Source organism: Martes martes (genome assembly GCF_963455335.1).
Source record: "Martes martes genome assembly, chromosome: 18".
Taxonomy (NCBI): Eukaryota; Metazoa; Chordata; class Mammalia; order Carnivora; family Mustelidae; genus Martes; species Martes martes.
The window spans coordinates 8,096,076-8,149,821 of record NC_137906.1 but is presented as its reverse complement, the minus strand read 5'-3'; the positions used below and the strand labels follow the sequence as shown (position 1 = coordinate 8,149,821).

The 53,746-nt window shown below is 56.5% G+C and overlaps 5 protein-coding genes across 9 annotated transcripts; 3 read left to right on the top strand and 2 right to left on the bottom strand.

Annotated features, from left to right (window-relative positions):
• Nucleotides 1-11,619: 11,619 nt before the first annotated feature.
• Nucleotides 11,620-20,761, top strand: SLC12A9 (solute carrier family 12 member 9). Its single transcript, XM_080830700.1, has 14 exons — nucleotides 11,620-11,685; nucleotides 12,388-12,607; nucleotides 12,839-12,973; nucleotides 13,420-13,551; nucleotides 13,913-14,221; nucleotides 14,878-14,985; nucleotides 15,116-15,227; nucleotides 15,815-15,972; nucleotides 16,096-16,178; nucleotides 16,393-16,517; nucleotides 16,668-16,860; nucleotides 17,032-17,206; nucleotides 17,418-17,564; nucleotides 19,465-20,761. The coding sequence occupies exons 2-14, from the start codon at nucleotides 12,427-12,429 to the stop codon at nucleotides 20,352-20,354; spliced, it is 2,748 nt and encodes a 915-aa protein (XP_080686826.1). The 5' UTR covers nucleotides 11,620-11,685; nucleotides 12,388-12,426; the 3' UTR covers nucleotides 20,355-20,761.
• A 285-nt stretch (nucleotides 20,762-21,046) lies between these two features.
• Nucleotides 21,047-24,689, top strand: TRIP6 (thyroid hormone receptor interactor 6). Of its 2 annotated transcripts, none has more exons than XM_080830670.1 (9): nucleotides 21,047-21,317; nucleotides 21,578-21,705; nucleotides 21,789-21,914; nucleotides 22,217-22,591; nucleotides 22,903-22,996; nucleotides 23,110-23,279; nucleotides 23,737-23,915; nucleotides 24,190-24,310; nucleotides 24,422-24,689. In XM_080830670.1, exons 1-9 carry the CDS (start codon nucleotides 21,209-21,211, stop codon nucleotides 24,551-24,553), a joined length of 1,434 nt encoding a protein of 477 aa, XP_080686796.1. In that variant the 5' UTR covers nucleotides 21,047-21,208; the 3' UTR covers nucleotides 24,554-24,689. The 2 variants fall into 2 exon arrangements, with proteins under 2 accessions (XP_080686796.1, XP_080686797.1); XM_080830671.1 differs by having other exon boundaries at nucleotides 21,065-21,317; nucleotides 21,628-21,705.
• An 880-nt stretch (nucleotides 24,690-25,569) lies between these two features.
• On the top strand, nucleotides 25,570-38,784 carry SRRT (serrate, RNA effector molecule). 4 transcript variants are annotated; one of them, XM_080829819.1, is made up of 20 exons: nucleotides 25,570-25,850; nucleotides 26,129-26,268; nucleotides 31,240-31,368; nucleotides 31,620-31,766; nucleotides 32,024-32,212; nucleotides 34,058-34,227; nucleotides 34,353-34,537; nucleotides 34,725-34,823; nucleotides 34,906-35,023; nucleotides 35,222-35,376; nucleotides 35,724-35,785; nucleotides 35,899-35,977; nucleotides 36,228-36,416; nucleotides 36,739-36,912; nucleotides 37,010-37,163; nucleotides 37,443-37,636; nucleotides 37,805-37,961; nucleotides 38,156-38,245; nucleotides 38,364-38,490; nucleotides 38,591-38,784. In XM_080829819.1, the coding sequence occupies exons 2-20, from the start codon at nucleotides 26,147-26,149 to the stop codon at nucleotides 38,664-38,666; spliced, it is 2,616 nt and encodes an 871-aa protein (XP_080685945.1). In that variant the 5' UTR covers nucleotides 25,570-25,850; nucleotides 26,129-26,146; the 3' UTR covers nucleotides 38,667-38,784. The 4 variants fall into 4 exon arrangements, with proteins under 4 accessions (XP_080685945.1, XP_080685943.1, XP_080685944.1 ...); XM_080829817.1 differs by having other exon boundaries at nucleotides 38,144-38,245; XM_080829818.1 differs by having other exon boundaries at nucleotides 35,219-35,376.
• A 174-nt stretch (nucleotides 38,785-38,958) lies between these two features.
• UFSP1 (UFM1 specific peptidase 1) lies at nucleotides 38,959-39,387 on the bottom strand (the record flags this gene model as incomplete). Its single annotated transcript, XM_080829821.1, has 1 exon — nucleotides 38,959-39,387. The coding sequence occupies one exon, from the start codon at nucleotides 39,385-39,387 to the stop codon at nucleotides 38,959-38,961; it is 429 nt and encodes a 142-aa protein (XP_080685947.1).
• Nucleotides 39,388-39,517: 130 nt separating this feature from the next.
• Nucleotides 39,518-45,842, bottom strand: ACHE (acetylcholinesterase (Yt blood group)). The gene is made up of 5 exons (XM_080829820.1): nucleotides 45,775-45,842; nucleotides 43,075-44,155; nucleotides 42,218-42,702; nucleotides 41,272-41,441; nucleotides 39,518-40,394 (listed from the first exon to the last, which is right to left on the bottom strand). The coding sequence occupies exons 2-5, from the start codon at nucleotides 44,131-44,133 to the stop codon at nucleotides 40,273-40,275; spliced, it is 1,836 nt and encodes a 611-aa protein (XP_080685946.1). The 5' UTR covers nucleotides 44,134-44,155; nucleotides 45,775-45,842; the 3' UTR covers nucleotides 39,518-40,272.
• Between the last annotated feature and the right edge of the window lie 7,904 nt (nucleotides 45,843-53,746).

The window sequence follows — 53,746 nt, the reverse complement described above, 5'->3', positions numbered from 1 at the left end:
GGCTGATTCGAACCCTGTGTCTCTGAGAACCAGGCCCCTTTTGCTAGACGGGAGAGAACTTAGGTAAGAAAATATCCAGTCGCTCTTCTGTCATAGGGTCCTCAGCACCCACCTCCCAGCATGTAATCCAGTTCCCAATACCCAGTGTATATGTAGACCAATCAATAAAAGAATGAATAAATGGGGTGCATGACTGGCTCAGTCAGAAGAACCTGTGACTCTTGGTCTCGGGGTCGTGTGTTCAAGCCCCGTGTCCGGTGTAGAGATTACTTAAATAAACTTTAAAAATTTTTTGAGATGTAGAAGAATGAATAAAACAAAACCTTTATTAAGCATCTACTATGTGCAAAGTGATCACTGTGCTAGTTTGAAGATTTGTAAAGCATGGCTCCTGGTCTCAAAGATCTTATAAATGCGGCAGAAATCCCATTATTTCTCCTTTCCACGGAGATGATATCTGAGAGTTGGACTCCCCAATGCGCAGAGGTGTCTGTCCTGTGGGTATAAGGTCATTTCCTCTACCCTCCATCCACCCAGGGCCATGTCCTAGAAAAGCTAATTCAGTACCCACTGTATTATGTTACATAGGTGAGCAGCGATGTCACTACCTGGACGGATGCTTGTCCCACAGACCCGAACAAAACTCAGGCCCTCCTTTCCTTATTATTAGAGCACTTTCTTCGTCCTCCAGCCGCAGTATTAGGTGATCACCCTGTTCCCTGCCCATGATCAGTATGCTGCACTCATCGCCCCGGGAGTACCTGTCTGGCGTCTCCACACCCCACCCCCAACAGCTGGTTGAGCTTTTTCTTTTTTTTTTTTTTCTTTTATAAAATTTTTAAATATTTATTTGAGAGAGAGAGTGAGTGAGCACATGTGGGGGAAAGGGGCAGAGGGAGAGGGATCAGTCTTCCCACTGAGCAGGGAGTCTGATGCGGGGCTCCATCCCAGGACTCTGGGATCACGACCTGAGCTGAAGGCAGCTGCTTAAGTAACTGAACCACTCAGGTGCCCAAGACTTTTTTTTTTTTTTTTAAGATTTTATTTATTTATTTGACAGAGATCACAAGTAGGCAGAGAGGCAGGCAGAGAGAGAAGGAGGGGAAGCAGGCTCTCCACTGAGCAGAGAGCCCGACTCAGGGCTCAATCCCAGGACCCTGGGATCATGACCTGAGCCTAAGGCAGAGGACTTAACCCACTGAGCCACCCAGGCGCCCCTAAGATTTTTTACTTTTAAGTAATCTTTACACCCTGTGTGAGGCTTGAACTTAAAACCCTGAGATCAAGAGTCCCATGCTGTGCTGACCCAGCCCACCAGGGATCCCGGGCTTTCTTTTTGCTCTCCACACCATGAGAGTTATTTGGATCAGCGTTGGAGTCAGGACTTTTCCTCTATGTAGTAAACAACAAATCATCCCTTTTCACCATAAATCACAGAAGCTGTCACCCCTCTTCCCATATCCCAGCCCCCCTGTCGTTGGGTCTGCCTCACCCTGTCCTGTCTAAAGTTTACTGGAAGCCCATGAAGGTTAAGCTTTTGCACCCCTCACCCACCTGCCTCCTCCCATCACCCTGGTTAATGAATGCCATCAATTTAAACAGTTTTTAAGGTGAATCCCAGCACAGGAATGTTTGCAGTGGCCTGAAATCTGGCTCTTACACAAATTTGGCAGAGCTTTCCACAATGCTGAGAATGAGTTGTAAAGCTCAATGAGATCTTTCTTTCTTTCTTTCTTTCTTTTTTTTTTAAGATTTTATTTATTTATTTGACACACAGAGAGAGATCACAAGGAGGCGGAGAGGCAGGCAGCGAGAGAGGAGGAAGCAGGCTCCCTGCCGAGCAGAGAGACTGATGCAGGCTTGATCTCTGAGCCGAAGGCAGAGGCTTTAACCCACTGAGCCACCCAGGCGTGCCTCAGCGAGATCTTTCTAAATGTTCAATCATGAAAGAAAAAAATTTCAACCAGCCTTAATAGCTGGGAGACAAGAGACATAGGAAACATAACAAAGTCATTACCATATTGAGTACGCATGTGTGAGAGGTAGGATGTGAAAAGTATGATACAGGGGTGTTAGGTAATTATTTACTATAGCTATCGTGTTGTTTTTCCAGATTCTGTACACTTTATAGTATTTGACACCTTAAATTTTACAACTGGCTGTGATTTCTATATTTACATAAACATGAAGTTTTTATACCTAATTTCACTTTTTTAAATAATTTTTTAATTTTTTTATAAACATATAATGTATTATTACCCCCAGGGGTACAGGTCTGTGAATCGCCAGGTTTACACCCTTCACAGCACTCCCCATAGCACATACCCTCCCTAATGTCCATAATCCCACCCCCCTCTCCCTACCTCCCTACCCCCGCAATTTCACGTTCTTAATTTTGTTTTTATTTTCTTAGGAAGGGTTCCCCACATCGTACAACCTTCAGGAGTCATGAAATCTGAATCCATGCCTTATCTGACCGCCACCAATCTTCCTGAACTCATCATATATGAAGATGTAATAGATATTTGACATATGTCAAAGATTTCATTAATTCGTTACTGATTGTGCTTTGATTGTTTGTGGCCCCAAGTTTCATGAAAGCAGGTACAACATACGCCATGCTCACTGCTAAGCCCGGTGCAGGTCTGGCCCATAATAAATGCTCAGTAAATGTGTGTTAACTACTCATTCCTTTAAATCATTATTTTTAAATTCATTTGGCAATTTTTAAAAAAGATTTTATTTATGTATTTGACAGAGAGAGATCACAAGTAGGCAGAGAGGCAGGCAGAGAGAGAGGGGGAAGCAGGCTCCCTGCTGAGCAGAGAGCCCGATGCAGGACTCGATCGCAGGACCCCGAGATCATGACCTGAGCCGAAGGCAGAGGCTTAACCCACTGAGCCACCCAGGCGTCCCGGCAATTATTTTTTTTAAGATTTATTTATTTTAGAGAGTGACTGGGGAGAGAGACAGAGGGAGAGGGAGAGAGAACCCTAAGCAGACTCCCTGCTGAACCCAGAGCCCTACACAAGGCTTGATCTCATGACCCACGAGATCATGACCTGAGCTGAAATCACAAGTCAGATGCCCCTCACTCAGTAATTCTTTATTGAGGTTTTGCTTTGGGCCAGGACTTTGGACTCAAAGTCATCCTTAACCGGCCAGGGGAAGAAGCAGGCATGAAACTTCCACAGAACACAGGAGGTTATATGTGGAGCATCAGTGGTGTCCTACAGAGGGTCCTATGGGATCAGCCTGCAGGTTCAAGGTGAGCTTTCTGAAGATGATGCTGTGCACCCTCTCTCCATTTAAAAAAAAAAAAAGGCAGAAGGAACAGCAAACACAAGAGTGTGGACATGGTTGGGGCGCCTGGGTGGCTCAGTCATTAAGCGTCTGCCTTCGGCTCAGGTCATGATCCCAGGGTCCCAGAATTGAGCCCCGCATTGGGCTCCCTGCTCAGCAGGAAGCCTGCTTCTCCCTCTCTCACTCCCCATGCTTGTGTTTCCTCATTCGCTGTCTCTCTCTCTGTCAAATAAATAAAATCTTTAGGGGAAAAAAAAGTGTGGACATGGTGAGATTGTCCCTGAGCCGCCAGAGTTTGGGACACCAGGGTGTAGATTGCTAGGGGAGTGACAGTGGATGAGCTGAAGAGGTGAGCAAGACAGCCTCTGTCATCATAGGACATTTCGGGAGTGCGGGCTTGTCCTGCACATCTTGGGGATCACTGGAGAGTTTTTAGGCAACCCCATCAGATTTGTACAGAAGGATCCCACTTGTATCACTTTAGAGAAAAGACTGAAAGGGATCAAGACTGAAGGCAGAGAAACCAAACGACTGTGAGAACTCGAAAGGACGGAAGTGTTCTCGAGCACCCAGAGCAGGAAGGTCTTGGAGCCTAGTTATGGGAGTGCGGGAGACTGAAATCAAGCACGATGCCAGTTTCAGACCTGGGCGGCTAGGTGGGAGCAGGAGAACCAGGGGCCACAGGGGAGGAAGATATGCAGGCAACCAGAACTGAGCTTAACTGGTCCAGAGCTCAGAGGTAGCTTTCTGGCTGGAGATAAAGGTTCAGAAGTTACTGGCTTATGTTGGTGATGGAGGCTGCCCTGTGGGCGGGGGTTGGAGTAGACTATAGACTGGGAAGGCTGAGGAAAGTCTTACACTTTACCTTTTATTTATGTATGTATGCATTTATTTTTTTTTTTAAAGATTTTATTGATTTATTTGACAGACAGAGATCACAAGTAGACAGAGAGTCAGGAGGAAGCAGGCTCTCCGCTGCACAGAGAGCCCGATGCGGGGCTCGATCCCAGGACCCTGAGATCATGACCTGAGCCGAAGGCAGAGGCTTTAACCCACTGAGCCACCCAGGCGCCCTGTATGCATTTATTTTTAAAAGCAAACATTATCATATTTAATTCATAAGAACTTTGTTAGAAGGACAACTGGTGGCTCAGTTGGTGAAGCAGCTGCCTTAGGCTCAGGTCATGATCCCGGGGTCCTGGGATCTAGCCCCACCTAGGGCTCTCTGCTCAGCGGGGAACCTGCTTCCCCGCCCCCCTCTGCCTGCCTCTCTGCCTACTTGTGATCTCTGTCTGTCAAATAAATAAATAAATAAATAAAATCTTTTAAAAAAAGAGCTTTGTTAGAGAGGCAGGATGGGTATCATTCTGACATCCACTTTATTCATGTTAAGAGTTGAGAGAGCGAGTGCGCGTGCGCAAGAGCGAGGGTGGGGAGGGACATAGGAAGGGAGTGAGAATCCTCAAGCAAAACTCCCGGTTGGGTGGCCTGTCCAGTGCACTCAGCCAGTCATCAGCAGGTTGGCTGACTTCACTGTGGCACTCAGGATGCAGCCAGGCCTTTCAGCCCCACCCCCAAGGACCTGCAGGACACTGCACGCCCTTTTCCTCCTTCTCTCACCCAGGCCAGCCAAAGGGCATTTCCTTTCCTTGGCTTTGGCCCCTTTCTCTTGTGTAGCCCCTAACTTGCAAGCGGGGTGATTTACGTGCACTAGAACTTTGCCCACCCAGCCCCAAATCTTGGCGCTGGAGACAGAAGAGACAGAATTGGCGGGGACTGAAAACAGCTAGGACCGGGAGCAAGCTTAATAGGGAGGTGGGAAGGGGACCAGCGGCGCTCACAGCAGAAGCCAAGGCTACCAGAGGGCAAGGAGATAAGGGAGAGTGAAGGGGCTGAAAACCAGAGCTAAAGGGGAGAGGTGGTGGAGTGGGAGTAGGGGAGGAGAGGTATGGGGAGGAGAGGTATGGGGAGGCTCATTGTCCCAGCAGGGGGAAGTCTTTTGTTTCCTCTCTTCCCTTGGCAGCCTGACAGGATATGAGGCCAAGCCCCCCCCACCATGCCAGCATCCCCCCACCCCCAAACTGGATGTGGCCCTTCCCTTTCCATTGTGTCCTTGACAGGACTGGGGGCAGGGGCCTTGGCTCTAGGAGGGTATAGAAGGACTATTCGTGGCTGGGGTCTAGACTACCAGGATCCAGAAGGGATCAGAAGACCCCGCAGGGCTGGTTCTTGGAGTTTAAGCAGAAAAAGCTTTGTGCCTCGGGAGGAGCAGGAAGCCGAGCCTGGGTGGGGCCAGCTCAGAGGGTAGCAGGTCGGGCCAGGGGGAGGTAGGCTGGGCCCCAGAGGAGATGACGCAGGGCTTCAGGCTTTTCCCAGCCCCCACTACTCCAGCCTGTGGGCCTGAGAGCTCACCTGAACTCGTGTCCCCCCACCCCCTCCATTCCCAAAAGTTGACATCAACCCCACCAGGTTAGTTGGGATCTGGCAGAGCCCAGCAAACTAGATGTCCTGCCTGGGGCCTCCACATCCACTCAGCTGGAATCCTTCCCTCCGCGGGATCCAGGAGTCTGGCCTCCCACTCTGGTCCTCCAGAAATCCCGGAATTTCATCCCTCCCCTCCGCTCCCTCCTGGACCATTTTGCTCCATCAGCTGTTCCCTGCAGGAAGGGCGCCCAGCTCAGCCTCGCCTCTCTTCCCGAGCCTTTTGTTTGCTGGGTCTGCAGGAAATTGCAGGGGCGGTGGCCAAGGGCTCATCTGCCCCTGGGGCCTGGGGGAGGGGGTCCGGATTCACCAGACTTAATCCTGGGGAGCACACGGCAGGGGTGGGGAAGGTGGATCCCCCGGGAATTCTCATTTCAGACCAGAAATCGGAGTGGGGCACCTGCAGGCTGGATTGGACGTCCTTGTGCCCAAGGGGCAGTTCGGATGTGTTCGGGGTGGGGGTGGGGTGCCCAGAACTGGAGGCTGGACTGACACTCTGAGGTCACTTCACAGGTTGACCCAGGAGGCAGCATCAAGGGAGAAAAACCCCGTATATTGAATCCCAGAACCTCGTCCTACACGCCTCGGATGCCGGGGATCGCGAGCGGCGGTGAAGCAGCAGGCAGGTCACATCAAACGACTCTGAGGATGAGCTAATTCCTTTCTCCATAAAAAAATGGTGGGGAGGAAGACCCGCACGTAGCCCCAGAATTCGCGCCTTCCCAGGACGCAACCGCAGACCCAGGCGAGGCGTGGACGCTCTAGCGGGCAGGCGCCCTCTCGTTGGTTGCCCTCTCTCTCTGAGGCCACCCTGGGCGCAGCCATCTTCCCTTCCCAGCAGGAGGGTCGGGGTGGGGGAGCCGCTGCAGTCACGTGAGGAGCAACCCCCCCCCCCCGCCCCGCCCCGCGGCCCCCCGCCCCCGCCCGTGCCCGGGTCTGTTATGCGGCTGCGAAGCTTAGGGCAGAAGTTCCTTTTTCGTAGAGCTTAACTTTCCATTGCGACGAGGCAGTCAGGGAACGAGACAAGTGCACGACACAGGTGGTGGTAGTGCTGTGGGGAAAAAAGAATAGGAAAGGGGCGTGGGGTGCAGGCTGTGGTTCAATTTAAATGGGCCTGGTGGAGGAAATGTCACTGAGAAGTCGGTACCTGCGCCCAGAACACAAAGGAAGCTCAAGCCTTCTGGGCCACAGCGCGTTCTTGGAGGCTGGGGCAAGGAAATGAGGAGAGGTGAGGGTGGGTTGCCTATTGGATAGGACTTGGGGGGGGGTGGGTTGCGTGGCCATGTGATACAGAGAGCACCCTGGGTCACTTCTGAGCAAAGGGAACCTTGTTAACATTGAACTCAGGCAACAGGCGTACTGTAGTGGGACCGTAGATGAGGAATCGTGAGCTAAGTGTGGTTATCCTAATCATTAAGGCTTTTGGATTTTACAGTGGGGAAAATGGGAAACTGTTGGAGAGTTTTGAAAAGACAAGGATCATGAACTGATTCTTGCTTTAATAGCATCATTTTTAAAAAAAAGATTTCATCTTAGGGGCGCCTGGGTGGCTCACGTCATGATCCCAGGGTCCTAGGACTGAGCCGTGCATCGGGCTCCCTCTCCTTGGGAAGCTTGCTTCTCCCTCTCCCACTCTGCCTGCTTGTGTTCCCTCTCTCCTTGTGTCTCTCTGTCAAATAAATAAATAAAAATCTTAAATAAATAAATATTTCATTTTATTACTTATTTTTTGGAGAGGGAGAAGTGGGGAGGGGCAGAGAGAACCCCAAGCAGGCTCCATACCCATTGGGGAGCCCCGATGCAGGGTTGATCCCCAATCCAGAGATCATGACCTGAGCTGAAATCAAGAGTTGGTTGCTTGACCAACTGAGCCACGTAGGTGCCCAAAGGTTTTATTTTTAAGTAATGTCGCACCTAACTTGGGGCTCAAACTTACAACCCTGAGATCACGAGTCACGTGCTCTATGGACTGAGCCAGCCAGGCGCCCCTTAATAGCATCCTTCTAACTACTCTGTTGAGAAAAGACTCACAGATGACAGGGGCAAGAATAGAAGCAGGAAACCTGTTAGGGGGCTGTTGCCATAATGCGGGTAAGACATGATGGTGTCTTGGACTAAGGTGATAAGATGCGGTTGGATACTGGTTATATTTTAAAAGTAGGGGCAAAAGGAGTTGCTCATGGTTTGGATGTGGATGTGAGAGAGGATAATATCAAGCATAACTCCAAGGTTTTTTATCTAAGGGAATGGAAAGGTGGGAAGACCACAAAAGGAGTAGGTTGTGAGAGTAAGTTTAGGCTTTTGATTTTGGACATACCAAGCTTGAGCTGCCTGTTTGAAGTCCAAGCAGAGTTGTTCATATGTTGTTGGACATACAGTGTGGAGCTCAGATCTGCGCTGGAGATACCCCCTTGGGGCACCATCATAGAGATGGCGTTTAAGACCATGAGATTGGAAGAGATCACCGAGGGAGTGGGTGTAAATTGTGGAAAGAAGTCTGAGGACTGAGCTCTCCGTCTTCCTTGGAGCCTCCAGTCCACAGTGGCGTCTTGGCTGTTTCTGCAACATCAAGGAGTGTTTCAGAGTTAAGATGAAAGATGAGGAAGCAAAAGAGAATGAGCAGGAGGAAATCCATGACTGTGGTCTAGAAGACACGTGAGGAAAGTGGTGGAGAAGGTAGGAATCAAGCAGAGGCATACCTCGAGGTATTACAGGTTTGGTTCCAGACCACCACAATGAAGTGAATATTGCAATAATTCCTGTCAAGTGAATTTTTGGTTCCCAGTGCACATAAAAGTCATGTGTATGCTCTACTGTAGTCTGTTAAGTCTACAATACCGTTTTGTCTAAAAACTGTGTACATAGCTTCATCAAAAAATACTTTATTGTTTAAAAATGCTGGGGGGCTCAGCTGGTTAAGCATCTGACTTCAGCTCAGGTCATGATTTTGGGGTCCTGGGATTGAGCCCCACTCAGCTGGGAGTCTGTTCTCCCTCTGCCTCCCCCCACCCCTCCCCGGCTTGTAGTCTCTCTCGCTCCACACTCTCTCTCAAGTAAATAAATGAAATCTTTAAAAAAATTTTTTTTGCTATTAAGAACTACAAAGAGGGGTGCCTGGGTGGCTTAGTTGGTTAAGCATCCAACTCTTAATTTCAGCTCAGGTTATGATCTCAGGATTGTGAGATCGAGCCCAGCAGCTCCACATGGAGCCCACATAAAGCCAGAGTAAGATTCTCTCTCTCTCTCTCCCTCCCTCCACCCTGCTCCTGCTTGTACATATGCCCGTGTTCTCTCTCAAAAACAAAGAAGTGAAGCAATAGTGGGAGAAGTATAGTGTATTCAAAAGATCTTTTATTTTTTCCTTTTTAAGATAAGAGGGGGAAAAAGCATATTTATATACTAATGGTAATGATCCAGCCAAAAAGAAAAGAAGATGATGAAATGGGAAGTAGTGGCAAGTGGACCTTAGCTGGGAGCATGGTCAGTTCAGCCCTAATAAGAGGAAGGCACCGCAAAGCATGGTGGGAGGATAGGAGCTTTTAGTCTCTTCTGTTGACTTCTCTTTTCTCACTGAATTGGGAAGTGAGATGGTGAGCTGAGAGTGAGAGCAGTACAGGAAACAGAGAGGATTGAACAGAGGGGTAAGGATTTAGGTCATCAAAGTACAGGAGAGTGAACGGACCAGAGAAATCTTGTCGGAATGCTGGGCAGCATTAGGGCCCACTTGAGGTTCATGGTCATGAATTTGAGACGAGCTCCCATAGTTGGGTGTTTTCTTCAGCCATATTCGTCTGCTCTGGGCAGGCTCAGGGTAGACCGGGGGTTGCACCTAGCAGGGCTGTGGTTTTGCCAGGAGGTTAATAAAGTGAGAGAGGGACAAGGGAGTGCTTTTCACTGACCATGAACTTTAAGCTGGGTACAATGGAAAGTGAGCGGAGAGACACTGGAAAGAGGGCAGGATCTATGGATCGGACTCCAGTGAGGTGGAGGGTTGTTGAGGTCAAGGCACCTTTCCTTGACCAAACTTCAGTCGGGCTTCTCTGAGCCCTCTTTGGACTTGGCCTCAACCTTGGCCCTCATCCTTGCTGGGCCTGCCTAGCCCAGATTAGGCAGAATCTTCTTGCCCTTGATATCTGATCACCCTGGCCTGCCTTCAGCAAGAATCCTAAGTCTGTTTAGTTAGAATCCCCCTAGTCTTGGTGTTTCCTCCTAGTAATTACCCATCATTGACTCCCTCATTCTGCCTGTTGGCTATAAATCCCCAGCTGCCTTTGCTGTATTTGGAGAGGAATCCCATCTCTCTCCCCTATTGTGATAGTCTTGACACCAATCACAAGAGTCCTGAATAAAGTCTTCCTTACCATTTTAACCAGTGTCAGATTAATTCTTTCCTTAGCAGGCATACCAGAGAAGGGGAACAGAAAGGATGAGGGGCTACGGTTATTTTCCAGCAAGGACAAAGTCTGGACATAACCACTGGGTATTGCGGAGGGTGAGAACTGCACCCATCTGTGTCGATCTGTGGAGTTCAAGCAACTGCCACACCAGGGTGTTGGAAATCTCATCAGTATGGATATTGAAATCATCAAAAACTGTGACAGGATGGTGTGGGAAAGATCCACGAACCAAACTCCGCCGTGGGCAGCACTGATGACCTCTGAAAATGCCACAGTTCAGCTGCTCATGAGACCTCTCCCTGGCAATGCCCCATTTGGGCTGCTTTGAGCCTGTTCCTCTCCTAGGGGAGTGTTTGCAGATGATTGACAGCCAAAGACCATGGCAGTAACAGCGGTGCTCATTTCCCCAGGCTCAAGTGACAGCGTAGCCACAAAGGACTATATCAAGATTAGAAACTGATTAAGGAAGCTCTCCCAGCTTGTTTCCTAACGAAGCATCTACCTTACAGAGTGCTGATGCATTATATGAGGTATGCAGATGACTTACTGTACGTTTAGGCACTGTTTTCAAGTACCGGTTAGTTCATTGAACCCTCCGGTAGCAACCTTATGCAGGGTTCTGGTTAATCCCCATTTTACAGATGAGAAAACGTTGCCAGGTGGTGCTAATGTTGATGGTACCCGTGCAGAGTGAGGAGGCGAGGGTGGGGGGGAATCCCATCTCCCGGATGTTCACAAGTCCTGTCATCTCTGCTGGAGGGGACAACACCGCAAAGGCCGGTAGGAAAGCAGCAGGAGAACGTTGTGGACAGACGGTGGCCTGTGCAGCCGGGGCTCGCCGGGATCAGCGGCCGATGGCTCCCTCCGATGGCTGACGCGGAGAGCGCAGCCGGAGGGATGTACCGGCCGTGAGGGGCGGGTCTCCGCGGGGGTGAGGGCTGAGGCCGGTACCCCAGAGACATTCCCGGGATTCGAGAAGCTGGACGAATGGGACTCCGGAAGGCGCCGAGCGACGTGGCCCTGCGTTCCCGGCGACGCACCTGGGCCAGGTGTCACGGCCCCGCCCACCTGCAGTTGTCTTCCGCGGTCACTGCACACCCCTTTCAGTGGTGGCTCCTCTGGGCGCCTCCGTGAGCTCGGATTGGGTTCCGCCCGCACAGCGGGCGCTTGTTTGCAGAGGGGCGGATGGGCGCCTTTGGAGCCGTGGCCTACACCGTGCCCTCAGGGACGACCTAGAGCAGCATCCCCGGCGCACGTGGAGTGGGAGCCGGAGCCGGAGCCGCGCAGGTCCCCGAAGCCCGAAGGGGGCGGGGCTTCCTGGGCGCGCCCACGGGGCGGGGCTGATCCCGGGGACCAATGGGGCGCGTGGGCTGGGGGGGCGGGCTCCCGGCCTGGCATCCCGGTAGCCGCAGCTGGCTTTTCCGGCATCCGCGCCCCCTCGGCCCGTAGCAGACCCCCTCCGGCTGTCGGGGATCGCCCCCGGCCGGCTGCGTCCTCCGGGTGGGTGAGTGAGCGCCCTGCCGCACCCGGGCTGTGGGGATGCGCCTGGCCGGAGAGAAGCGGATCTCGGCCCCCTCCAACCCGCCCGGGGAGAAAGTGGGCAGGAACCGGTGGGGGGAGGAGGACCCACCTTGTGTTGCTAGCCTGTGTCTTTGTTTTGGTAGTCGAGGGGTGTGTTTGGGTTGGTCGAGATTGGCAGGCGCCTTGTGTGGGTGGGAGGAATCTGGTGAGGCTGGGGGGAAAGGAGCTGGTCTGATACGGGTTGGGAGAGAGGATTGATGGAAGGCGGGGCTTTGGAAGATTCGGAAATTCTTGTTGCCACGGATGAGGTGACTGCTTGAGGGAGTTGGGAGGGGGACAGCTCAGGACATCGGAGGAGGGGATGAGGAGGGCTTCCTGCCCGGAACTCACTTCCCTTTTTGGGGGGTTTGTTTCCTCTTGCACTGCTAGTTGAAAAGGGGGAGTACCTTTGCCTCTTCCCAGAGCCAGGGATATGGGGGCGTGGGGGTTCCCCAGAAGCTGGGAGGGGACTTGGTACCCAAATGCTAAGGGTGCAGCGTCTGCCATTGTCCCGGGAAGTGGCAAGGACCAGTCTGCCCCTCAGGAGCTCTCTGAGTTGCTGGGGGAAGTTTCCAGGTGTTTGGTTAGAGATGTTTTTGAGGGCCTCTGTGGAGCTGCTATCCATTAAGCAAACTGTCTTTTGCAGGCCTCATAACCCACTGGTGGCTTCTGCCTGCCCTCTGGCATGGCCAGCGAGAACTCTCCTCTGCTGGCCTACCGGCTCCTGGGAGATGAGGGGGTTGCCTTCTCTAACAATGGGGCCGGGGGTCCTGGAGGAGCATCTGCCCGGAAGCTCTCCACCTTCCTTGGTGTGGTGGTGCCCACGGTCCTGTCCATGTTCAGTATAGTTGTCTTTTTGAGGATTGGTGAGTGGGGTGGTGGGACTTCCTCAGGGGTGCAGTGGGGTGGGGGAGGGGTGGGACTGGGGTGAGGTGGGGGAAGGGTCCTGGGAGAAGCGGGTGGGTGAAGGGCTTGGGGAGAGGGCTTCCCGTGACCTTGTGTTCAGCTCTGCCCCAGCAGGTGACTGATGCTGAGGACCAGTGTGGTGTGGGGATGCATGAGGCACCCTCTGACCTGCTTTGCCACTCCCATCCCAGGGTTCGTGGTGGGCCATGCTGGGCTGCTACAGGCTTTGGCCATGCTCCTGGTCGCCTACTTCATCCTGGCGCTCACCGTCCTCTCTGTCTGTGCCATCGCCACCAACGGAGCTGTGCGGGGGGGCGGCGCCTACTGTATCCTCAAACATTGGTGGACTGGGGTCTGGGCTTTTCTGCCTAGTAGGGCAGAGGTGGGGCTGGGGCCAGGCAAGAGGGAGGCAGTTTCTAATGAACGTTCAGCAGGCAAACCGATGCGGGAAAGGTGACCAACATGGCTTTACACGTATGTCAGTGCTGGTCTCCTGTCTGCCAGGTGCTTCCCAGCTGTCATCTTGGTTCTCCCAACAGTCTCGTCAATTCGATTGTTCGTTTTACGAATGAGGAACTGGGAGCTCAAGAGTATGAGTGACTTGTGTAAAGCCACGTGACTTGGGAGTGGCTGTGCAGGCCAGCTTGACACTGGGGATGGTCCTGGTATGTGCAGGGAGACGAGGCTGCAGAGCGCTTTGGGCCCCGACCCTTTCTCCTGCTCCGTTTCACTCTCTTTTCCCTTAACGCTCACCTCCTCCTTCCACATTTAGTCATGATCAGCCGGACCCTGGGGCCTGAGGTTGGGGGCAGCATCGGCCTCATGTTCTACCTGGCTAACGTCTGTGGCTGTGCCGTCTCCCTGCTGGGGCTGGTGGAGGCCGTGCTCGATGTCTTCGGGGCTGGTCTGTGCTCCAGGCGGCTCTGCGCGTTTGCGGGGTTGGGGATTCCGTGGGCGACGTGGTCCACTAGCTTGGCTTTCTTGAGCACCTCCTGTGTTTCCTGCCTCCTGGGGACATCTGAGAGATGGTCCTGGCCATCTTTCAGCTTACCCTCTAGTTGGGGAAGCCCAGGCTCACACCCCTAGCAAGATAGGTGCTCCCCAGCAGGGAGGGGTAGGGTACTAGAGGACAGTTGAATAGGGGAGTGGGAAAGATAGCCTCTGAGGACAATGGGGGCAAAGAGGGGGTTTGTTCCTGCTCTGATTCATGGTTGGGATCCCTCCTGGGGGTCTGGTCCTCTAACTCTTTTCCTTCTTCTTTGTAGACTCCACGAGGCCCAGTGGGCTTCAGGTCCTGCCCCAGGGCTACGGCTGGAGCCTGCTCTATGGTTCCCTGCTGCTGGGCCTTGTGGGTGGGGTCTGTACCCTGGGGGCGGGCCTCTATGCCCGCGCCTCCTTTCTCACATTCCTGCTGGTGTCTGGATCCCTGGCCTCGGTGCTGGTCAGCTTTGTGGCTGTGGGGCCCAGGAGCATCCCCTTGACCCCTCGGCCCGGCCCCAATGGCTCCTCCCTGCCGCCCCAGGTCGGCCACTTCACTGGCTTCAACAGCAGCACCCTGAGGGCCAACTTGGGTGGTGAGCTGGGCACAGGGGTGACAGGGTTCTCTGGGCAAGGGGTAAGCCCATGTGGGAGCCGGGCCCTTGGAATCCCTGGGAAGGAACAGACATCAGAGGGAATCAGGGGGCGGAGGTCAGATCTCTGAACAGTGCAGGTCATTTAAGATCTGGCTAGCGTGTCTGGCCCAGTGGGGCGCCAGCATGACCACGAGACAGTTCCTGCCTTAGAGGAACTTTATTTAGTTGGAGAGATAAAATGGACATTCAGGAAACAATTACATCGCACAGTAAGACCGAAAATGATGCAAGTGGATGAGAGTCAGGCGAGGAGTGGGAGGAGGGGAGCCTGAGTGGGGGTTGGGAGGGGGAAGCAGGTAGAGCTGGAGGTGGCCTGAGGTGTGTTGGGGATTTTGGGTAGGAGCCAGAGGGAAGGTGTCTCAGGAAGGAGCAAGGGTGAAGGCCTGGAGGGAGGAAGGAGGAGAATGGGGTTGGGGGGAGGAGGTGATGGGGCCCGCTGAGCCAGGGCCTGTGGCCGATCAGGGCTGGGGTCTTGGGGACGGTGGTGGGGGAGGCACAGGGATTCCAGGCATGTGGGGAGAGGGTGGCAGGGCCAAAATGCCTGGATCCCTGTGAGGGGTACAGACGCTCTCTCCTCCCTGGGAACCATCCCTTAGCTGGCTACGCCAAGGACTACACCACGGGGGCCATGATGACCTTTGCCAGCGTCTTTGCTGTCCTTTTTAATGGCTGCACGGGCATCATGGCGGGAGCCAACATGTCAGGTGAGAGCCTCTGCCCCTCGCCCCCTGCGGCTGTGGGCAGCCCCTCTGTGCCCCTGTGGGAGTGCTGAGGGCTCCAGGATGTAGGGCATGGGGAGGACTGACCTCTGTCCTTCTTTTCCTCTCCCTCCAGGGGAGCTGAAGGACCCCAGCCGGGCCATTCCTCTGGGCACCATTGTCGCTGTCACCTACACCTTCTTCATCTACACCCTGCTTTTCTTCCTCTCCGCCTTCACCTGTGACAGGTGCCTGGGGAGGGGGCCGGCCTGGCCTTTGAGGGGGTGGAGCGGGGTGGTGGCACAAGGCTGCCACACTTGGATCACCCAGGACAGCACAGGATGGGGGGCAGGTACCCCCCATTGTCGGGGTGCAGGGAAAACAAAGACTGTTCCTCCCACTGGGAGAGAGAAGGCACTGCCGCCGCCACTGATGGGGGGACAGCTAGCTAAATGCCAGTTGCCAGCCTATAGCCCGTATTTGCTGTGTCCCTGGGACTCCTGTAGTGTTTGGTTTGGGGGTGGGGGATGGCTTTCTAATCAATTTGTATTTCCATAAATATTTGGGTTCTTGTACAGATACTGTTAGGAATGTCTACCACGTGATGAAACCCGAAGCAGCCCAGATGATAACCGGAGAATGCCCTGTCTTTCCCCTCTGGGCACACATGATGCATTACAATGGGCTTTGAGTTTGGGGCTGGGTCCGTGGAGAACACCCAGGAATCCCAGCTCCTCACCTCCCGCAGAGTGCAGAGTCAGAGCGCTCATCTCCCCACGGCCCTGGGATGGGGGCCCCTGTGTTATCCGTGTTCTCCTTTCCCTCCCCCACCCAGGACCCTGCTGCAGGAGGACTACGGGTTCTTTCGTGCCATCAGCCTGTGGCCCCCACTGGTGCTGGTCGGTATCTACGCCACGTCGCTCTCAGCCTCCATGAGCTCGCTCATCGGGGCCTCCCGCATCCTCCACGCTCTGGCTCAGGATGACCTCTTTGGTGCGCCATCCCCTGCTCCTTGCCTGGTTCTGTGTACCCACCCCCCACCCCCACCCCAAAACGGTCTGTCTCAGTCGCCACTTGGCCCAGGCTGATGTGTCTGTTGCGTTTCTGGTTGCACAGGAGTGATCTTGGCGCCGGCCAAGGTTGTGTCCCGAACGGGGAACCCCTGGGGGGCTGTGCTCTATTCTTGGGGCCTAGTGCAGGTAAGCCTTCCCTTCAAGCTGTCCCTCCCCGTCCCCTAAGCCCCCTCCTGGTTCTGCTTCCAGGACCAGGAGGGGCTTGGGCTTGGGCTTGGTCTGGGAGAGGGAACGACAAAGGCAGAACGAGTTGGCCTTTAGCCCGGTGGGGCAGGGGGCCGGGGGGCGGGGGGGCGGTGGCGGTCATGCACGACAGCCCAGCCTCTGGGTCCTTGTCTAGCTGGTGCTCTTGGCTGGGAAGCTGAATACACTGGCTGCTGTGGTCACTGTCTTCTACTTGGTGGCCTACGCTGCGGTGGACCTGTCCTGCTTGAGCCTGGAGTGGGCCTCGGCCCCCAACTTCCGGTGAGAGGAGACAAGTCCCAGGTGCCGGGAGATGAAGAGGGAGGCGTGGGAGGACTCAGTCCGGGGGGGGTGAGGGGGGCCGGGGGCTGGGGTTGGAGGTGGAGTGCAGCGGGCGGCCCGAGCGCCCTTCTCTCTCTCCCCCACCCCCAGCCCCACCTTCAGCCTGTTCTCCTGGCACACCTGCTTGCTGGGCGTGGCCTCCTGCCTGCTCATGATGTTCCTCATCAGCCCCGGGGCCGCCGGCGGCTCCCTGCTCCTCATGGGCCTGCTTTCTGCCCTGCTCACGGCCCGGGGAGGCCCCAGCAGCTGGGGCTATGTCAGCCAGGCCTTGCTTTTCCACCAGGTTGGTGGCGGCTCGGGGGACGGTGGGGAGGGGAGGAGGCGGTCTGGGAAACGCCCCCCACCAAGTAGGCCTCCTTCTGCCGTGGCTGGAGTCGGGGTTCTTGTCCGAGAGGTGGTAAGTGGGGGCTGCCCGTTTGAGCCCTTCCTCTCCGCACCTTACCCCTGGCCCCAGGTGCGGAAGTACCTGCTCCGGCTGGACGTCCGGAAGGATCACGTGAAGTTCTGGCGGCCCCAGCTGCTGCTCCTGGTGGGGAACCCCCGGGGCGCCCTGCCTCTGCTGCGGCTGGCCAACCAGCTCAAGAAGGGGGGCCTCTATGTCCTGGGCCACGTCACCCTGGGAGACCTTGGTGAGTTGCCCTGCTCGTTCCCTCCCCAGCTTCCTTCTCCCTCTTGCCTCTTTGCGTTTTTTGGGTCCAGAGGCCTCATGCTTCTTCCCCGATGATGCTTCTAACCAGCCAGAGCCCTGCTGAGACCTTTCTCTTTGGCCCATTTGGTATTTGGATTCCTGGAGAAAAGTACATGGGTTTGGCCCACATCTGCCTCCTCCCTTCTCTGCAGACTGCCTGCCCTCTGACCCTGTGCAGCCCCAGTACGGGGCATGGCTGAGCCTGGTGGACAGAGCCCAAGTGAAGGCCTTTGTGGACCTCACCCTCTCCCCCTCCGTGCGCCAGGGGGCTCAGCATCTGCTTCGGATCTCTGGCCTTGGTGAGCTACTCCTCCCTGGGTCCCCTCGACATCCCCTCTGTGGCCCCTTTCAATCTCTGCTACCGTCTGCCAGAGAATAAACCACAAACTGCAAACTCTGAAAGGAACTCAGGGTCTAGTGCAGATAAGACACAGTGCTCAAGTTTAAAGATAACGGATGACATGAAAGTCCCAAGGAGATGCTTAAGGACTGGAGATGGGTGCCACTGACCCCCTTTTTTTTTTCCCCTTGACCCCAACATTAGGGCACAGGCTCTGAAGACCATGTTGTGTGTCTGGGGACAATGGAAGAATCATTTGAGTCTGGGGGGCTGTTCAAATCTAGGGCGGATGGTTTCTAGCCATCTGATTTCAAGACCGCTATGCACTGATGTGGCCGGGGACAAGATGGTATCTCAGCTGGGGCTTGGAAGGGGCGGAGGAGGAAGGGGTGGTGTGACATTGGCCTCCAGAGACCGCAGAGGATGCAGAGGGTGTGTGGGGCCGATGCTTTCTGAGCGAGTGGAAGATTCCCCCGCTTTGCTGCCCTGCCTTGGTGCCGAGGCTTCCAGCCTCGCACCCCAGCTCCCTGCAAACCCGTGCTGAGCTGCCACCTCCTTTCTCAATGCCAGGCAGGTGTCAGTTCCTTCCCTGAGTGCGTACTCCCTTCTCCATTGAGCTCTGGCTAAGGTTCAAGTGTTGGACAATATCCTGTTTAGGGTCAATCAGAACTCTGGGCGATGCTCAGGAAGGGGTGACTGGTTCCATTTGCAAGGTCGGCTGGAGTTCACGCCGGCACAGGTGTTTCTGGGCCGTCGTCAAGCCTTATTAGAGAGCCTGGTGTCCCCTCAGCCCCACCCTTTGTGGGGGGGAAACCGTGCCGGGAGATCACTGCTTTCTACCACATGGATCCTGAGGAAAACGATTCAAATGAAGGGAAAGGATTTCCTCTTAACAGGAAAGACTCCTCCTGGAGTGCAGAACTGGATTTATGGGTGGATTTTGAGCAACCTGGTTCACGAGAAATAAGCCTTAGACAAGATCTGAGAGTCTTTCTGTAAATTCAGCCCTGTTAAAGTGGGCGGTGGTGGGGAGGGTATCCAGTTTTGCCATCGTTCTTCAAAAATTTAAAAACCAGGACACAGACACACACACACACACACAGGTCAGAGGCTCAGAGAATAGGCTCTGGTGCTGGGTACCTTGTGATCACCTGTGGACCCTGGGATCTCTTGACCGTGCGCCTTGGGGCAAGTGACTTCACTTCTCTGTGCCTCAGGTTGCTTATCTGTGAAAGGGGTGAGTAAGGAGTCCCTACCTCATAGTGTTGCTTCAAGGATGAGAGGAGTTAAAACACAAAGTGTTTTCAGCAGGACCTAGCCCTGAGTTAGCGTGCAGAGGGTACCTGTTTCTTCCCCGGGGAGCAGTTGGGGCCTCACCATCATGAGTGTTGGGAAGATCAGGCCAGTTCCCTTCCTCCCCCAGCAGAGGCTGGGGTGCTGTCTCCCTGGGGACTGAGGCCACGAGCTTGACTATTGCCTACTCAAGGGGTCTGGTCGGCCCCGTGAAGTCAGACCCTCATCTCCCATCACGAGCTTGGAGCGGAGGCATCCAACTGCCACGGACCGGAAGTGCTCATTAGTTCAGAAGAATCGCTCCTGAGGCGAACTTCGCCTTGGATTTACGTGGGGGGAGATGAGTCATGCAGATGCAACAAACAAACGCATGCAAAAGCATTTGGGAAAACGAAAAGTCATTATGCAAACGTGCATAATGTCGCGGGGAGAGCCCGAGCGCGGAGCGAACGCCATACCTGATGGCTGACGTGTGTCGCTGACGGGTGCGTGTTAGCGTGGGGTGAACTCAGCCGCGAGTGTGACTCCTGTCGGTTCCCTCCCAACCTCCCCCTCTCTCCCCCCAGGTGGCATGAAGCCCAACACGTTGGTCCTGGGTTTCTACGATGATGCTGCACCCCAGGACCACTTCCTGACAGACCCGGCTTTCTCCGACGCTGCTGATGGCACCCAGGAGGGCGGGTCCCCAGCCCTGAGCACCCTGTTTCCTCCACCCCGGGCTCCTGGGAGCCCCCGGGCTCTGAGTCCCCAGGACTACGTGGCCACGGTGGCAGACGCCCTCAAGATGAACAAGAATGTGGTCCTGGCCCGGGCCTGTGGGGCGCTGCCCCCCGAGCGGCTGAGCCGGGGGTCGGGGGGCACCTCTCAGCCGCATCACGTGGACGTGTGGCCCCTCAACCTGCTGCGGCCCCGGGGGGGGCCCGGCTACGTGGACGTGTGTGGCCTTTTCTTGCTGCAGATGGCGACCATCTTGGGCATGGTGCCTGCTTGGCATAGCGCCCGGCTCCGGATCTTCTTGTGCCTGGGGCCCCGAGAGGCCCCCGGGGCGGCGGAGGGGCGGCTCCGGGCACTGCTGAGCCAGCTGAGGATCAGGGCTGAAGTGCAGGAGGTGGTGTGGGGCGAGGGGGCTGGGTCTGGGGAGACTGAGGAGGAGGAGGAGGGGGATTTCGTGAACGGCAGGCGGGGGGACGCCGAGGCAGAGGCCCTGGCGTGCAGTGCCAACGCCCTGGTTCGGGCCCAGCAGGGGCGCAGCCGGGGAGGAGGGCCGGGGGGCCCCGAGGGTGGGGATGCCGAGGGTGGGCCTGCCACGGCCCTCACTTTCCTGTACCTGCCTCGGCCGCCGGCAGATCCTGCCCGCTACCCTCGCTACCTGGCGCTGCTGGAGACTCTGACCCGGGATCTGGGCCCCACGCTGCTCATTCATGGCGTCACCCCCGTCACTTGCACTGATCTCTGACGCCCGGGGCCTGAAGCAGAGGGTGCCCGGCTCTAGGGACCCACTTTGATTCGTGGATATGGAAGGGAAGGGCAGCCTCCCGCCCGTTCCACATGCGGGGCATGGAGCCCGGTGGACAGACTAGGGGATCCTGGGCTGGGCATCCGTCTGTCCCTGGGAGAGGGGCTCTCGTGCACTAATGCAGGCAGCTGTTCGGTCCCCACCACGCTGGGGGAGGAAGCCAGCAGCCCTCCCCACTGGCCTCCCTCCCTTCACCGGTGCCTTGATGGAGGCTGGGTCTCTGCTTTGACTCTTGGCTACCTCAGTCTCCCCTAGCCCAACAGACTCGCAGACCCCTCGAGGTTGTGATGTTTTTGTTCTGTTTTATTTTTCTAACCGCTGATCGTGAATAAAAGACCAAAACACTACGGGCTGGCGGAGCAGTGCTGTGGGTGGGGGGGGCGGAGGTGGGGCGGGAAGAGGGAGAGATCTATATGGGGGAGTGTGGGAAAGAGCCGCACTGGAGCGTCCCAGCGGCAAGGTGGCCTCGTGCAGGACTTGGGGCGCCAGTCTGGGGGGGACGGGTGGAAACGGAGGCGGCCGTGGAAGGCCCTCCCTGCTCGGCAGGAGGGGGCTGACGGGGGAGGGACGGCGGTTTAGGGCCTAGGGGCCACGTGACCCTCCCCCAGGAATGCGGTGACGTCACCGGGGGCGTGGCTGTCCCCAAAATTGGGGAGGAAGGGGAAAAAAAAAAAGCCAGAAAAAGTTTCTTTCCTGGAGTTCCAAACGAGGTGTGGGACGGAAGAAGCGGTCAAGACCAGAGGCTTGGGACTACACAGGGCCTGACTGCTATCTGGAGTCCCCCGTTCCAGGCCATGTCGGGGCCCACCTGGCTCCCCCCAAGGCAGCTGGAGCCTGCAAGAGCCCCTCAGGGGAGAGCACTCCCTCGAGGCGCCCCGGGGCCACCGCCAGCCCATGGAGCAGGTAAGGCAGCCCCGGTGCCGCCGAGGAGGCCACTGGCCATTCCGTGCTCACCTCTGCCTTCTGCCTCCTGCCTCCTGCCTCCCGCCTGTCCCTGCCGCCCCTTCCCTGAAGCCCTTCCGGCTTCCTGCTCCTCCTGCTATGTTCTCGGACCCCAGGTGTGTGGGGGAGGGAGGAAGAGGGATCCAAGAGGGCAGCCTCCACACGTGTCATCCTCCTCTCCTTCCCTGTCCCCACCTTGGCTCTCTCTTCCCTCACACCAGCACTTCAGCCCCACCCCAGGGTCAATTTTTGCCCCCTCCCATCTGAGCAGTGTTACCAGGCCCCCGGGGGACCGGATGATCGGGGGCTCGCCTGGGTGGGGTGCCATGGAGCACCCCAGCGCTCACAGGTGAGAACTGAAATTGGGGGGTGGGAGGTGGGGGCACCCGGGGCAAGTGATTTGAATTCTCCCTGCTTTTGCTTCATCCCCAGGGGCTCCCCCCGGATAGGGGGACCTTGCGTCCAGGGAGTCTGGATGCCGAGATAGATTCGCTGACCAGCATGCTGGCTGAGCTGGACGGAGGTCGTGGTCATGCTCCACGACGGTCAGACCGGCAGGTGACCCCCTGTCCCGCCCCTGCTCCTTGTCTCCTGCCCTCCTCCCCATTCCCCCGCCTGGTCCCTTTTCTAGATTCTCAGCCTAGCCCCCCTCAACGACCTCCCCCCACAGTGTGAGTGGGGCAAAGGGGAGCATGGAAGAAGCTAGGCCACCGAGGCTTCCCAGCTCATCAGCCTCTTGAATATGGGCCCTTGTCAAAGACCAGTGCTTACCTAGGGGTCACACCCACACGGCGGGGGGGTTCCTACAGATGTGTGTCCTGGAACGGGCCTGCTCACTCCTGGTCTGTGTTTCTCCCCAGGCTTATGAGCCCCCTCAGCCCCATGCCTACCGCACGGGCTCGGGCTCCCTGAAGCCAAATGGAGGGGGTGTTCCTATTCCTCCCCAAGAGCTCTCAGCATCCCCCTACGGGGGCCCCACTCCGGCCTCCTATGCCACAGCCAGCACCCCCGCTGGCCCTGCCTTCCCTGTGCAAGTGAAGGTGGCACAACCAGTGAGAGGCTGTGGCCCTCCCAGGCGGGGGGCCTCTCAGGCCTCCGGGGCCCTCCCGGGCCCCCACTTACCTCTCCCAGGCCGAGGTGAAGTCTGGGGGGCTGGCTATAGGAGCCACCGGGATCCAGGGCCAGGAGTTAAAGAGGAGGCTGCAGGAGGAAGAGGAGGCGGGTACGGGCCCCAGGTAAGCCCCGGGTACCGGGATTTGGGGGTCCTCACCGACACTGATTGGGTGCAGCGGGGGTGGTGTTTCATGTCCTGGTTGTCGGAGGCCTGGGGTGTTGGTGCTCTGGGTCCCCCAGGGGTGTGGTGCTGGTCAAGAGATACAAGAGGGAGGAGTGGGAGCTGTACCTTGGCTCCTAGGGGTGCGCCCCCCGGGCTCTGGGCTGAGACGTCTTCAGATGAGCTTTCGGGTGAAATTGCCTGGTCTCCTCAGCGAGTCTGACAGCATAGGGAGCTCGAGGGAGGGCTGAACCCTTGGTTCCCTCCTCACAGGTCCCCCTGAGCCAGCCTCCTGAGGAGGAGCTCGAGAGACTGACCAAGAAGCTGGTGCACGACATGAACCACCCTCCCACTGGGGAGTACTTCGGTGAGCGGGCGGACCAGAGGTGGGAAGAACGGGGGGGGGGACAGGGGACTGGAGAGTCAGAAGGACCGCCCGTCCGCCTTCCTGATCTACACTGATGGGCTCCTCATCCCCAGGGCGCTGTGGCGGCTGCGGAGAAGACGTGGTTGGGGACGGGGCTGGCGTTGTGGCCCTGGACCGCGTCTTTCACGTTGGCTGCTTCGTGTGCTCCACGTGCCGGGCCCAGCTTCGGGGCCAGCATTTCTACGCCGTGGAGAGGAGGGCATACTGTGAGAGCTGCTACGTGGTGAGTGGGTGTGCTGGGGGCTGGGGGCTGGAGTCAGCGGCAGGAGGCGGGGGGCTTCCATCTAAGGTGGGGACTAGATGTCCAAGCCCCGAAGAGGAACGGAGCTCAAAGCCAGGGGGATGAAACTGATAGGAAAGAAGGGAGGAAAGTAGCAAAATCACTGGCTGCTGGAGGGAAAGGACAAGAGTCCTTTACAAGTGTGAGACATTGATTTTAGAGTTAGGGGGATGTATGTTACATTCCCACGCCACTACCCCCCATGGAGCAGCCATTCCTACTGAAGGAAACCGAGGCTCAAAGACAAAAATCACTTCTCCAGGAAGCCGCGGTGCTGGGACTTACACTCAGATCTGTTCAAGGCCGCTTTTCCCTGAATCCCTTGCAGGGAGCTACGAAAACAGATGGGTGGGCCAGCAGGGTGCCTCAGCCCCGAACTTCCCACCCTTCTTCCTAATAGGCCACCCTGGAGAAGTGCTCCACGTGCTCCCAACCCATCTTGGACCGGATCCTGCGGGCTATGGGGAAGGCCTACCACCCCAGCTGCTTCACCTGTGTGGTGTGCCACCGTGGCCTTGATGGCATCCCTTTCACAGTGGACGCCACCAGCCAGATCCATTGCATCGAGGACTTCCACAGGTCAGGCCGCATCTCCCATCTTTGTCTCAGGATGTTTGACCCTCCCCATCTTCCTCATTTCTCCTTCATGCCCCAGTACCAGCCTCTCCAGTTTCCCACCCCTGGCTTTGTTTCTTTCTTGTTACCCGTCACTCTCTCTTCTAAGATCCAAGACCATACCTCGGGCCTCTCCCGTTCCCTCGAGTATCCGACCCTCCCTGGGTTCCATGGTTATAGTCCCCTCCAACCCAGGGGCTTAACAACCTACTTGGTTCCCTACCCCCTTTCCCTGCAGGAAGTTTGCCCCACGATGCTCGGTGTGTGGTGGGGCCATCATGCCCGAGCCAGGTCAGGAGGAGACCGTACGAATCGTTGCTCTGGATCGCAGTTTTCACATTGGCTGTTATAAGTGCGAGGTGAGGGGGCCTGGGCAAGGGGAAGGGGAGGTTCTTGGGGGTCCTGGGTGCTGGATGTGTGGAACCCAGGGCTCCGGGCCTGGTAGAAAGCTGTTCCTTCTGTCTTAACAGGAGTGTGGGCTGCTGCTGTCCTCTGAGGGCGAGTGTCAGGGCTGCTACCCACTGGATGGGCACATCTTGTGCAAGGCGTGCAGTGCCTGGCGCATCCAGGAGCTCTCGGCCACCGTCACCACTGACTGCTGAGTCTTTCCAGAAGCATTATAACATTCCCCCTTCCCATCAGCCACCCTCCCTGACATCTGCCTTTACAACTTTGTCACCAAATGCTGTCTCCTCTTCCTCCGATCGTGAAATAATAATTCCTCAAGAGTTTCCCAAATCACTTTGAAGTGTATTATCTCATCTGATTCTCACAGCAGCCTAATGCAAGCACACCTGCTGTAAGTGTCTGCATTTTTGTAAGAGAAGCCATCTCAGACTGCACGTTCCCTGATGGTCAAGATCAGAACCTGGCTGGGTCTTCTTAGACCTAGTTTTTTTGCAGTGCCACTAGGCACTTTTGCAGACGTAGTTACTTGATGTAAAGACACCCCACGTCTCCCTACTTGGAGTGAGGCTGCAGCATGCCCTATTAAGCCTTTGCACTCCGCTCCCCGGACAGGCACTTGGCGTTATCTGCGGGGTTGGTGGTGCATTTAGACTGCGTCTGTCGATCAAGACCTCAACCTATAACCAGGCCGACCGAGTACTGGTTCGGGAGAAGACAGGTCTGCCGGCTTTGCCTACAAGTTGGGGCACCTCTGTGGCAGAACAGCAGTAATAGGGGTTTGCAGGTGGTAAATACCGAGCCGGCAATAAAGCCGGGCTCTCTGGCGCAGCACAAAATGGTGGGAGATGCTTTAAAATGGTTGCTCCATCCTGCTAAAGGCCTGCACTCCCCACCTCCGCGCCTTGCGCCAGAAGAAGGGGAAACAGTCCCGCATGAGGGCAGGAGGCTCCCCGAGCAGGGTGCGGGGGGTCAACAACTGGACACGAACTGGCTCAGGCCCCGGACACATCCGAGGTAGGGCAACTTTCGACCTCGACCCGAAGAAAAGTCTCCTTCCAGCCCAGAAGTCCCAACCGCCCTCCCCGAGGCTTTGCTTGGACCACCTCGGCTCCCGTAATTCCTGCCGTCCGCGCAGTTCTCGCTCCGGAAAGCGCGCGAGACTTCCGGATCCCCGCCCCTTCCCATCATCCCCGGGAGCTCCCAACCTCTCGCTCTGTGTTTTAAGTTCCAGTTCAGGCCTCGGGGGTGTAGTTTGTGGCTGGGGCTCCGTTCCGTCGGTGACGCAGGCGCTGCGCGAGCGGCGCGCGCCGACCGCCCATCCCCGGCTGTCCCACTTTGTCTTCGTCTCCTTGGCCCCCTCGTTAAGAGCCCCGCGTCTCCCTCTCATCGTCCGCGCCATCCTCGTCGCGCGCCCGAAGCAGGAGGCGGGCCCAGGTCTCCCGGAAAACTCGCCCGCGGGAACGCGAGGCTAACGGCCGCGACCGCTCCCAGGTGGGGGAGGGGCGGGGCCTGGAGAGCCGGGGCTGCAGCGGGCGGGAGCGGGTTCGGGCGGCCGGCGGGCGTGGGCAGGGAGGACCCCCCCCCACCCCCCACGGGGCCCTTAGGCTGTCGGAGCCGTCCACCTGCGCGGGGAAAGGCCGTAGGATGGAGGGGACAGCGGAAGGCAGGCTTTTGTGGAGGGAGGCGAGCGTGCAGCTCCGGAGCGGCTCTGGAGCCTTTCCTCTCCTCGTCATTGTTCTGCACCCTGACCACCCCTGTCTGGGCTCCAGGCCCCCTCAGACCGCGCCATGGGTGACAGCGATGACGAGTATGACCGTAGGCGCAGGGACAAGTTCAGAAGGGAACGCAGCGACTATGATCGTTCCCGGGAAAGAGATGAAAGACGTCGAGGGGACGATTGGAATGACCGGTAAGACTTCTTTTCCTCAGTTTTGTTCCCCTGCCTCATTCTGTGGCACTCCGCCCTCATTGCATTGCCTTTATTACTATTTTATAGGGCGAACCCCATGAGGTCGCTTATACTCGACCGTTTCGGGTCGGTCAACCCATTCGATGTTGGCCAGATATTTTTTTTTTCCCCGCTCTGGCTCTATTTTTGAAATGTCCACAAGTTTGTGTAGGAGGAAATAATATTTATGCATGTACTTTAAGATGCATGAGTCTCATTGTTTGTAAGTTACTCCTGAAACAGGTGGATTCAAAGAAAGTGATGTTTTAGAATTGACTAGACTGGAGGGCTTGTCAGACCAGACCTCTTCCCTGGCAGAATATGGTTAAATTTCTTCCTTAAAATCAGAAAGAGTTCTTCGGGGCAGTGAGGGTTAGGTTAATTGATAAGGTTTGACTAAGCTAGTCATTCGCTTTCTGGGATGCCCTTGAGTTAAATATTTTTAAGATTTTTTTCATTGAGAGAAATCTGACATCGTTTCCAATAAACTAATCAAGAGAAACGATTTTTTTTTAATCTAAAGGACATCACAAAACCTTCCGGGGTGGGGGGGCTTTTAGGTGACTTACTGTAATAGCATTTATTCATTCAGTGTTATTTTGAAAAATGAGGTCAGTGAAGCCTCCAGTCTGTAGTCAGTGTATTTCTTCAGTGGGGAGACCTTGTGGTGCTTTTTTCCCCCTCCTGTTTTGTAAGGAAGAAGAAAGTCAGAGGTGTTCCGAATTCTGAGAAGGGCCAAGAAGTAGTTACTGTGATTAAATAATCTATAGTCTGGGGCCCAGAGTGGTGGGCACAATGGCCTTGGGTTTGCTGCAGTTGAGTATGTACGAGGGATCGTCATAAAGATGGTGAAGAGTTGAAGGAGCAGATCTAAAGTAGGGGAGTCGTGTTGGAGGTGATAATGGCGGAGAGAGCACAGGAAAGTGACCCTTAGCAAGAATTGGAGAGATGAATGGGAATTCCCCAGGCACAGGTGGAGTCAACAGTTTGGACTTGGGGACATAAAATTGTGCAGAAAAGAGCCATGTTCTAGTTTGTTTGTTTTGTTTTGTTTGTTTGTTTTAAGTAGTGGTTCTCAGGGCCCCTAGATGGCTCAGTAATTAAGCTTGTGACTTCGGCCCAGGTCATGATCCCAGTGTCCTGGGATTGAGCCCCATACGGGCTCCCTGTTCCCCGGGGAGCCTGCTTCTCCCTCTCCAGCTCCCCTGTGCTTGTGTTCCTTCTCTCGCTATCTCTTTCTGTCATAAATAAATAAAATCTTAAAAAAAAAAAAAAAAAAGATAGTGGTTCTCAGGGGTGCCTGGGAGGGCACATTCAGTTAAGCGTCAGACTGATTTCGGCTCAGGTCATGATCTCAGTGTGGAGATCAGCCCTGTGCTGGACTCCTTGCTGGGCAAGGAGCCTGCTTAAGATTCTCTCTCCCTCTTCTGCTGCCTCTCTCCTCCTTTAAAAAAATAATAATAAAGTAGCAGTTTTCAAAATATGGTCCACAGACCCTAGGGATTTGTGGTGTTAGAAGTATTTTTATAGCAACTTTAAGGTACGATTGTTGTTTTCACTGTATTGCTGTTTGCATCGTTGGTGCTGTAGCATTGGTGGGTAAACTGCTTTTGTCTTAGTGCAAGTCAAGGCAGTGGCACCAAGCATTTAAAAAAAAAGCCAGTTTTGGGGCGCCTGGGTGGCTCAGTGCGTTCAGCTCAGGTCATGATCCCAGGGTCCTGGGATCGAGCCCCGCAGCAGGGAGCCTGCTTCCCGCTCTCTGCCTACCTCTCTGCCTAGTTATGATCTCTGTCTGTCAAATAAATAAATAAAATCTTAAAAAAAAAAAAAAGCCAGTTTCACTTAATGTCCTTAATGAAGCAGCAAAATTTAAAATCTTATTGAGTTGGATTCTTGTCTATGCATCTTTGTATGCATGATGAGTGGGAAGTACACATAAAGCACTTACATTGCGGATGGAGTAGTGGTTACCTTAAAGAAGAACATGGGATTGAGATTTGAGTTGAGCTAACAGGTTTTTGTTTGTTTGTTTTTGGTGGGGTGCCATTTTTACCTGAACGAAAGATTGTCAAACAGTAGTTAATCCTACTTGGATATTTGATATTTTCTTTCTTTTTTTTTTTTTTTAAGATTTTGTTTATTCATTTGACAGACAGAGATCACAAGTAGGCAGAGAGGCAGGCAGAGAGAGAGGAAGGGAAGCAGGCTTCCTGCTGAGCAGAGAGCCCGACATGGGGCTCGATCCCAGGACCCTGAGATCATGACCCGAGCCGAAGGCAGAGGCTTCAACCCACTGAGCCACCCAGGCGCCCCTGGATATTTGATATTTTCTTGAAAACAGATTAGATTGTTAGCTTTGTTGCTAGTGAGGAAGTGGAACTTCCCAGTGAAAACTAAAATTTTGGGAAACGTATACTACTAGTGTGAGTTTGACAATTTCCTGTTGCTTTAAGAATTCTTTGATGAGAATAGGTAGTGATGCTAATGAATATGGTATTTTGATGTTGTATAATAAGATATGTCAAGATACACCCAGAGACAAGATAGAACAGTGGATTTAAATGTAGCAGAGTAGGGGCGCCTGGGTGGCTCAGTGGGTTGAGCCTCTGCCTTCGGTTCAGGTCATGATCTCAGGGTCCTGGGATCAAGCCCCACATCGGGCTCTCTGCTCAGCGGGCACCCTGCTTCCCCCTCTCTCTGCCTGTTGCTCTGCCGACTTGTGATCTCTCTCTGTCAAATAAATAAAATCTTAAAAAAAAAAAGAAAGAAACTCTCGTCAAGTTTTGGGTAGTGTCAAAGTATAGTTTCAGTTACCTGAAAAGACTATTTATTAAAGTATTTTGTTTTTCTTTTTTTTTAAAGATTTTATTTATTTATTTGACAGAGAGAGATCACAAGTCGGCAGAGCAACAGGCAGAGAGAGGGGGAAGCAGGGTGCCCGCTGAGCAGAGAGCCCGATGTGGGGCTTGATCCCAGGACCCTGAGATCAAGTCAAAGGCAGAGGCTTAACCCACTGAGCCACCCAGGCACCCCAGAGTATTTCGTTTTCCAACCACGCATCTGTGAGGCTAGATTTTCTTCATGTTTTTAACCAAACATATTACAATAGATGGAATGTAGAAGTAAATATGAGGGGGGTGCCTGGGTGGCTCAGTTAAGCATCTGCCTTCAGCTCAGGTCATGACCATCCCAGATCCCAGGGTGCTGGAATCTGACCCTATGTAGGGCTCCCTGCTCAGCTGGGAGTCTTCTCCCTTTCCCTCTGGTCTCCCGGCACCACCCCCCCCCCCCACTTGTACTGTCTCTATCGCTTTCTCAGTTTCTCTCTCTCAAATGAATAAATAAGATCTTTGGAAAAAAAAAAAGTAAATATGAGAATTCAGCTGTCCATATTAAGCTAGGCCTTGAGAAGATTTGTTAAATGCAAAAACAATGGCACTTTTCTTTCTTCTTTTCTTTTTTTTAAGGATTTAATTTATTTATTTGAGAGAGAGCGAGAGAGCGCATGGGCAAAAGCAGGGGGAGTGGGAGAGGGAGAAGCAGGCTCCCAGCTGAGCAGAGAGCTTGAAACGAGGCTGGATCTCACGACTCTTAAGATGCATGACCTGAGCTGAAGGCAGGCGTTTAACCAACTGAGCCACCCAGGCACCCCAATGGCACTTTTCTTTCCCCTTTTTTTCCCCAAAGATTCTATCTGTTTATTTAAAGATTTTATTTATTTATTTGACAGACAGATCACAGGTAGGCAGAGAGGCAGGCAGAGAGAGAGGAGGAAGCAGGCTCCCTGCCGAGCAGAGAGCCTGATGCAGGGCTTGATCCCAGGACCCTGAAATCATGACCTGAGCCAAAGGCAGAGGCTCAACCCACTGAGCCACCCAGGTGCCCCTGAGTGGCACTTTGCTTATTAAAAAAAATTTTTTTTGAAAATAGCTGTGTTTCATAAAAATGTAATTTATGTTGATTTGTAACTATAAAATTAATAGATATTGTTCCTGTTTTGAGTACAGTATTGATGTCATCCACATAAAGAAAGCTCTTTAATCTGTAATTATATTTATTTAAAAAAATTTTTATTTATTTTAAAGATTTTATTTGAGAGAGAGCACGCGAGTGTGTGCATGCATGGTGGGGTACAGAAGGAGAAGCAGATTCCTCACTGAGCAGGGAGCCCGATGACGCGGGGCCAGATCCCAGTACCCTGGGATCATGACCTGAGCTGAAGGCAGATGCTTAACCGACTGAGCCACCCAGGTGCCCTGCAGTAATTTTAGAGTGTGAGGTGGTATGGCTAGCAGCCCCTAGACCAAAAGTTTGAAAACCCCTGGGCCAGAGCAAAGGATGTCTGTTTGGTTAAGGTTAGGATGGAGGTGGCTGGTAACTGGTGGAGAGGCCGGAATGACAGCCGGAACCAAGGTTTTGAACAGTGTTGTGCACTGGCATTTAGCAAGGAAGGGTATGGCATGATTGCATTTACGTTTGAGAAAGATCACTGATCACTTTGACAGGAGAGAAGTGGGAGGGACCAGAGATCGGTTCACCAGATGCCGCAGTTAGAGGGGAAATGACCAGGGTCAGGGCACACGGACAGGGGCAGGGAAGAGGACAGCTTTGATAGGCTCTGAGGCTGCAGATGAGCGAGCCAGTAGGCTTCGTGAGCTGTGAGGGCGACACGTGATAAGTTGCGTACCTGGTGGTGGTTGCTAGCCCTGCCCTCGGGGAAACAGGAGAAGCGAAGCCAGCTCGGAGAGCCGTCCGCTTGAGGGTAACGGGGTAACGGCTGAAACGATGGCAGCAGGCGAGAGTCTGCTTCTTTTCTGTGGAGAGGGTAGCTTTAGAGTTGGGGGCTTTTAGTCTTGTGTTTCAGGAGAGGAAGCGCCTGTCCAGGAGCGTGCCTGGCTGTGTCCTAATACTGTTGCTCGTTCTTATCGCCAGAGAGTGGGACCGGGGCCGGGAGCGGCGCAGTCGGGGTGAATATCGGGATTATGACCGCAATCGGCGAGAGCGCTTCTCTCCTCCCCGCCACGAGCTCAGCCCCCCGCAGAAGCGCATGAGGCGAGACTGGTGAGGTGGCAACGGGTTCTCTGGCTTCTCTCCTCAGCCTCAGTTCCACTTGGCCCCGGCTGTGTTCTTCACTTGCACTGAGGACTTTATCGTTTCCTTTTCTCAGACTTCTTATAAACCCATCTTTCTTATCCCCTAAACCCTTGGGTGAGAGACCACATTCCATATGCCCCTTCCTCTGTCCCTTCCTCCTTCGTGCTCTGGAGACATGATTCTCTTCTCTGTCTGACTTTTGTGTCCCCCACCCTCAGGGATGAGCACAGCTCTGACCCATACCACAGTGGCTATGAGATGCCCTATGCTGGGGGGGGTGGGGGCCCTACCTACGGCCCCCCTCAGCCCTGGGGCCACCCAGACGTCCACATCATGCAGCACCATGTTCTGCCTATCCAGGCCAGGTAAAGACCTGGGGTTCTGGGGTTCTTGGGAGAAGGGAGATGTTAGGTTTGGGGGACGGATTGGGGTTGCCAAGGACCGTGGCTGGAGCCAGGAAGTGGGTTAGGTACAGAGAGGAGTGTCTGTGGGGGTGGTAGCAGTTGTTGCCTGGGGTGGTGTCCGTGGTGGGCAAAGGAAGGGGGCAGTTGGCTACCCTGGCCCCCCCATCCCCCCCACCCTCTCCCCCACAACCAAGACTTCCTGACCGGGCCCCCCCCAGGCTGGGCAGCATCGCAGAGATTGACCTGGGTGTGCCACCACCGGTGATGAAGACCTTCAAGGAGTTTCTCTTGTCATTGGATGACTCTGTGGATGAGACCGAGGCTGTGAAGCGTTATAATGACTATAAGCTGGATTTTCGAAGGCAGCAGATGCAAGATTTCTTTTTGGCTCATAAAGATGAGGAGTGGTGAGTGCCCCCCGTCTTCCTCCTCTCTGTTCCCTAGCATGTTTCCCCTGGCCCCGCCAGTGGAGCCTGCAGCCCTGTCCTCTTCCCGTTTTCCCCAGATCCAGAAGTTCCTGGGGGTGGGGGATGGGAAGTACAACAGCATTGGCTGATGGGTTCTCCTCCTCACTTCAGCGTCTGCCACGGCCTCCCACCCCACCTCGCTTCCCCTCTGTCCTCAGTGAGTGGGACACCTCCAGGCAGCTGGCCAGAGCCACCTGTTCCCTTGGGGCAGCAGACAGACTGCTTCCCACTTGCTGGTGTGGGGTCATTGTCATCCCTGATCGCCGGGACCCTGTGTGGCTGTGGTGTTCTCCCAAAAGCAACGAGTGAATCCAGACAAGAAAAAGCAAAGATCTCAGGGTCGTTTGACAGAAAAAGAGTTTTAATTTTTTTCCTTTTGTGGATGTTTTAATTTTAATCAACCATCTTTTCCCCCCTTCCTGCTCCTCCTCCTCCTCATCCTCTTTCTGCTCCTCCTCCTTGAAAAGAGCCAGAACTGGGAACTACACCCGCTCATCGACGGAGCTCGGAGCAAACCCACCTCCACCCCCACCATACCCAGCCCATACATGAGCCCCCTGGGCTGAGCTGCGCTGCCCCGGCCAGGCAGACAGGCAGGGCACTGCTGTGCACAATGCAGCGGTTTAGCTGAATGTGATTGCTCAGGCAGCTAGTCAGTCAGGGCCCCCACCGCGGAGCCCCGCGGGGGTGGGGCATCTGGGCCGGGACGCCCCAGCCAGGAGCCAGCCGGTGGCCCACCTGCCAGCATGGGCCCTGGGCGCGGCTAGTTAAATCTTGAGCTCTGTTTGACCAAGCGGCCAAGGTAAAGATCCTGGAGGTGATGCCTGCGGCTTTCCTTTCCTCTCACGCTCGACTTGTGGTTCTGTTTTGTTTGTCACTGTCCCCTCTTTCTTCTTTCTCTGTGTCTTGGTCTCATTCTCTCATGTACTTTTTATTCTTTCCCCATCCCTGTCCTTGTGCCTCGCCTAACCACTTGTTTCCCTTTTTTTTTTTTTTTCCAGTTTCTCTGGCCTTTGTTTTCAGTTTTTTCCCTTTGTTTTCGATTTCTGGGACTTTCTCACACTTTCCCTTTCTGCCTTTTCTCATACTCCTCATTTCTTCTGTTTCCCCCCCACCCCAAGGTCCTGTTTTAAATGTTTTCTTTCCATGCTCCATCCTAATCCTCTACCCCCTCCTCTCTCTCTCCCTGTGGGCAGTACCTGACGTTATAAGGGCACTTCAGTTTCTCCCTTTGGTCTTTCCCTGTCCCTCCACCATCTGCTTTTCTTCCCAAGCGGGGAGAAAGCTTTTCTGCCTTTTTCTATCTGGTGCATTCAGGTTTCCCTCTGTCTTCCACCTAGGGATGGAGGGAGTTGGTGGGAGCGGTCCTGTAATGACTTTAGTTGGGGGTTGGCAAAGAGAGGGAGGTTCTTCAGGGCCTACTACTTAGCCTTCCTCTTGGAAGCTTTGGGAAACTACGTTTCTTTAACTTAGCATTTCCCAGAGACTCAGGGCAATCATTCCGCCTCTCTAACTCTGGCCTCCCCCTGTAGTCATTGCTTTTCCCAAATCCAGAGCTCTTAGTTCCTGGCTCTCCCCCAGATCTTCTCAGAGTGTAACCTCTGGTTCCTTTTGGGGGTATTGGGTGGTTCTGGTGCACCCCTTTCCCCAGTCTTTCTGCTTCCATGGTTTTTTGTGGGTGTGAGAGGATGGGGGCTAAGCCCTGACTTGCCTGGGCCCCTCCCCATGTCCTGGCTGTGGCATCCAGTGACTATTTTGTCTCTTCCCTCCCTACTTCCTTCCCAGGTTTCGGTCTAAGTACCACCCAGATGAGGTGGGGAAGCGTCGGCAGGAGGCCCGGGGGGCCCTGCAGAACCGACTGAGGGTGTTCCTGTCCCTCATGGAGAGTGGCTGGTTTGATAATCTTCTCCTGGACATAGACAAAGCTGATGCCATTGTCAAGATGCTGGATGCAGGTGTGTGGACTGGGAGGGGAAGAGGGTGTGCGGTGACCAAGATCTTGGTTGGGAAACAGAAGTCAGTTGATAAGCCAGAGGCTAAAGGCCAGGGCCACTGTGACCTCTGCTCCCTTTGTTGTTAGCTGTGATTAAGATGGAAGGAGGGACGGAGAATGATCTGCGCATCCTGGAGCAGGAGGAGGAGGAGGAGCAGGCAGGAAAGCCTGGGGAGCCCAGCAAGAAAGAAGAAGGCCGGGCCGGACCGGGCCTGGGGGATGGAGAGCGCAAGGCCAATGAGAAGGATGACAAGAAAGAAGACGGCAAACAGGTCAGCGCGGGGCTTGCTGGGTGCTGCCTGTGAGCACCTGGGGAGGATGACGGAGCAGCTTCAGCGGTCGGGGTCCTGGAGGGCTGGGTGATGGGTCCAGGAGAGGCGGAGGGCTGGGGGAGGGGGGCGGCGTTCTGATAAAGGTTGCAGGGGTGATGGACATGCCTGGGATTGTCTTTACCTGCAGGCTGAAAACGACAGTTCTAATGATGACAAAACTAAGAAATCGGAGGGCGATGGGGACAAGGAAGAGAAGAAAGACGACTCTGAGAAAGATGCCAAAAAGGTAGGGTATGTCTTGCCCCGGGATCGGTGTCGGGCTCAGGGGCCTGGTTACCTGACTCCCTCCCTCCTGCCGTGGCTCACAGAGTAGCAAGAAGCGGAACAGGAAGCACAGTGGCGACGACAGCTTCGACGAAGGCAGCGTGTCCGAGTCGGAGTCGGAGTCGGAGAGTGGCCAAGCTGAGGAAGAGAAGGAGGAGGCTGGTGGGTTTTACTTTCTGCTTCTAGTCCATTCTCTTCCTACTGAATAGGGGTAGGGGAGGTGGGAGTGGGTGGAATTGATAAGGGGCGGCCCTTTTGGGAGATCAGGGTGTGGCGGTGGGAGTGTGACTGCTGCTCTGTCTTCCCCTCCAAAATCAACAATAAAAAAATCACCAATTGCCACCACTTTCTGCCCAGAAGACGCACTCAAGGAAAAGGAGAAGCCCAAAGAAGAAGAAAGGGAGAAGCCTAAGGACACTCCTGGGCTGGAATGTAAACCTCGGCCCCTCCATAAGACGTGCTCCCTCTTCATGCGCAACATTGCACCCAACATCTCGCGGGCGGAGATCATTTCTGTGAGTGGGGAAGAGCGGTCACCGGGGCAGGAGTGGCACCCGGGCTCCATCTTTGGTGGCAGGGAGGGGGCGCTGGTGAGGCTGGGAGAAGATACTGTGACTCTGCTTCTGATGTAACCCCTGTTTCTCCAACAGGGAAGCTCCTCCTCATGGGCCCCTGCCTTTTGTGGGCTGGCCCCGATCGCACCATTTGCCTTTAAGTGCCCTTATTCTTAAGCCCTTTATTAGTGTTTCCTAACCTGAGTAAAGAGTCAAAGGCAGTCCCAGGGTTCTGAGGACAGGGGGATTGGAGGAAGAAGTGAAACGTTGAATTGCTCAGTGAGGTTTCTGTTCCTCTGTGTTTCCAGCTTTGTAAAAGATACCCAGGCTTCATGCGTGTGGCGCTGTCAGAGCCCCAGCCTGAGAGGAGGTGAGGAATGGGGAGGAGAGTGCCCCTGGATACCCTGGAGATGCGGTACAGGGGGAGGCTGATGGCCAGGATCCCCTCCACCCCAGGGTTATGCTGACCCTTTTCTTCTGCAGGTTTTTCCGTCGTGGCTGGGTGACCTTTGACCGCAGTGTTAACATCAAAGAGATCTGCTGGAACCTGCAGAATATCCGAGTAAGTGCTGGGAATGGGGTCTGTGCTGCACATAACCTCTGATTCCTTTGTTCTTTGATTCATTCGTTCTGCCCCTCTGACCGACCGGTCTCCTCACATTAAGCATATACTGGTGTCTGTGAGTAAGACGCTCCTGGTCCCTGTTCTCCGGGAGCTCACGGTCCAGTCGCTGGTCCTGTCAACAGGGCCAGTTCCTGGAGCTGCTGCTTCCTGGGCAAGTGTTGGTGAGCTTTGTGTTGGCTCCTTCTAGCTCCGGGAGTGTGAGCTGAGCCCTGGTGTGAACAGAGACCTGACTCGCCGAGTCCGCAACATCAACGGCATTACCCAGCACAAGCAGATAGTGCGCAACGACATCAAGCTGGCCGCCAAGCTGATCCATACGCTGGATGACAGGACCCAGCTCTGGGCCTCCGAGCCTGGGACACCTCCTCTGCCAACAGTCAGTGACTCCCTGTGGAACTTCTCCAGAAGCAGCCCATACCATGTCTTCTGCTGTGGGCACCTGTGGTCTTGTCTGTAGCGTTAATCCCCTGTCCTCAGCCTATCTGGGCAGCACGTCCAGCTTCCGCTAGAACAGACTGGCATAGTGATGATGTATTGGCTAGGAGAGAATAAGTAAGAAAAAGACAAATAACGAAGCCGTGGTAACAGGCCAGGGGAACCCTGGATTCCTTTCTGCTTCAGCCGAGGAGCTTCTGGGACTATCTGTCTGCCTCAGAGTTTTCGCTTGTCATCTCACTTGCCTTCTTCCTCCTTCCCAGAGTCTGCCCTCCCAGAACCCAATCTTGAAGAACATCACTGACTATCTGATTGAGGAAGTGAGTGCGGAGGAGGAGGAGCTGCTGGGGAGCAGTGGGGGGGCTCCCCCTGAGGAGCCCCCTAAGGAAGGGAACCCGGCAGAGATCAACGTGGAGCGGGATGAAAAACTGATCAAGGTGCCAGCAAGAGCAGGCGGGCAGGGGTCCTTCCTGGCTTGGGGCAGCAGAGGGCCCAGGAGAGCACGGTGAACTCACAGGCTTTGATTTCTCTCAGGTTTTGGACAAACTCCTCCTCTATTTGCGCATTGTGCATTCCCTGGATTATTATAACACTTGCGAGTACCCCAATGAGGATGAGATGCCCAACCGCTGTGGCATCATTCATGTTCGGGGGCCCATGCCTCCCAACCGCATCAGTCATGGAGAAGGTGGGTTCCCGGCTTCCCCACTCCCAAGTCCCCTTCGGTTTCCCTTTCGCAGCTGCCTCTGGTTGTAGATGTATTCTGGGAGCAGTGCCTTCCCAGCCTCTCTTTTTTTTTCCCCCTCTTTAAATATTTTAAAATAATCTTTCTGTCCAGTGTGGGGCTCAAACTCAGGACCCCTGAGATCAAGAGTCACATGCCCTGAGCCAGCCAGGCGCCCCTCGTCCCTTCCTTGCTTCTGGCTCCCTTCTCCAGCTTGCTCTTGTCCCTGTTCCCAAACTACAGTGCTGGAGTGGCAGAAGACATTTGAGGAGAAGCTGACTCCGCTGCTGAGTGTGCGGGAATCTCTTTCCGAGGAAGAGGCCCAGAAGATGGGGCGCAAAGACCCCGAGCAGGAAGTGGAGAAGTTTGTCACCTCTAACACCCAGGAACTGGGCAAGGATAAGTGGCTATGCCCTCTCAGTGGCAAGAAATTCAAGGTCTGGGATGGTAGGGAGCTGTGTTAGAACTGTGGGCGGAAGGGGTTGAGCCAGGAAGCCTCCCTTCTCTGGCCCCGGGGAGGAATTGGCTCCGGAACTGGTGGGCGGGGAGGTCGATTATCCTTCCACATTGCTTGCTCTGTTCTGATCCAGTCTCTCTTTACCCAGGGCCCTGAGTTTGTACGCAAACATATCTTCAACAAGCATGCAGAGAAGATTGAGGAAGTGAAGAAGGAGGTGGCATTTTTTAACAATTTTCTCACTGATGCCAAGCGCCCGGCTCTGCCGGAGATCAAGCCAGCTCAGCCACCTGGCCCTGCCCAGAGTAAGATACGATCCATGAGGGTCTGCCACATTCCCTCTCCCTTTTACTATCAGGGACTCCTGGTTCTCTTTATTCTATGATCCTCTGAAAACATTCTTTTTCACTCAGGCAGTATTCCTAAAAGCCAATTGTCATTCCCCCATCCCCCCCCCCCGCAGTAATTCATGTTCCTGTCCATGTTGTACTCCCCCCAGGCCTGACGCCGGGACTCCCCTACCCACACCAGACTCCCCAGGGCCTGATGCCCTATGGTCAGCCCCGGCCCCCCATCTTGGGCTATGGAGGTAAGTATGGGGGAGACTTGAAAGGGCTTAGTGGCTGTGAGGGGCTGTGAGAAAGGAAGCTAAACCAAGGTATAGTTGAGGTCACAGATTTTCAACTCAACCCCAATCTCTTGTGTAGCTGGTGCTGTCCGCCCTGCGGTCCCCACGGGAGGGCCTCCATACCCTCACGCCCCCTATGGTGCTGGCCGAGGGAACTATGATGCCTTCCGAGGTCAAGGAGGTTATCCCGGGAAGCCTCGAAACAGGTGAGAATGAGCTAAGATGCCCAAACTTTCTTGTCCTCTTCAAGCTCCCTTTCAGGGGCCCTCAAGTGTCCTCCCACCTTACCTCTTCCATATCTCACAGGATGGTCCGAGGAGACCCACGGGCCATTGTGGAATACCGTGACCTGGACGCTCCGGATGATGTGGACTTCTTCTGAGCCCTCTACTTCTCCTCACTCCTGGCCTCATCTAGAATTGTGACTGCCTGGTCCTATCCAGCTGAGAATTTTTTTTGTACGTTCAGCCCTACTGCCAATAAAAGCACTTCCATAGTGATTGATTATTTATTATGTACCTCCCCAAATTCTCCCAAAGATTGGCTGGGGCCATAATTAGCTGAGCTGCACCATTTTATTGACTCCAAAGACCCAGGCAGCTTTTGCCTTGGAGTAAAGGGTTTATTTAGGTATGTTTGGGTCCAGAGATAGTCTCCATTTTGGGACCTGAGCCTCAGTCCAGGGCCTGCTGCTGCTTCTGGGAGTTGCAGCTGGTCAAACACAGGTTGTAGAAGGAGTTGCTGTCAAAGGCTGTGCCTACTTCTCTCCATCCCACCCACCCAGCTGCCTGTAGTTCGCTGGGATTTTTCGGAGCACCCCAGAAGTGAGGGTCCAATACCAGAACATAGGCTTCCGTGCCTGGACCCAGGCAGACTCCCAGTAAGGCCTTGGACCGGGCATCTGCATCCCCCCCAACCATTACAGGCCCTCCGCCCCCTGCGAAGTGGGAGTAAAGCCTCTCCAGTTCCCCCTGAAGCCCTGCTCCACGGGGTACGTGACACAGGCGCCCCTGGGGGCCTCCGAAGTGGTCGAGGCAGAGGCTGGCTTCGACACAACCAATCCAGCTCCGGGAGCCCAGGAACCCGGGGGGCTTATCGCCCATGTCCTCCAGAGCCGCCTGCACGGCTGTCAGTCCGGGCACGCCCGCGGGCCGGCCCTCTGGCCACGAGCACAGCGTCTGCAGAGTGCGGTAGCCGCAGCCCCAGCCCCGGTCGTCCAGGCCATCGCAGCCGTAGTGATAGTAAAGGTAGTGGCCCGAGAGGAGCGCCAGGCGAGCGGGACCGCCGGTGGGCGGGGCCAGGCCCAGGTGGACGTCCTTCAGCAGCTCCAGGGCTGGCGGCGGGGGCGAGGTCGGGCAGACGCGTCCCGGCGCCGCGGACGGAACTCCGGCTCCAGCGTTTCCTCTCGGCCCTGGGTCTTGAGCTAGCCGCAGGCAGGACCGGCGCGCGGGCTCTCGGGGACGTTGTCGCCGGTCTCCCGCAGCGCAGAGTCCCGAGCGGCAGCCGCGGGGAAAGCGCCACCCGCAGGGCTCCCACAATGCACCGCCGCGCTGCCGTGGCTACTGCGCAGGCGCGAGCCCCACCCCGTGAGGCGGGGCGCGGTGCGGCGGGCGCGGCGGGGTAGCGTGGTGGGAGCCGGCACGCTCCGCCCGGCTACAGAGGTCTGCAAGTTCGGGTGGCTGTCGCACCCGCCCCGCTCTGTCTACTCAGCCCCGGTGTTTGAGGCCCGGTCCCCGCTCCCTAGTCGCGCACACTGCTGTGGCTGTAACAGTTTATTGGCAGCCCAGAGGGGCGAAGGCACCGCGGGGGAGGGGCTCGGCCCGAGACATGCAGAGGACGGGGAGCCTCCGGGGATACTCGGGGGGGGGTGGTGGGTAGGGTCGGGTCTAGGGCTCCTCCGTATTATATCCCAGCCCTTAAATAAGTATATACAGCTAGTAGGCCGGGCGGGGCGAGCAGGGCGGGGAGACGTGGGGGTCCCGTCTGGGTCACAGGTCTGAGCAGCGATCCTGCTTGCTGTAATGGTCAAACTGGTTCTTCCAGTGCACCATGTAGGAGCTCCAGCGGTGGAACTCGGCCTTCCACTGGCGCTCCGCCTCGTCCAGTGTGTCTGCGGCCAGGGCGCCCGGCAAGTGGGTTGGAGGAGGACAAGGGGAAGGTCAGGGAACGTACATGGTGGTGGGTGGGCGTGAGTGCAGGAGAATACAAGGAGAATGCAGGGGGGCACGCAGGACAGTGGAAATAGGATCAGGAGAATATGCGAAAGACAGAAGACCAGAAGACGGATGGGAGTGGAGGAGGGGCCAGAGAAGGATGGCGGGAAGGAAGGGGTGGGGGAGGAGAAAATGACCGGAAGACAGTGGGACAGAAAGGATCAGAAGAGGGAGGATCCGTAGGTTGGTGGGGAAAAGAGAAGAGACAGAAATGGTTGACTGTTATAGCCCCGCTAGGGGGTGCTGTCTAGCTCCCGGCCCTCCCTCTGCCCCCGACACCAGGCTCCGGCTCCAAGTAATTTTGTAAAAAAAGAAAATTGGCGTTTTCATTTCCATTTAGACAACAAAGGCGTGTGGGTCCCTGAGATGGGTCATAGGTCACCACCCCCTCCCAGCCCTGGCCAGTTTGAGTCTCTCGGTTTGAGGAGGGAGGGTGCCCTGGGTCGGAGATCCCTGAGTGGGGCCCTTCCCCACTGTCCGACCACTCATTAGAGGAGGGGCCCCCTGAGGCCGGAGGGGTAAGTGGCCGTGGTCACAACCGCAGGAGCCGGGAGAGGTGGAGGAAGAGGAGGAGAAGGAGGGGCAGGGGAAGGCCGGGCCTGGGCCTCGGGGCAGCCTCCCCGTGGGCGGGGCCTGAGCAGGTGCTGGGAGCCTTCGAGGCTGGTGGGGGGAGAAGAGAGGGGTTACACCCGGCCGGCTCCCACTCCCCTCTCTCTTTTCGCGCCCCCTTTCTGCCCTCCTCCGCCCAGCCCCTGCCCGCTGGCCCCTGCATACCGGTGGCGCTGAGCAATTTGGGGAGGAAGCGGTTCCAGAAGGCGCAGGCCTGGGCGCGCAGCCCCCGGCGCACCTCCAGCGGCCGCAGGTTCAGGCTCACGTACTGCTGCGCTCCCGCCGTGTACGGTGGCCACTGCGGGACTTTGGGGTCCCGAGGGTCATTGGGGTCCCTTCGGAAGGAGAGGGAAGGCTCAGCCTCAGGCAAGCCTGCCCCGCCCGCCCTAGGGACTGTGGACTGGCGATGGAGAGCTGGAGGAGGCAGGCTGCCCCCTGACCCGAGCCCTCTTTGGCTCCCTGGAGAACACATCCCCTCCTTCCCACCACCTCTTTAACCCTTCTTTCTGGTCTCCCGGATCCCCCATCGGCTAGAGCCATCCCTTTCCTCCTGCCCTCCCTCCTGCCTTTCCCTCAGCTTTACTGCCCCACCTTTGTCTTTGTTTCTCCCATTAAAAACATCGCTAGGATTTACGAGCCCTTACTGTGTAAGCAGGCTCAGTCCCAGCTCTACAAACATCTTGTTTTTGCTTTTGACAACACTGATGTGATGTCGGAGTTGTGGTCCCCTTCTTCGGACAGGTAAACCGGTGTGTGACTACATATACACGTGCAGTCAAATGCTACTACATATACATGTGAATGTATCGCTGGCCCACCTGAACCCAGCGGTCTACAGTTCTAGCTCCTAAGTGCTACGGTAACTTCTTTGTCTCCCTGTCTCTCTTCTCTACGCTTCCCTCCCCCTCTCTCCTGGGCTCTACTGGACCTGCCAACCTTTCCTCTCCAGTCTCCTTTGTCATTCTGTCTCCCTCTTTGTCGCCTTTCTTTTGTGAACTTTTCCCTCCCTCTCCGGCCCTTTCTGTCTGTCCCAGTCTGTCCTCCTCTCTCCCTGTCCCCTCCTCTTGCTTCTCTGGTTCCTGGAGGCCCTCCTCCCCTCAGTACTGCTGACCCTGTGCGGGCGAAGTTGGCCCAGTATCTCATCAGTCGCTGGGCAAAGGTTCTCTCCTCGGCCGTATAGTTTAGCGAGGGTTCCAGAGGGAGTCCAAAGATGAACTCGATCTCGTAGCCATGGGGCACCCCCATCCACAGGGGCCAGGAGAGCGTAGATGCGCGGTGTTCAAAGATGTAGGCATAGACCCGAGCCCCCTGGGCAGCCAGTCGCCCAGCCAGCTGGGCCACGGGGCACACGACGTTATGGTCGCCCACGACATCACTCATGGCCTCTCTCAGGCGCGCTGGGTCCTCAGGGTGCAGCCAGTCTGTGTAATGCAGGACCACAGCCTCGGCAGCTAGGTCACTCGCCTGGGGGACCCCGACCCGCACCCCGGCCAGGAATTGGGCCCGGCTGATGAGAGATTCGTTGTCTTTGCTGAAGCCTGGGGCCCCGTAAACCAGAAAATAGGAGCCCTCATCCTTCACCACACCCACCAGCACCTGAGGCGACAGGATGGAGGGATGGGAGGGGGGCACAGACAGACAGGCAGACAGAAACAGATGGACAAAGAGCCAGAGAGATCAATAGTTACAGACCCCAGAACCATGGAGGAAGAGAGTAGGAGGTTGGGGAAGGGACAGAGAGAAAGAGAAAATGTACCCATGTCTCCTTTTCTCTCTGCCCCACTGACCACACCCCAGGATCTGAGCTCTCAGGGAGGAGGGGGTGGCCATGGGGCCAGAAGCCCAGGCCTTTGGGAATTGGATCTTGAGGAGCCTTCATGCCTGGGTCCCCGGGGGGCTGGGGGCTGGGGGGTGAGTGGGAGAACAGGCCTAGAGGAACCAGCTCCAACCCTTCCGGCCACTAGTCACCTGCAGACCGTGGAAGTCTCCGGCATTGATGAGGGCCTCGGGTGTGTCACTGAGGAAGTCTCCATCCACCACAGGCACGAAAGAGAAGCGGAAGACGCTTTCCTGAGGCAGCACGTGCCACTCGTGGTCCACCAGGTCCTGAGCGGGCCGTGTCCTCAGGCAGGCAACCAGCTCTGTGTCATTGCCACCAGCACCCCCTGGGGGACAGCCTACGAGGCGGGCCAGCAGCGTGGCCCTGCGGCGGGCCTCTCCCACGCCCACCGTGGCCCAGGGGCCGTTGGGTGCACCGCTCTGCAGCACAGCCCTGTGGAAAAGGCCCCGGCTGGGAGCGGACAGCAAGTGCATGCCCACCGAGGCGGCACCGGCACTTTCCCCAAACACAGTCACTGACGTTGGGTCACCCCCAAAGGCGGCCACGTTCTCTTGTACCCACTGCAGTGCCAACCTCTGATCCAGTAGACCCACGTTGCCCGGGGCCTCCCGGCTCCCGGGCAGGGCCAAGAAGCCAAAGGCTCCCACCCGGTAGTTCATGGACACCAGCACGGTCCCCTCAGCCTGGGCCAGGAAGCGGCCATCATACACGTCCAGGGAGGAGGCCCCACTGTAGAAGCCACCCCCGTAGATCCAGACGAGGACAGGGGTGGGGGACGCAGGCCGGGGGTATGGTGTCCACACATTGAGGTAGAGGCAGTCCTCACTCAGCTCTCGGTTCGGGTTCCACATCTCGGTGCCCTCAAAGCCGGGGTACAAGGTGTCCACATATTGGTAGCAGACCCTTTGGAAGGCTGTGGCGTCCAGCACCCCTGGCCAGGGCCGCTTGGGCTCCGGTGGCAGAAAGCGACGGGGGCCCACAGGTGGCTCTGCGAAGGGGATGCCCAGAAAAGCAGAGACAGGGCCCCCGGGGGCCATTAGGCGGATGCCCCGCAGCCGGCCCCCACGCACAGTCACCAGCAGCTCTGGGTCCTCAGCCTCCGCCCCTCCTCCCAGGAGGAAGAGGAGGAGGAGCAGGATTGGGGAAGCCAGGGAGGGCGTGCGCAGGGGACACCAGGGGGGCCTCATGGCTGCCAGGCCAGGCAGGCGTCTGCTGGGAGACAGAAAGGCAGAGGGTGAAGGTCTGAGGCTGCCAGGAGCGAGGAGATTAGGTAACACTCTTGCCCAGGGGTTATCATGGAGCTGCAGAGGAGGTGCGGCAGGTTGGGAGGGTGGAGGGAAACGGAGGGAGGGAGTCAGGCCACGACAAGGACACAGGCAGACAGAGAGAAGCAAGAGGGGACAGACATCAGGCACACACACACACGACACCCAGACAGACCGACGGAGGCAACAGAGACGAGGCCTGCCAGGCTATCCCTTCTCTTGCCCCACTGAGCGCCCACCACCCTCACCTCCTTCCCCTAGCTGGGTGGACTGCGTTGGGCCCAGCCGGAGCAGCGCAGGCACCCGCACCAGAGGCCGCAATCCTCACACAGGCCACCAGACAGGGGCGGGGCCCTCACTGACGGGAGGCCCTGATGGGGAAGCTGGTGGTGGCGGTGGCCGTGAAGGCGCAGGCTCTCTTGAGTTGGCCAGGGTCGGGGGGCCCCTGGGGGCTGGGTTGGGCATTCAAGGCTGACGGAGCTACAGGTCTCGGGGTACCCCAAATCCTGCTTACTGCACACCCTGTCCCACCCTGCCCTGCCCCTCCTCATCCACTGTCTGGCACAGGGCGCTGCCACCCGCGGGTGCCGGCCAGCTGCTCACTCGCCTCGCCTAGCCTCAGAGATCAGGCTCGCCAGCCCGGGTCCCCCAGGACTGGAGTCCCCCATCCATCCGATGCTGCGGGGCACGCTGCCGCCAGTGGGGGGCAGTAGAGACCGAGAAAAGGACGGCGCTCCCCGCCCCGAGTCCGAGAGCCGGGAACTCGGGGCGGGGGTCTGGAGGCTCGCGGGCATTGCGGAGGGGTCTGAAGGGCGAACCGGGACGCCTGTGTTCTCGGAGCTCCGGAGATCCCCGGCTGCAGGGGCGAGGGCGCTATTTTGGGGCAGCAGCTGCTGTGGTTCCGGCATCTCCAGCCAAGGGATCAAAATTCCCCGGGTCGGAACTCCCCCCTCTCGCGGCGGTCACCTCTCACCCAGCCAACCCCCGCCGCCCTGAGGCTGGGGTGGTGGTGGTGGTGCTGGGGATTAACTAGGAAACCCGAGTGGGGCTAATTATAACTCGGGGCTTCCGCTGAGCCTCCCCTTTCCCCAAATAGATACGGAGTCCCCGTGGGAGGGGGACGCCTGGGCCTCGGAGGGGGCTTCGGCTGAGCGCTGCGCAGGGGCGCTGGGGTTGCGGGATCTGGGTGTGGGGGGGGAGTCAGCCCGGCGCCGGCAACCTGCGCAGCTCGGGTTCCGCCCCAAGGAGGGGGCGTCTTCCAGTGGCCCCACACTTGGGGGCGGGCGGGGGAAGGGGCGCTCGGGGGTCCCCCCAGGAATTCGAGAGCAGAGGCGGCGGCCGGCCCTCCGGGGTGCCGGCTCCCGCGCGGACGGCCGTAAGTATGCGGCGGCGAGGGAAGAGTTAAGGATGAGTGTGGGGCGGCGGGGGGCGTCGCTGGGCAGGCCCGGGGGCGCGGTGGGCGTCCCGTTTGGGGGGCCCGGATCCCTCCGGGAGCGCACATTTTCCCGGACGCGGAATGGGCCGCGGGCCGGGGGAGGGTCCCGGCCGGGGCGGGAGACTCACCTGAGGCGGCCGAGCCGGGCCGGGCCGGGCCGCGCCGGGAGCTGGAGGCGGCCGATGTTCCCCGGCGCAGGCTGAGCCGACTCTGACAGCCGCCGCCTCCGGCCCCCCGCACACACCCCCTCCGGGCCGCACGGCGCCCCCGCCCGCCCCCGCCCCCGCCCACTGTCTCCGCCCCCGCCCCTCCCCGCCTTCCCGGGCTGCCACCTCCCCTCCCTCTCCCTCCCTCGGAGGCGAGACCCAGAGACCCCGGGGGCCCGGACGGACGCCAGTGACAGACGCCGACAGACGGACAGACACACAGTGACACGACGGAAAGACCTGCAGCGGCGGAGCAGACACCCACAGTGACAGACGGACAGAAGCCGCGGAGACAGACACGCAGACGGACAGTCGCAGTCGGTGACACCTCCAGGGACAAACGGTGACCGACAGTCACAGACGGACGGACACACACTCGGACACACTGACAGCCTCGGTCGGGACTGGGAGCCGAATAAATGAACATCCTTGGCCACGACACAACGGGGGTGGCATGGGAGGACCTGCACGTGAAAGTGTGGCTGAGGACCCCCTTAGGGGTCCGGGGTGGTACTGGCTGAGAAAAGGTGACGTGGGACATTCCTGGGGGATGAGGGCACACCTGTGGGAATGAAGATGAGAACATGAGATCACGAGTGGAAATGAAGGGGGGCCCCACGGAAGAAGACCCTCGGGCCAAGGGAGAGGTGACTCGGGGACACCCCAGAAGGCAAAACGTAGCGGCACTCGCGAGGCTGTGGGGCGAGGCCGCACTCTGCTGCCGCAGTGGAAACTTCCGGAACCCCCGCGGGTGGGTTTGCTCTGGTTCCCTGACGGGTGACCTGGGACTTTCGTCACCAGGGTCCGGTCGGGGCATGACATCACCAGACCAGGCTCTCATTGGCCGCCACGGCCGGCAGGTGGGAGCGGCCTGGCCCGGGAGCCCCCAGCCTGCTCGCAAGGGCCTGGGCCGCACGGACCCCACGACCCGCCCTCCAGGGGGTCACCCATGGGAACAGTACGGCCGCGGCGGCGTCCCCACTCCCGAGGTGAGGGTGGAAAAAGCGTGCAGCGGTGTGCCCGCCGGAGCGCGCCCCTCGGAAAGGCCTCCCACTCCCCAACACTGGGCTCCGGTGCCCACCGCCCGCTGCGTGGGAGACCGGCCGGCGCGGGCAAGCGTCGGGGCGTGCGTGCGCGCGCGCGTTGGTGCGGGATGCTGCGCGTGGCGCGCGGGTGCGCGCACGTCGACTCGGGCGCCCAGCGTCCCGCAGCGCTCCGGCCCGCGACTCCCTGTCTGCGGCAGTTAGGGCTCGGCGTCCCCGGGTCTTCTCAGGGCCTGGCGGGGGTCGTGGGGTCCGCCCGAATCCAGAGACCTTCCCCGCCCCGGGCCGCGCGGTCCCGGCTCTCCAAGCTCGGCGCCCCCTCCCCCAAGCCCGTCCGCCCCGCGGGAACCGGCCCCCGCAGGCCCGGGAACCCGCGCTGGGTCCGCTGTCCGCTCGCGCGCGACGGCCGCCAGGTGGCGCCGAAGGGAACCGCTTCGGGCCTCGGAGCCTGGGATGGAGCCGGGCGTGCGGAGATTAACCTGGCACGGTCTGTTCCTACCGTTTCCGCTGTCCACCCTTCGCTCTTCAGGCACTCCAAACGCCCCGCGTGGACACCGAGGTTCCCTGCATCCGCCTTTCAACGTCCTGGCCCCACTGATCAGATCGCTTCCCCAGTTCCACTCCCTTAAGAGCAGGCATGCGGGCTGTGGGTTTGGGTAGGGGACAGACAAATGGGCAGTCGCTGTTGCTGCGGGAGAGAAGGACCTGGGGCAGGTTTCGGAGCGTGGTCATTATGAATTACTAGAACGGTGAAAACAAACTGTGATGAAGCCCCAGAGGCCTGCTCCAGGCCTGAGGCAGTAGGGATTTGGGGCCCGCAAAAGGCCCTGATCGTGATGGGGGCTTGTCTCCTTGTCACTTTCCAAAACGCGCTGTACTACGCGGTTGCCTCACCTGATTTTTTAAATCATGAGCTCCTAGGGAGGACAGGGACGGCTTATAGCCCAGATAGTTATCAACCAGTGATCCCTTACCTGGCTTAGAAGGTGAAAGGTATGTTGTAGGAGCTGGCCCAGCTCCTCCTTGGAGGGGTCGATGCTGACTTCACGCTGGATCTGCCTTTGAGTCAAGGACAGGGCACCCAGGACGGGCTGGAATCTCCCAGGGGAGAAGACCCTGTATTCAGCTGGGTGGGAGTAGACGGATTTTGCCAAAGGGAAATGGTGCCCCGATGTGTCTGCTGGGGCTGGAGTTGAGAGCAAGGACAAAGGCAGTTCTGCCTGCTTGGGCATGGCATCCGCGGGGCAGTAACTGAGGGACATCCATGGGAGGTCAGGGCAAAGCAGTATTGTGAAGTCAGTCAGAGCTTTATTCTTTCCAGGAACAGGGGTGGGCTCTGGAAGTTCAGCCAGCAGGAGAAGGAGGGGAAAGCGGCATTCAAGGATGCTTGAGAATCTGGGGCAGGAAGAGACAAAAGCAGCCATTTTTGTCAACACTATCCTTCCCATCCCCCAGGCATGGGAAGGGCAGGGCAGGGCTGCACAGGGAGAGGAGAGGGAGGGCAGGGAGGTCTGGTAGAGGGTAGGTTGGGATCCCAGGAGCATGTTCAGCTCCTGGAGAGCCCCTGATGTGCTCCCCCAGGCCCTGACTCAGGGAGGGGTCAGTTGAATGGCCAGTCAGCTGAATCTGCAAGTCTGCATGGAGGCCCAGGGAATGCGAGGTCTGTGCCTGCTTAGCAGGTACGGCCAGAGCTCTGCAGGGCAAGCAAATTGGAGAGACGTGCTCAGGGGACACAGAGTTATCCCTCAGCCTGCTGTTTGTCCCAGGATTGTGAGGATGGAGGAGACCGTGCAGATTGTGTCTGATCTCAGGCAATCTTTGACTAGCAAGGGACCACCCCAGAGGCCCAGGACAGAGGATTCACAGGGCACTGGGGTAAACCCTGGACTGGTGGTGCTGATTATTGGGTTCTTGCCCAGTGCTCTGCTGTCAGTGAGACTTCTGGAGAGTTCCACTCCTTTCCTGGGCCTCGGTTTCCCCACGAGTAAAATGGTGGATCAGACTTGAGTGTATGTCAGAACGCATAGGACCACTAGAGGGACTGATCCCGCCGGGTGCTGGGTGGAGTCCTTGAAGTCTGCGGTTTTAGCAAGTCATTAGGGTAGTCTCAAGAGGGTAGTCTGATCTATGCTGGACTAGGTATCCCCACATTCAGTCTAAACTGACCTCCCGAAAGTGTGTGGATCAGAAGTTGCTGTGGGCAGCCAGCAGGTAGAAGAACCAACAGGGACCCGCTCCGGCCACCAAGGGAGATGGTCAAGGATTTGAGCCTGTTCTTAGAAATGGTTAGAAATTTCAGTAACAGTCCTCTTTTTACCTTGAGCTTCTCCCTAACCTTTGTTAACACAAGGGACCACTACTTCTAGCACATCCTTGCCCCACTTCTGCTGACAAAGAGGATTTTTATCTCCTCTGTTTATTGGTTAGGATTCAGTTCAGTTATGTGAGACAGAAAACCACACAATAATGGTGTGAGTGAAATATAATGGAAATAGATTTCTCACTTACATAAAAGAGACCCAGGAGTAGACCACACAGGATGGACAGAGCACCCTTAACATCAGGGACCAGGTTCCCTTGCACAGAATTTTGTTACTTAACCATCCTCAGCATGAAGCTTCCACCACATGGGGTAATGTGGCTGCTTGTGCATCGGTCATCACATCTGCATTCCAGCCAGCCAGCAGGAGGAAGGACTGATGAAGATCACTCCCCCCCCTTTTTTTTTATTTTTAAGGGTTAAACAATTTTTTTTAAGATTTTATTTATTTATTTGACAGACAAAGATTGCAAGTAGGCAGAAAGACAGGCAGAGAGAGAGGAAGAAGCAGGCTCCCCGCAGAGCAGAAAGCCCAAAGTGGGGCTCGATCCCAGTGCCCTGGAATCATGACCTGAGCCGAAGGCAGAGGCTTTAATCCACTGAGCCACCCAGGTGCCCCTCCCCAAAATCACTTCTCCCTTTAAGGACGTTTCTTGGAAATCATACAGCACTTCGGTTTATATTGCTTTGGCCAGAATTTAATACTGAGGTCATAGCTGGCTATGCCCGAGGTTCAGAGATGTAGTTTTTGTTCTGGAAGACTGTACTCACCTAAAATTTGGCTGTTCTAATATTAAGGGAGGAAAGGGAGCAGATACTAGGGGACAGCCATCCTCTGCCAAACCCCGCGATGCCTTCCTTTGCCTCTGTTAGTGCAGGACTGAAACACACTTCTAAAACGTCTCAACTCCGGGACTACTCCCCCCTGCGCGCTTTTTCTCATGAACACCGCCACACCCTGCGGGTTTTTGTGACCTGTGACCCCCCTGCTCTAGCAGCTTCTCCACGGGAACGCAGTTTCTCGGGTCATCCGCTGGAGGGCGCTGGGCAGAGGCCTGGCGGGGCCGCGTCTCTGCGGCCGGTGCTGCTGCCGGTGGTGGCGCTGAGCGTCTTCCTCGCGAGCTGCCGGAGGAGGGGCGGCCAAGGCGGCGAACCGGTGAGCACGCTGGGGTGCGGGGGGGGGGCGGCAAAGGGGTCCCAAAGAGGGGACGGTCCGGCCCTGGGTCCTCCCACCTTCCCCGCGTGCAGAACAAGGCAGGGACATTGGCACCAGATGTCCTCAAGGGATGCCCCGCACTTAAGGCTGGAGGGCACCTGGCGAAGCCACTGTCTCTATCCCCATTTGGTGGGGTCGTTGACGTAAAGAGTTGGGAGCATGAGCCATGCAAGACACTCTCCTCCCCGTCCTCTGACCCCTTCTGCAGTTTGGGCTAAAATTCACACTTGATCCAAGTTACCTCCTTATGCATGATTCCTGCTTGGAATCACCCGTCCATCCTATTTGTACCTTGGTTGGGTTTGTTTTTTGTCTTTGGCTAGTTTTGAGCATTTCACACAACTTTTAGCTTGTCTCTGGATAGACTCATTTTTGGGGAAAGATTTTATTATATTTATTTGTCAGAGAGAGCGAGAGAGAGCGAGAGCACACAAGGAGGGGGAGCGGCAGGCAGAGGGAGAAGAAGGCTCTTTGCTGAGCAGGGAGCCGGATGTGGGACTCGATCCCAGGACCCCGGGATCATGACCTGAGCCAAAGGCAGACGCTTAACCGACTGAACCACCCAGGCGTCCCTGCATAGGCTCATTTTTTCACCGTTCTGTTAAATACGTAACTGGTTTGCAGTATCCCCCATGCAGTTCATCAAACATCCTTTGGCTTATCCTCACCCCCTCTCTGGCTGGGGAGAGGGCGAGTGGGGGTGTCATACCCTTGTGCCCCCAGATTGATTAATTACAGACATCAGCATGATTCTGGGGTTGATCTCCGCCCAGGAGCTGTAATGGCCCGAAAGGAGGGAGATGTGTGCTGTAATTCACCGGGTATGCCTTCAGTCCCATGTTTACCATTTAGCTGCCCACATGCCAGAACCTCAAAGGAACCCAGGATCCTGGAAGAGAACTCAGCGCCCGCCAGACAGCTCTCTCTGGTGTGCTGACCCACAAGCCCGCTCCAATCCTATCTCCGCACAGGCATCAGCCAACACCGACGCCGGCTGTGGTTGAAATGTTAGCAGCTGGGTGACTTCTCAGAAGCAGCTGGTGAGGTCGCACTAGGTACTCTCTATGTTTGACACACAGGGAGCTCCTGAAAACATTGCCAGCCGCTCCGCTGGAGCCAGAATTCAGTGGGATGACACTTCGCAAAGCGTTCAGGCCAGCGACTGCTAAGCCACAAGCCGCCAGTAACGCTACTGGGGACCTGACACGGGGTTGCGGTTCCTTGCCAACAGCACTCTGGCGTCCCCAACGGTGTGGCTATTCACCTCGGGGCTCCCCCTGTCCACAAGACCGCTGGCCATACAGTCAACCTTGCAGCCAGCCTGCACAGTCCCCAGGCAAGGTGGGGGATCCCAGACACGCCCGTCCCACCTCTGCCCCGCGTGTGTGTCTGATGCTTCCTGTCCCTTCAACCACAGCCAGGTTCACCCAAGGGCAACCTCCGCCTCGGGGTGGCTCTCCCTGGCTGGCTGATACCTACGGCGCTGAATTCTGGCTCCAGCCTTGAGGTGGGGTGGGTGCCCCGGTTCTTTCATCCTCGTGATGTAACAGTCAGGAAACCGAAACTGACGCACAGCAAAGTTAAGTTTTTGCTTACTTCCTCCTCCGGTGCTAAGTGACGGCCCTGGATGAGAACTCTGATCTGTGACCGCGTTGCCATGCCTTGGAGTCACTCACCTTTTTTTTCTGTGACTTCCAGAAAATTAACCCCTAGAGTCTGAGACAAGAGAAAGTGTGGGGGCAGGTGTCCTGTGCCTCCTGGACAGCTTCATCCCTGCCTCCCACTCTCCCCTATCGCCTTTCTGTCGCTCCGCCGTCTCGGGCCTCAATCAGGTCTGGCCCAGAGGCACTGGGCATCGCCCCAGCATTTTGAATGAAGAGAGCAGGTGCAGAACACCCAGCTCTGGGGGAAAAGAAGGATGTGTGACCGTCTCTGCGGTCTCCAGGCGCCCTTTCTCCTCCCCATTTGGGACCTCACACCTCCACCTGACTCCCATAGCCAGAGACCTCTCCCGATGGGCGAAACACGGCCCTCCTGAGCCAGGCCAGAGCCCAAGGGTGTGGAATGCCCAGGCTCCACCATGGCCAAAGGAATTTAGTGCCTCCTGAGGCTCCCCATTTTGTCCCAGACCCACAGCCTGGGGCAGGGGCCTCTCAATCCCAGGCCCCTCTCCCCGACTCCTCCCTGATCACCTCCCATCTCAGGGGCCACCTCTGGAAACTCTTCCTTCCACCCAGACCACTCCATTTCCTGGGGTTCCATGATTTTCATGATCGAGACTGAAGGGGGGAAAGGCACCCCATCCCCTAGGTCCTTCTCTGTAGGCTGGAGGGCTGGTGGGGGTGGGGAGCATGACATCCACAGGGAACCTGGGGTTGGAGGACTTTGTGGCAGGACTTTGTCATGAGGTGACAACACTGTAGCCCCTTCCACGCCCCCATTTCCCCAGCCCTCCCCTCCTTCCCTATGTGTCCTTTGTCATCTCCATCACCCCAGCTGCCCTCTCCCTCCCTGGCCTGAGGCAGAAGCCCCCGGTTCTCAGGCACAGGTGCACTTTTTTTTTTTTTTTTTAACGTAAGCTCTACACCCAATGTGGGGACATCAGGAGATCAGGAGTTGCAGACTTTACCAACTGAGCCCGCCAGGTGCCCCACATAGGCACGTCTTTCAATTATGAGACAGGCTGCTGGGTATCTCTTCTTCTCTCCCTGGCAGCCTGTACTCGGTGGGGAGCGGGGATACTCTGGAGAAGCCATGGGGGAAGTGGGGAGCATCTAGCTTTCTTCGAGGAAGGGGGGCTGGCAGGGCCAAGAGACTGGGCTCTATCCCAGTAGCGGGGGTAGGGCAGCATGTGTAACTTCTAATCAGGCCAGGGGAGGGGCTGGGACTGTGGGAGGGAGGGTTTTGGACCACGGGCAGGGGGATGGATTCGCTTGAAGCATCTGGAGCTCTTTGGATTTAGGACAAGACCCCCCCCCCCCTTTAGTTCAGCCGTGATACTGTAGCTCCCCTCCCCTGCTGGGCACCCCCCACAATGCCTGCAGTGCACAACACCATGTCCAGAAATGAGAGCTGAAGGATTTCAGAAGAGAGGGAAGAAGTTATTTCCTGGCTGGGGGATTTCTCTTGAAATTAAATTTTATTTATTTGAACTGTTAATTTGGAAGGCATAAAGTGCAAAGTCCCCTTCTCACCCTTGCCCCAGACACCCAGTTTTCATCCCTAGAGGCAGGGGCTAACTATTGGCTGTGCATTGTGATTACTGGCAATAGATATTCTCCTGCCCGCCCCCCCCCCCATTTTCACATAAATTGT

Excerpts from the sequence above, each read along its gene's own strand:
- SLC12A9 (XM_080830700.1), top strand. The coding sequence starts at position 12,427 with ATGGCCAGCGAGAACTCTCCTCTGCTGGCCTACCGGCTCCTGGGAGAT. Across the intron at positions 12,608-12,838 it reads AGTTGTCTTTTTGAGGATTG|GGTTCGTGGTGGGCCATGCT; the intron begins GTGAGTGGGGTG and ends CTCCCATCCCAG. Across the intron at positions 13,552-13,912 it reads GCTCGATGTCTTCGGGGCTG|ACTCCACGAGGCCCAGTGGG; the intron begins GTCTGTGCTCCA and ends TCTTCTTTGTAG.
- TRIP6 (XM_080830670.1), top strand. The coding sequence starts at position 21,209 with ATGTCGGGGCCCACCTGGCTCCCCCCAAGGCAGCTGGAGCCTGCAAGA. Across the intron at positions 21,915-22,216 it reads CACGACGGTCAGACCGGCAG|GCTTATGAGCCCCCTCAGCC; the intron begins GTGACCCCCTGT and ends GTTTCTCCCCAG. Across the intron at positions 23,280-23,736 it reads ACTGTGAGAGCTGCTACGTG|GCCACCCTGGAGAAGTGCTC; the intron begins GTGAGTGGGTGT and ends TCTTCCTAATAG.
- SRRT (XM_080829816.1), top strand. The coding sequence starts at position 26,147 with ATGGGTGACAGCGATGACGAGTATGACCGTAGGCGCAGGGACAAGTTC. Across the intron at positions 35,786-35,898 it reads GAGCCCCAGCCTGAGAGGAG|GTTTTTCCGTCGTGGCTGGG; the intron begins GTGAGGAATGGG and ends TTTCTTCTGCAG. Across the intron at positions 36,913-37,009 it reads GGGATGAAAAACTGATCAAG|GTTTTGGACAAACTCCTCCT; the intron begins GTGCCAGCAAGA and ends GATTTCTCTCAG.
- ACHE (XM_080829820.1), bottom strand. The coding sequence starts at position 44,133 with ATGAGGCCCCCCTGGTGTCCCCTGCGCACGCCCTCCCTGGCTTCCCCA. Across the intron at positions 42,703-43,074 it reads GAGACTTCCACGGTCTGCAG|GTGCTGGTGGGTGTGGTGAA; the intron begins GTGACTAGTGGC and ends CTGTCGCCTCAG. Across the intron at positions 40,395-41,271 it reads CAAATTGCTCAGCGCCACCG|ACACACTGGACGAGGCGGAG; the intron begins GTATGCAGGGGC and ends CCCTGGCCGCAG.